General features: G+C 49.8%; 3 protein-coding genes across 4 annotated transcripts; 1 reads left to right on the top strand and 2 right to left on the bottom strand.

The window, feature by feature from the left end:
- Positions 1-7,015: 7,015 nt before the first annotated feature.
- FSCN2 (fascin actin-bundling protein 2, retinal) lies at positions 7,016-29,648 on the top strand. Its single transcript, XM_035107952.3, has 5 exons — positions 7,016-7,835; positions 23,217-23,373; positions 25,025-25,146; positions 26,695-26,862; positions 28,447-29,648. Exons 1-5 carry the CDS (start codon positions 7,016-7,018, stop codon positions 28,650-28,652), a joined length of 1,473 nt encoding a protein of 490 aa, XP_034963843.1. The 3' UTR covers positions 28,653-29,648.
- Positions 29,649-37,826: 8,178 nt separating this feature from the next.
- On the bottom strand, positions 37,827-58,224 carry FAAP100 (FA core complex associated protein 100). Of its 2 annotated transcripts, XM_035104112.3 has the most exons (9): positions 57,604-58,224; positions 54,058-54,176; positions 51,273-52,201; positions 47,662-47,815; positions 45,376-46,184; positions 43,157-43,293; positions 40,910-41,026; positions 39,939-40,025; positions 37,827-38,883 (listed from the first exon to the last, which is right to left on the bottom strand). In XM_035104112.3, exons 1-9 carry the CDS (start codon positions 57,766-57,768, stop codon positions 38,758-38,760), a joined length of 2,643 nt encoding a protein of 880 aa, XP_034960003.2. In that variant the 5' UTR covers positions 57,769-58,224; the 3' UTR covers positions 37,827-38,757. The 2 variants fall into 2 exon arrangements, 1 of the variants encoding a protein (XP_034960003.2); XR_015948010.1 differs by lacking the exon at positions 43,157-43,293.
- A 4,037-nt stretch (positions 58,225-62,261) lies between these two features.
- On the bottom strand, positions 62,262-68,893 carry LOC148686777 (uncharacterized). Its single transcript, XM_088661459.1, has 4 exons — positions 68,781-68,893; positions 66,283-66,387; positions 64,987-65,116; positions 62,262-63,761 (listed from the first exon to the last, which is right to left on the bottom strand). Exons 2-4 carry the CDS (start codon positions 66,380-66,382, stop codon positions 63,485-63,487), a joined length of 507 nt encoding a protein of 168 aa, XP_088517585.1. The 5' UTR covers positions 66,383-66,387; positions 68,781-68,893; the 3' UTR covers positions 62,262-63,484.
- Positions 68,894-70,160: the final 1,267 nt, after the last annotated feature.

The raw sequence follows: 70,160 nt of genomic DNA, 5'->3' as shown, positions 1-70,160 counted from the left end.
TATCCATTTTCGTGACTTGCAAACGCTTTAACATGCTGCTGTTTGGAGGAAGAGAGAGAGAGAGAGAGAGAGAGAGAGTCATGCCCAAGGGTAAAGCAACAGTTCAGTGGCACACAGACACAGGAGCTCAGACAGTCCCTTTATGTCCCCAGCTCTTTAATCTCCGGGACCACACGGCCGCTGCAAAATGGGGATTCAAAAGTGACACCAAACCCAGTCCTTCCTTTCTGCGTCCCTGGAAAAACAATCCTCCAGCTGTGTATCTGTTACAGTGCTCACTTAGCTGCATTAAGTGTTACAAGAGGCTGTTACACAAAACCATCGCTGTGGTGCCCAGGTAACCTACACCTGCCTAGAGGGAGGAGATCAGCCAGTCTCAGGCGACTGTAAGTGGAGCCTGTGGAGAAAGAGAACGCTCTCAAGCATGAAAAAATTATTAGGCAACCAATCCTCTGGCCCTATTTTCAGCAACAATGCCTGCCACTTGGTGCCAATGAAACCTGAGCCACCCCATCAGGGAGAAATCAGAGCCTCGGCTTCGCTGAATGCCCACCTCAGGAAACAGGCCTCCACAGGAAACAGCGGGCCGTAAGCCCCACCATGTTATCGTTTATTAGAGTCTGGGGAGTGAAAGGCTTCGCGTTCAGGGTCTGCTCTTCGGGTTTTTTTTGGCACCGTCAAAATTGGCTCAGAAATTGTTGCAAAACCAAAAGTATGCACAAGCTACATGACCAGGAGCAGCCTCAATGTCTTGGCTGCGTTTTCCACAGGACACAAACAAACAGAACACATTTTGCTAGTTTAGCATGTTGTAGGGGGGACATCGCATGGCTTTTATTTGAAAACCTCCAATAGAAATAGAACTGCAGAAAATCAAAACACACCACACTGGATTGTCCCACTTTCTCTCATAGGAAGCTGCTTTGTACCAGATCAGACCATTTGTCTATTTAGGACAATATTGTCGACACTGACCAGCAACAGCTATCTAGGGTTTTAGACAGGAGTTTTCTCCAGCCCTGCCTGGAGATGCTGAAGTATGAATCTGAGAACTTTTGGGTTTTTTGTTTTTCTTTTTAATCATTACAGTCATACCTCGGGTTAAGTACGCTTCAGTTTGAGTACTTTCAGTTTAAGTACTCCGTGGACCCGGAAGTGTTTACTTCCAGGTTCCGCCCCATGCGCATGCACAGAAGCGATCTGCGTGCTTCGCGCATGCGCAGAAGCGCTGTATTGGCGCTTCACGCATGCGCGCTATCGCCGCTCGGATTAAGTACTTTTCAGGATGTGAATGGCACCCCGGAACCAATTAAGTACTTAACCTGAGGTACCACTGTAAATCTTAATTTTTTCATCTAAAATACTGTCTTATTTATTTTATAGTACAGTACATTGATTATTAGGAACGCGGGTGGCGCTGTGGGTTAAACCACAGAGCCTAGGGCTTGCCAATCAGACGGTCGGCAGTTCAAATCCCCGTGTAGGGGTGCGCTCCCGTTGCTTGGTCCCAGTTCCTGCCCACCTAGCAGTTCGAAACCACGTCAAAGTGGGAAGGTAAACGGCGTTTCCGTGCGCTGCTCTGGTTCACCAAAAGCAGCTTAGTCATAGTCCACATGACCTGGAAGCTGTATGCTGGCTCCCTCGGCCAATAGAGCGAGATGAGAACTGCAACCCCAGAGTTGGTCACAACTGGACCTAATGATCAGGGGTCCCTTTACCTTTACCTTTACATTGATTATTGCCTTCATTTTAGGGATCAATGGTCTCATTAGACAGTAAAATACGTGTTAAATTGCTCTTTTAGGGGGTGTTTGTCATCGTTTGGAACAGATTAATCCACTTTCCATTACTTTCAATGGGAAAGTTCGCTTCAGGTTAAGTACGCTTCAGGTTAAGTACGGACTTCCGGAACCAATTAAGTACTTAACCCAAGGTACCACTGTAGAAGGGTCGGGGATTCACATGGAGAGAATTTTTGTGTTTGTGGGAGGAAGTTTATTGGCTTGTTTCTGCTGTGCATTTTGTGTTCTAATTTTGTATTTTTTATGTTGCAAACTGCCCTTCAATCTTCAGATGCAGGGCAGTGCACAAATTTAATAAATAATAATAATAAAGAGAGGCAGTTGTCAATCTGGACTGAAGCAGAGGGAGGTTCTGAGGCTCAGAGTACCTTACTAAGTATGAAACAACATAAATACAACAGTTCAGATGAGGAAAGATGCTCTTTCTTGAATCAAAGGCTGTTCAGATTCCCTTAACCTTGCACTCATTAGCTTAAAGGAAAGGGCTGTTAGCACATAGGCTTGTGGGGGGGGGTTGAAATCCTTCTCATTTTTCATTGTTTTTTTAAAAACAAAACAAAACAGAGAGACATAACAGAACATGTGGCAGCTTTTTTACATATTTTGACTTTGCTGGAGGGGAGAGAAAGATATCCTATTAAGAGACGGAAACAGGCTGTGCTAGCGGAAATATCTGTGGTTTCCTTCAAGCAGAAGTGAAGGAACTCTCTACTCATCGAAAACAAAGGGCTTCCCAGCTACAGCTGGGAGGTTGAGCCTGTGGACACCAGGTTCACACGTGCAGGGCAAGCTTCCTGTTTGTTCCAGCACAAAAGCGAGAAATCAATACCCTCACAGGCTACTGCAGACAATAACTGACTTCCTCCATCCAGCAGCCAGGAGGTGGACTGGAGACTCGGATTTTAAGATACTTCAAAGCTAGGATGGGTAGAGAGGAATTAAGACAAACTTGATGGAGATGAGCAAATTAACTGAAAGGCATTGGGTCTTATAGGAATGAAGGAGGTCTCTCCATCTCTAGCATTGATGTATCAGGTAGGGTTGGGCCAAAATTGGGAGTCCCCTTTTAACAAATGTTTGACCAGTTTCCCATTCTGGTGAATTTTTGGGGACAATTGACCAATGGCAAAAATGTTTATCACACGAGCTGCATTATATCTGCAGTCCCCAATAGTATGGTGAGTGCAGTCTGTTCTCCTAGGTTTCATGTGGGCAGGGCCGTCTTACCCATAGGCGCTAGGGATGCGGGGCACCCGGGCGCCGGGTTCTCAGGGGCGCCAGGCTGAGAGGCTGGGGCCCGAGAGTTGAGTCCGGGGAAGAGCCCGCCCATTGGTTAGAGTGCCACAGCAGGCAGCTCTGCGCCGCGAGTTCGGGGGAGACCGAGCCAGCGAGATGCTGAGGCGGTTGGCTGGCTCCGCCCTCCTGTGTGCCTGGGACTGGGCAACTGGGGGTTTGCCGGGCACATCTTTGCACCCCGGCGCCGCATATGCTTAAGACAGCCTTGCATGTGGGTGTTTTTTTTCTGACCTGGGGGAAGCTCTGTTTCTTCCCACCTTCACAAAGCCTCTGTAGCAAATTTCCCCCTTTCACCTTCTCTCTTCCCCATAGCTAAGGAAAGCTGTCTTGGGCCTTACCCTACATCACATGTGTACCTGATCAAACATTTCTTCAGCACATAATTTTTAACTAGGGATAGGGAACCTGTATTGGACCTTAACTACTGACTATGCTGGCTGGTGCTGATGGCAGCTGGAGTAACAACAACTCATCTCCACTGAATTCTGCCCTATAGAAAAGGTTTTCTATATCTGAACAAAATGCTGTCAATGTGCAGACTTCCAAAGCAGGCTGACAACTAAAAATATGTAACTTGTGGCTGCCATTTGAACAGTGACAACACCATCCCAGTGATATTGGCTGTATGATCCACCCCACTGTTTTCCATGCATCGCTGCTGATTTCCCTTCTTAAGGTTCCTGTGGCAGCTTCTTTCAGAGGCAAACCACAGTGCTGTGAAGAGGCTGGCAGGATCCACTAAAATGTTACCTTTTGCTGTGGAAAACTAAGTCGCTGCAAATTTGACTCGGGATGAAGATATGGGAAGAAGATGGCTTTCAACCACAGTTCCAGATCCTCGTGATTAGAAAGGGAATGGTGATTATATGCAGACCATATATTGCAACTTTGTAGGGCGACTGGATGCAATGAATGAAAAGGTTCGTATTGCTTTAATACTTGCATCAGGCATGTTTCCTGAGAGATGGTGTATCATAGAACATCGTCAAAAGCTTTCCATTAATTATAGGTGAAACTCGGAAAATTAGAATATCATCAAAAAGTGCATTTATTTCAGTAATGCAACTTATTATTTTTTTGTTTTTCTTTTAATTTTTACAAGTGCTTTCTTTTGGAAATTCCGCAGTAATGAAACAAATAGTTACAATAATACAAAAATAAACATTGCTATTACATTTCATTAATTACATTCCATTTATAATTGACCCGTCCAACGACAAATAATTACAATTACAACAAATAAAGGCTTCACATATCTTGCTTTGCATGTCATGCATCTATCTCATATATTGGTTTGACGATATTCTAATTTTTCGAGTTTCACCTGTAATTTATTCCAGAAAGTTGTAGCCTGCTATTTAATAAAAAAGATTTTCAAAATGGAGTTGTTGAAGAAAGACACTCCCCCCCCTAAATACCACTCATGTTCCCCTAATCTCATTGTTTGGGAACTGAGCCTCTTATTCGTGGGTGGACAAGAGACATATTGGGCAGGATATATTTGCAAAGCATGAGTTGTGCACTCAAATAGCTAGTGGAAGCACCCCCATGCCAGGATGCAGTTCTTAGACTTCTCATTCAAACAAGGAACCTGTTAGGCTTCCCTTGGGCAAATCTCTCTTGCCTCCATGCAGTGATGGAGATGATATCTGCAGCCTCCTTCATCTGCAATCTGCATTCTCCTGCACCATATCACACAACATTCCCAATAATGGTGGCCAAATGCAAAAGCATGCAGGACTTCTGCACCTTTAATAGCTGTGTAATGCAAGCTGCCCCCTATTCTAAAGGTAAAGGTAAAGGGACCCCTGACCATTAGGTCCAGTTTGTGACCGACTCGGGGGTTGTGGCGCTCATCTCGCTTTATTGGCCGAGGAAGCCGGCGTACAGCTTCCAGGTCATGTGGCCAGCATGACTAAGCCGCTTCTGGTGAACCAGAGCAGCGCACGGAAACGCCATTTACCTTCCTGCCGGAGCGGTACCTATTTATCTACTTGCACTTTGACGTGCTTTTGAACTGCCAGGTTGGCAGGAGCTGGGACCGAGCAACGGGAGCTCACCCTGTCACGGGGATTCGAACTGCCGACCTTCTGATCAGCAAGCCCTGGGTTTCAACCCACAGCGCCACCCACATCCCTGCCCTCTCTTCTACACCACTATTAAAGTTGCAGCCGCCCTGGCTACTCTTTTGCATCCAGCCTCAATGTCCCTTCAAGTCCCAGAGGCAGATTTTCAATGGATCTTCAAGGGAAGATGGAGTCAGGAAAGCCGTCAACAGAAGGAAAGTCAGCGGATCCAAGCAAGTTGTTTCCTTGCACAGCGTGACTCGCATCTTTAGTCCGACATATGTCCCACTGTGTTAAACGGGGCTCAGTGAACATAGGACAGCAGCCTTAGTTGGGGGACGTGCAGTGGTGCATTTTGTGGGTCAGATTTATCCCGATCATTTGGGATCTCTCTGCTGCCTGTTTCATAAGAACCACTGGGCCTTCGCCATCTGCCGGCATGTTTTCCCCAACCCTATTTTTGCTCACTGTCAACTGTGGTATTGTCAACCCAACCCTCCCATATGTTAGCATCTCTCTCTCTCTGGCTAAATGGAAGGATCTTAAAAAGTATCTGTTCTGAAGTCATGGCAGCGGCGGGTGGGGGCGGAGAGCAGAGCAGGCCTTGCTGTTGTCTACAGAGACAGCCAAGCTATTCTGGGTGGCTTTCACCTCTGTCATTCAACAACTTCTGCTTCAGCAGATTCCAACTTGCTGGGTCTAAATCCATCCCCATTCTTTCAAGTTGCATTTATCTGAGCTGAAGTACAGCCCCGGCCGGCTCCATTTCCCAGCCTGCCTTCTTCCCACCCTGGTTCGATTCTGAGCTAGGCCTCTCATCTAGGCCGCCCCATCGTCGGTTTCCTAGGGGGGCCAGGCCACTATTATCCTTTTGGCAGAGCTGTGGATTTGGGGTTACGGAACAGATGGAGGCAAAGGGGCCAAAGGAGGATGAAAGGTTTACACTAATAGAATTGCCCAGCTAATTGTTAAGGAGATTAGAGGCTGGGCCAGGCAGGCACTCTCGGCTTGGAGGTGACCTGCCGCGTGGAATCAGAGAGCCCATGGGTAACGTTAACCAAAGTGGCGCTAAGAAAAATAAATCCTCCACGAGGGAGAGGCGGCAGACCGAGTTGCCGCTCGAGCGTTTTGGCCTTAGCGGCGGGATAGAAGGGCGTTTGGGGTGGATCAAGCCCAGTTAGAAGAAGGGAGGCAACGCAAGAGACCGACAAACAAGAGACACAGATACAGTGCAGAGCCCTACAAGCGCAGGGAGCAGGCCAGAGCGGAAGAATAGATCTCATCAAAAGGCCATTGTGTAGCCTGTCAAAGCACCCCCCACCCACCCCCACTTCTTTGTGGCTTCTGTAGAAGCCCCACTATTGGTTACAGGAGGCCGGCAGCTCATTGAAATCTTTGTAATCCTAGCTGCGCTAATTAAGCAAGGCTGCGGGTGCTTAAGCATGTACATTTTTCCTGAGCATTCTCTCCTCTCCATCCCTACCCCACCCCCTCGCCACGCTGGAGAAGATGAGGAGGAGGAAGAGGTCAGTGTGAGCCACGCAGGAGGCAGTAGCGCTGCCAGCAGGGGGGACGAGGCAGCCAAACGAGATTGGCTTTACAGGCTGAAGATTAAATGTAGGAAGAGCTGATGTGCACACACAGACAGAGAGAGAGAGAGACTGGGAACTGGGGCAGGTGCACGTCACTGGGTCTTTGAGGTGTAAGGTTCATTTGCACTAATCCAGATCGCTTGGCTCGCTCGGCTGTGCCTATGTGAGCGTGCACGGTTCCATACCCCCGACGAAGGACTGGGAAGACCTTAGGCGCCCACCCCAGTCCTTGGGACTATATCTGCTGTCCGGACAGAAGATGCCAACGAATGGGATCCACCAGCTTCTGAAGATCCAGTTTGGCTTGATTAACTCTGACAACAGGTACCTGACGGCAGAGAGCTTTGGCTACAAGGTCAACGCCTCGGCGCCCAGCCTGAAAAGGAAGCAGATATGGACCCTGGAGCAGGACGGAGACAGCTCCGTGGTCTTCCTGAAGAGCCACCTAGGTAGGTACTTATCTGCCGACAAGGACGGCAAGGTCTCGTGTGAAGCCGAGAAGCCGGGAGGTGATGGGCGTTTTGTCATTGTCACCCAGTCGGACGGGCGCTGGGCGCTCCAGTCAGAACCCTACAAGCGTTTCTTTGGCGGTTCCGAAGACAGGTTGTCCTGCTTTGCCCAGACCATCACGGAAACAGAGCTCTGGGCTGTGCACTTGGCTATCCACCCCCAGGCCAACCTCTTGAGCGTGAGCAGGAGAAGGTATGCGCACCTCAGCGCTCAGGAGGATGAGATCTCCACCGACAGCAACATCCCTTGGGGTGTGGACTCGCTCATCACCCTCACCTTCCAGAACAAGAAGTACTGCCTGAGAACCTGCGACAACCGCTACCTGCGCAACGACGGCACTCTGGTCAAGGAGCCTGACCCCCGCGCGGGCTACACCTTGGAATTCAAGGCGGGCAAGCTGGCCTTCAAGGATTGCGATGGGAAATACCTGGCGCCCATGGGACCTACCGGCACTCTAAAATCTGGCAGGAGCTCCAAGCCGGGCAAAGATGAACTCTTTGATCTGGAAGAGAGCCACCCGCAAGTAGTTTTCGTGGCCTCCAATGGCAGATATGTCTCCATCCGGCAAGGTAAATCCATTACCTTTCTGCTCTGTGGGACTATGCGTAGCCAGGGAATACTCCCCTCCCCTCCCCTCCTAGCTCCATAGCCATAATATGGGTGACTTATTTGTTCGTCTGCTTTGTACAATGGTAATATGCTTGTTCTTAGCCACTGAATGCATATGAGTGTTGATGATGGTAATTGCCACCATCAGTTTCCTGATGCTCCTTTGCTTCAGGAGCTGCCATCCTAATCCTCATGCTTGGATAGGGAAGGAAAGACGTGTCTCATGGCTGTTATGGTTCCTTGTTGGTCTCCGTCAAGTCAATATCTGTTTCTAGTACAGGGCAGGTGTGTTGTGCTCATGTGCACAGATGAGGATCTAGGAAGATGTTGTGGGGAAGAGATGAGCACAGGGTCTGAAAGCCAAGGACGATGCAGTGGTGCCGGTGGAGAAGAGGAAAGTCTGTTTTGCTCTGTATGTCTTGCTACTGCTTCTATGGCAGTGTGTCAGATTGGAAGTGCTTCTAGTCCACATGATAATCAGTATGTCAGCAGGCATCCCTGCTGCTTAAGAAATGAGAACAGTTGCAGGCGCTGTCTTATATTCAAAGGATGGGGCACAGGGACAGATGCAGAACCTGTGATTTTGCTAATACTACCATGGTGGCTCCATAGATAAGCCAGTGGGGTCTGGCGGATCCTTTAGCAAGAATGACACTCATGTGAATTTATGGGCCTCTGATTCTGTGCATGCACACCAGAGAGTGGTGCACTGGCTGGGGATCTGGATGCAATCCACTGGGAAGTTTTTTTCTGCACAAGCCCTGCAGAAATGGATTGAGATTTTTACAAGCTCTCTCCAGCAACAACTATTAATCTGAGTGGCGTGTGGACAGATGATGTGCTCGTTACATTTAACTTCCTTCTACACAATTAGGCAATGGCACTGGGATTCCATTATCTACTGCCGTCCTTGGTATTAAAAAATTATAATCAATTTCATAACCATCTTCCTATCAGTCGGTGCAGCCAGCTCTCTTTCATTCTTCCTAGGTTGCTTTTAGTGTCCATCAAACATCTGCCCAGTGTCCCTGAAGGGGCTGTTCACATTCACAGCTGTAGTTGCCCATTCCTACGATTCCCATGTCCTACCCCAGCATTTCTAGGATATGCTCTTCAGTGAACCATTCTAGGCGACCTCCCCCTGCCCAGAGATCAATGGCACTCAGAAAGGCCTTGTGGGTAAAGAATGAAAGGCAACTCCAACCTTACATCTTTCCCATATGGCTCCAGACCAGAACTGGCCCTTAAACTGCTTACACAACCAGACCACATTTCAATCAGCCCCCAAACAAAAGAACAGCAGCAATCCCCAGCAAAGCTATGCCCCAAATGTCTGAAGGTGCTAAAGAGGTATGGTTTTAGATTGAGAAAATATTCCTTTCCCAAGGTTTGTGTCCTGTCCCCCCCGTCCCCCCGCCACTTTCTGAAATTCTTTCCAGAGGGAGAAGGCTATTCCCCCACAACTGCTTCTTCCCTTGCATCTAAGAGGAAACTAACTATAGCCTCCTGTTTATTTTCATTTATTTATTGCACTTATATACCACCTTGATCTTCCAAGGATCTTGAGGTGGTGTACATGGTTCTCTTCCTCTCTCATTTCATCCTCTGTGAAGTAGGTTAGGCTAAGAGATGGGCGACTGGGCCAAGGTCACCTTGTGAGCTTCATGGCTGAGTGGGGATTTGAACCCTGGTCTTCCAGGTCCTAGTCCAACACTCTAACCATTATGCCATGCTGTTTTTCTGAGCTGTAGCACCTTTGGGTGATTATAGTGGCCACGGACTATAGCTTTTAACACAGGGGGGGGGCAACCTTTCCGGGGTTGAAGGCCTTGTTCACTTGGGGCTGGAGGAGGCCTATTGCAGGTGGCAGGTGAGGCCAATGCAAAAATTGGGTGGGACAGCCCTACCCTCTCTCTCTCCTTTATTCATCCATCATCCGTTTCATTTTCTCTCTTCCCCCTCTCCACAGGTGTACACAAGCACCCACATCTATTCCCTTTATCCATCCATTATCCATCCATTCTCTTCCTTCGTTTTTCTCTCTCCCTCTTCAAGCGCCACCACAGGATTTGGAGGGCCGCATGCAAACCTTGACACTACACCTAACAATAACCAAAGAATAGCCCTCCTAACCTGTAGAATAGTGGGTAAGAAGGATGAAGACACAGCTCTCAAAACAACCAGTTCTTTATTCTAGTTCTGAGTCCAGACTGAACAGTAGCTTAGCCAACTGGCTTATACAGTGGTACCTCGGTTTATGAACACAATTGGTTCCGGAAGTCTGTTCATAAACTGAAGCATTCATAAACTGAAGCGAACTTTCCCATTGAAAGTAATGGAAAGTGAATTAATCTGTTCCAGACAGTCCACGGAGTACTTAAACTGAAGCGTTCATAAACTGAAGCGAACTTTCCCATTGAAAGTAATGGAAAGTGGACTAATCCGTTCTAGACGCATCCGCGGAGTACTCAACCTGAAGCATACTTAACCCGAAGCATGGGTGTAATTGGTTCCGGAAGTCTGTTCATAAACTGAAGCGTTCATAAACTGAAGCAAACTTTCCCTTTGAAAGTAATGGAAAGTGAATTAATCCATTCCAGACTGGTCTGCGGCGTTCGTAAACCGAAAATTCGTAACCCGAGGTGTTCATAAACCGAGGTTCCACTGTATAGTACTCAGTAACTTGCAACAGTAACAAACTTCCCCCAGCTACCCAATCCGTGAACAGCACTCTCAATCCTTCATTTGCATGTTGTGGACCTGAGTGAGAACTGCAGCCACAGTGGGCAGGGTAAGAACTGCAGCCACGGTGGCCAGAAGGAGTACTGCAGTTAACTTAATACATAACACCCATTGTGGACCTGAGTGAGAACTGCAGCCACAGTGGGCAGGGTAAGAACTGCAGCCACGGTGGCCAGAAGGAATACTGCAGTTAACTTAATACATAACACATAACCCATTTGCCTAACTGCAACACGGTCTGTCTGTTGAAAACAGAAAAGGCTGTGCCCTGTTTCTGCTATGGTTGCCGCATTTTATGCTAGCCCAACTCCTGTGCCTCGAACAGGGTTCTCACACAAACTTAAGCAAGTCAAGCTTTCCTCATCACTATCTTCACAACAGGGAAAGCTTCACTGGCTTCGTGTGCCAGGCTGTGAGCCAGTAAGAAGAGGGATAAAAAGCTGGTGAACAAATGAATCAGGTGAAGCAAATCGATCTGAAGTAATCACACGCCACTTCTGTACTCTGAAACTAGGGTTGCGTTCTTCTGAAGAAAAGCTGGCCCTGATCCTGTGCCTTTAAAGCAGCCTGGCAGGAAGAAATTAAATAGCTTAAACTTTTATGTAACATGAAGACAAACTGATGGGCAGGTCTCCATCGGCTTCATTTCTGAAGTGCCAACATCGTTTAGAATTCCCAGCCCACATGTTCATTTATTTCTATTTTTAAATTTATTTTTATTTGAAGGGTTTTAGGCTGCCTTGCAGGGCAATGTCCTCTCCAGGTGGCATGCAAATATATACCAGATAAAAAGGCAATTCCAATAAAATAATGTACGTAACACAAATTTGGACCAGCACAATAGGAAACAACTAATGTTTAGTTACTATAAATTAACTAATATTTAAAACAATACGCGGCCCAACATAGAAAGAGTTAAAACAACAATCTCTAATAACTAGCAGCCTAAAACCAACACTCTGAGAGAGCAGCTATCTTAATTAAAAGCCAATCAGAACAGATGGTTCTTCAAAGCCTTTTTCAAGATTGGTCCTCACAGTTACAAATCCCTTGGAAGACAATTCTGTAAGCCACCACTGAAAAGGCCCTGTTTCTGGTGTGCACCCGCTTATATACTATTCATTTAAAGCACCCCCTTCAAGAATCCTGGAAACTGTAGTTTGTTAAGGGTGCTGGGAATTATAGCTCAGTATAGGGTAAACTGTATTTCCCATTATTCTTTTTGTCTGTGTGCGTAAATGTATGGTGTGTACACAACCTAACTAATCTTTATTTCTTTAAAATATTTATATACTGCCTAATGGGGCCATCTCCAGGCAGTGTTGGCAGTCTGATCTTAAGGCCCAGACTGTTACATGGCCCTTCACATAACCAGGTCCTGGGCTATTTAAGACAAAGGTCGCCAACCTTTGGGGGCCCTATGGGCACATACATGTGCAAACCAGAGAAACTTGTTGTGGGCCTCACTTACACACTGCAACTAAGCACACATTGCAACCTAACCTATGGGCTACTACAAGATGTATACTGTTTCTTTCCTGTCTAATTTCAGCAGAAGGAGGGGAAACACCAGGGAAGGTGTTCGTGAGTTCCATGTTTGCTTGTGGGCACCATGTTAGTGACCTCACCTGGTTTACGGCTCTAGAACCTGAAGCTTACATTTTGAATCTGGCCTGGAAATGCTCCGGCAAGCTGGCACAGTATTGATAGATATATATAATATGGTCTAAATGTCTACCCTCAAAAGACACCCTGAATACCAGCAGAGGTTTCTGGGTTGTCTTCCAGGGCAGCACCCCATAGAACACACTGCAGTAGTCTAGTCTGGATGTAACTAGTGCATGTTTGATGGGAGGCAAGGTCTGCTTTCTCTAAATAAGAGTGCAGTAGGTAAAAAGCAACCACAGTCATTTGGGCTTCCATAGAGAAGTACCAAGCCCAAGCTGCACACTTGGTCTTTGCAGGGGACTGCAACCCCAACCCCAACCCCAACCACCCCACCCAACCCCAACCACTTGTAGCTCCATGTCAGGATCAGCTTTCCTATCTACACAACAGCTTGTCTGGATTAACTATGCATTAAAAGAGTGGGGAAACGGCACCTTTGGCCATTGTTTAATATACCCCCTTTGTCCTGTTTTACAAAAGTATGTCTGAACTGTATTAGGTGGGCAGCTAATCCACTGTATTCCTGCCCTTAGTTGCTTATCTGGCCTTCATTAATGTAATGCAGTATGGGCCTCTTTTTTCACAGTGATTAGCGTAATTATTTTCTTAGCTTCCCCACGGAGTTACCAGATGTTTGCAAGTTAATTCATTTAAATAAATGCAAATTTAAAATACACATTGCCTGGCATTGGAGTCGGTCATGACTGGACCTAATGGTCAGGGGTTCCTTTACCTTTTTAATAATAATAATAATATTATTATTAATAATAATAATAATATCCCTAACCAGGGAAAAAAAGACTGATTTAAGCATGCTCATCCACAAGCCACTCCTCTTGCCCCAGAGAAAAGTGATCAGATATGGACCCTTCTTCTTTTCAATGCTGTTTTTAAGAGTCCAAGCTCTGGGAGATGATTCTAGTCCATCACTCTTCTGATGTTCTGGCGGCTATTAAAAGCCCCAATTCAGAAGCAGGTTAAGGCTGTCAGGTTTTGAATTGGCTCCTATAGGGGCGCCTTTAACAACCGTGATTGTCAGCTGTGACAATGGAGCGCAATTTGATTTTTATATCTATATAAAGCACCTTTGCATTTTCTTCCAGTTACCTTTTTTGAATTTGGAATGCGAGTGGGAAAATGTCGATGGGATTCAGCACAATGTAAATTTATTCATATCTACTCAGAGATAGGCATTCTGTGGGTCTTACTCACATGTAAGTGCTTATGGTCCTGTAACACAGTATAACAATGGGATTTCAAATACGGACCTAAATAGGGAAAAACAAGGAATAGGGGCCTCTAGAGCAGGCATCCCCAAACTTCGGCCCTCCAGATGTTTTGGACTACAATTCCCATCTTCCCTGACCACTGGTCCTGTTAGCTAGGGATCATGGAAGTTGTAGGCCAAAACATCTGGAGGGCCGCAGTTTGGGGATGCCTGCTCTAGAGTGTCCAGATGCAAAAGAGAGCAGTGCTTCTGTACTCTTTATTAACAGCTTATGTAGTAGAAGAAGGAATTTCGCCTCATCATCCTAGGGCCATGAAACATGTGTCCTGAAATTTTTCATTTTCATTCTGCCCTGATAAGATCTCCAAAACTATGACAAATACCAGCTTCATTTTACATTTTTCTCTGTGTGGAATCATGAGGCTCATGAGGACGGGAACCTTAATTTAAAATCAAATAGAAACCTATATTCTGAAAAGGGAACTATGCTAGAAATTTAAATCTTGTATTGTGTGGTAAGACTCTAGATACCTTGTTCTGTAGCTCAAAGGTGGCTGTTTCTGGGGGGGGGGGAACACCATGTTGATCTCTCCGTCTTCTTTCTTTGGGCATTGTGGAGGCAAATATGCAGGAGGTTGCTTTGTTTCTGAGGTGAAGGAAGGGATTTGGTGTGCATTGCATGTTTTTCCTCAACTTTAAAATTCAGGTAAATACGTTTTGCCAGCAAAAAGTTTGCAATCCTGTGTGTTTCAATCCTTAATGAATTAAATGATCCGAAGAAGACACCAGCGGTCAGTGGTCATCAACTGTAGAAAAATTGCTTTATTTAAAGCTTAAGAAGGAAGATCTTCAGCTTCTACAACAGCCAACGAGCGCTTTTGAAATGAACTGTACATGTATTTACATCTTGTATGAAAATCAGATGGTGCAGTCTGATTCCCTCAAGATGACCCACTTCATTGTACAGTGGTGCCTCGCTTAACGAATGCCCTGCTTAACGAAATTTCGGCTTAATGAAAGGTTTTTTCTAGCGGAGGTTGCTTCGCTAGACGAATTCGTTTTACGAAAAATTCGTCTAGCGAATCGCTGTTTCCCATAGGAATGCATTGAAATTCAATTAATGCGTTCCTATGGGCAAAAAAAAAAATCCAAAAAAATTCAATGCATTCCTATGGGATTCGCTAGACGAATTTTTCGTTATAAGAAAAGACCCGTGGAACGAATTAACTTCGTCTAGCGAGGCACCACTGTATTCTTCCTCAGCTTGCTTAGGAGTCATGCGATGGGCAAACATAAACCCACCAGATGGGAGATGAGTGAGTAACAGGTGGCAACAGGAAATGCCGAAGGGCTTGTGTCCGTTGCTATAGCAACCTGGCCTATGCCAATTTCTGGGAGAAAGAGGAGCTACTCAGTCTCCCATGAACGAAAAGTCCGGAAGATCACTGTATAACTTGATCTTCCGGTCAAGCTTGAAAGGCTGTTCCATCCTTAACCCAACGAAAGAAGGGGGAAATCCAAGTCCTGTGAGGGAAGGGAACTTTTTTTACTTTGTGGCCCAAAGTGTCACATACCATACTGCAAAAATAGGGCTTATCCCTCCACAGAAATTAATAAGGTTCTTTCCCACCTGTTATTTTGAGGCAGGGGGAAATGTCACTGTAAGCTGTTAGACAGGAAGTTGTCGTTTCCAACCTCTCCTCAGCCACGAATTTACCACTAGGCTCTATGTTCTTAGGCAAGCCGCTCTTTCTAAGCCTCATTTACTCATCTGCCTAGATGGACATAACACCCCTGCGGACATGGCTTAGCTTTGAAGGGTGGTTGCGAAGTATTGAGAAGGATCTGAGATAACGTGTATGGAGAAGCCGAAACAAGTTAATGCCCCAAATCAATCAATCAATCAATACCTTCGTGATCATCAAAAGAAACTTTCTTATGATTTCCCCTCCTCTCTAGGTCATTTAACAGTACAGTATAGCCATGCTTTCTTGAACCAATCGTCCTTTCCACTTTAGCCTAAAAATATCTTCTATTTCATGGGCGTGTGTGAACACAGATGTAGCTGAGCCTACGTAGAAGCTGCTGTGGTGTGTATTCCTCTTAAAACTGAACGTGCGCACATTTGTATACTTCTAAAGCAGTGGGCCTCACCAGACAATCTGCTTGGGACCCAGGTGGCTTTTGCATTTCTTCAGCACCTAAAATGCAGCCTTTTGTCTCTGGGAAAGCAGCGTGGCCACATATAACCTGGCCTGTGTTCCCTGCAGTGTGTCCTAGGCCAGATTCGCTGCCACAAGATGTGTCAACGAGCCCTAGTTTAGGCAGCTTTACAAAGAGGATTAGGCAAATGCATGGAAGGCAGTTCTAAAAATAGAGAGTTTTGTGGCACCTAAAAAAAACCAAGCGCATTTACTGTGGCATCAGCTTTCAGGAGCCACAGACCATTTCATCAGGTGCATGAAATATCACCCTGCATTGGTAAACACGGTGGGGGTGATGGGGTATGTAGAGTTGTGAAGTCAGAGGGAGATGAGAGGCAAAAGGAACAGAAAGCAAGCTGAAAGCAATATTGATATAGTGACCGGTTGGCAAGGCAGCATAAGCTGCAGCAGTGTCTGTGTCGGAAGGGCGGTTCTGCCCCACCAAAGTGGCTGCCACTGATACTAGTTGGTGTGGACAGTTTGGGGAGTGAGAAGCAAGTGGCAGAGGTCGTTTTCTTCATAGTCTGCTTGCGGACTTCCTAGAAGCATCTGACTGGCCACTGTGGGCAACGAAAGGTCAGACCAGGTAGTTTCTTGCATTGGTCAAGCAGGTATCCCCTTGCAGATACCTACTGGATAGGGACCGTGACGTTGCTGGTGATGAGTGAGGCCAATTATTCTCTGCCGTTTTGAGATTTTTAAAATTCATTGGCAACTCCCCTAAGTAGGCTGCTGCAGCATTCAACTCTTCTTCAGCATATTGGTGTTTTGTTTTTAATCCATTGTCACTGCCAGTGACCTCTTATTTCAGGAACCCTTACTCTAATATGTTTAATTAAAAACAAAACAAAACTCCTATACTTGCAAAACCAACACACAGGTCCTTGTCGTAGTGGCTAACTTCCATAGATTATATGGAGGGGGTTGGGTTTTCCATACTGTTGTGTTGTGTCCCCATTTCAGAAGCTTTGCTGCTCATATGAGTAGGCCAATTACAAGAGCAGCTACTTACGGGGATTAATCAACTGCGCTTTGGTCTGCGCTGGCTCTTAAACTTGAATGATTTGAAGCTACCCAAAGGATGTGCTTGCGAATTCCTAAATGGTTCCCTCTATATCTCCTTAATCCCAGCCTCCGATCCCCTTTGCCCCAGTCTTCCCCCGCCAGCTGTTCCAACCAGCTACTTCATCTCTTTGAATAGGATTATCCCACATTTAAGTTCAGTCATAACCTGTCTTATGCTGATGAAACCCAGCAATGTTTATCACTGCCCTGCGGAGGGAAGAGCTTGGACGTGGCTGACAGGCCCGGAAGCTAGTCTCTTCTGCTAGGGTTAATATTATATTGTCAAAACTATTGCAATCTCATCCTGCTTGGCCCTATAGATAGTAATACTAGCCACAGCCTTCCCTCTGCGTTTTTGCCAGGTCTGGCCATACCCATTGGGATGGTGGGATGCCAGAGATATCAGGATGTTGGCAAGAGACTTGCTTTGTTGGCAATGAGCAACAGCCAACACAGAGGCTCACAGACCTCCTTTGCCTGTTCCAAGCCACTTAGGAGCTGGTGACATTGGCTGGCAAGTTATTAATAGGGGGCTTGTGTGTCAGCCAGATGGAAACAACAGCAATCAGATTAATGAGGATAATTAAAGTGATTGTTTGAGGATTTGCTAGCAACGCAGGAGTGTGAGAAGGGGGTGCCCATGGCTCAGTGAGGTGGGCATAATTTTAGCAGGGATCGTTAATGCCCCTTCAGCTTGGAGGGTTAGCCAACTTCCTTGTCAATTCTAACCTGTTTAACAAGAGTTTGTGTGGAGATTCTGATGAACACCTTCCCTCCAGGTATACGGTTCCTTGCACTGAGGAATCTAATCAAAAGTAGTTTGCCTGGAGGGGTTCACCACACCAGCCTCCCCCAATCCGGAACCCTCCCAGATGTTGTTGGACTACAACTCCCCTCATCCCTGACCATTGGCCGCGCTGGCTGGTGATTATGGAAGATGTAATCCCAAACATTTGGAGAACATCAGGATGGAGAAGGCTATATACAGTGGACTCGACCATGGCTGGTGCTTATCGGATACATCAAGAAAACGTACTTTAGCTTGCCCACTAAGGTTGGCTGCGGAGTCTGTTGGGAAATGAAATCCTGCAGACAAAGGCAGCAACAACATGAAGCAGCAAAACTGACTCACGCAAGGAAGATGATATGACCAGCCCAATATGTTTTTCTGCCTGTGGTGAAGGATGAGACAGCGCCACCCACTTCTGTGTACGAAAGCTGATTGTGTGTAAAAGCTGAATAGATGGGCATTGGAATCCTGCTTCAACTCTGGGGCAGAGGCCTCCACTGCATCTGAAAGCAGCAAGCCAGGTTAGGGGACACTCACTGGGTATGCCACATGGCACACAGTTTTGCTCCCTCCGCATTTGATGTCTGAGGCGGCCACCTCAGAGTGCCTTATGGTGAGGCTGGCCCTGGGAAGTCCCATCTTCCTGTCTCTGTGTGAGTGAGTGACCTTCGTTTTAAAAAGTGTTAAGATTGTGGATCCCACATTCGTACGAGTTACCTTTGACTCTCTGTGTGTCGTATCGGTAGACACACACACACACATTGAGTAATCATGGCTTTTCCCTTCCCCAAGGCAACACTCCCAAGGCAATCGGGAGAAAGTATAATTGTCAAACTGGGAGGTTTTCAAACTGTGATCCATGGACCACTGGTGGTCTGCAAGCTCCATTTAGGTGGTCGACAGAAAAGGGTTTACAGACTCTCCAAGTGTCCCTATTTTCCAAGGACATCCCCGATTTAGAGAAGCCGTCCCAGTTTCTGACTTGATCCCAGAATGTCCAACTTTTCCTTAGGATGTCCCGATTTTCATTGGAGAAATGTTGGAGGGTATGGAGTTATCCGACCCGACCCCCCAAGCCGTCTGAAGGCAATCCTTGTATATGGAAATTTTAAAAGCTTTTATTATGTTTTTATATATGTTGAAAGCTGCCCAGAGTGGCTGGGGTGGGGTAAGGTAAAGGTAAAGGGACCCCTGACCATTAGGTCCAGTTGTGACCGACTCTGGGGTTGCGCGCTCATCTCGCATTATTGGCCGAGGGAGCCGGCATATAGCTTCCAGGTCATGTGGCCAGCATGAACAAAGCCGCTTCTGGCAAACCAGAGCAGCACATGGAAACGCTGTTTACCTTCCCGCTGTAGCGGTTCCTATTTATCTACTTGCATTTTGACGTGCTTTCGAACTGCTAGGTTGGCAGGAGCTGGGACCGAGGAACGGGAGCTCACCCCGTCGCAGGGATTCGAACCGCCGACCTTCTGATCAGCAAGCCCTAGGCTCAGTGGTTTAACCACAGCGCCACCTGGGTCCCTGGGGCGGGGTAAAAATAGTAAAATTATCATTATGGAATGAGACACCCTTATTTTCATCAGAGAAATGTTGGAGGGTATGGGTTTATGCATGATCCAGCACCTGATTTGGTTTTTTTTGTTTTTTTTTTACTAATGACAGTTTTTTCACCAGGGTCAGATTGTCAAGCAGGTGAACAAGGTTTTTGCTGAGGGCCCATGATTTTCCTAATAGGGACAAGCACAGTCTATTCCGCCCCCTCTAAAAATGAACAAATTAAAAGAGTTCTTAGCGAATCACACAATCCACTTGAAAAAAGCTGTGTTGCAGAGGTAAGGGTTGATTAAATGCCACGCAAGAGTAAAGACTTATGTGGCTTCTCATTTAAACCAGGTTGGCCTTACCTGTATTGTATACCTTTACCATGCCAGGGGGATCCCTAACCCTGGTGAGTGCTGAGCTGCCATGCTAACATTGCAAGTGTGGTGGCTGAAGGGGCTGGTGGAAAGAAAACGAGGGTTGGATAAACCCTTAGGTTCATAACACTTTTGGCCCTCTTTTTTTTTTAAGGCTGTCATTTCCCCAGCTCTGCATGGAACTTACTGGGTGACCTTGGGCCACTATCTGTATCTTAGAGGTTTAGTGTCTGGTGGGGTGAAGCCACAACAATAACTAGCCAGCTGAAGCATCAGCTCTGCATACTGGGAAGGTGAGGTTAGGAACCAGGCAAGGCTTGGACTGTGTGATTGCATCGGCAGACCCAATCCGGCACTGTTGCTATAGCCCTGGCCTTAGTTCTCTTGTTGTTAACATTATGTTCCTTACAGTGTCATTGTTGTGAGAAAATCCATGTACAGTGGTGCCTCGCAAGGCGAATTTAATTCGTTCCGCGAAAAATTCGTCTTGCGAATCGCGGTTTCCCATAGGAATGCATTGAAATTTCTTTTTTTGCCCATAGGAGCGCATTAATTAAATTTCAATGCATTTCTATGGAGAATCGCAATTCGCAAGACAAATTTTTCGCAAAACGAATTCGTCTTGCGAGTCACCGTCAGATCGCAAGACGTATTCGTCTTGTGAAAAATTCGTCTTGCAGGGCATTCGTCTTGCGAGGTACCACTGTATGTATGCCATCTTTGGGGGAATGACTTCATCTATCCCTTTTGCTACAGATAAAGCCAGGGTGTGTGGAAATGTTTGATTTTATTGTTGAAGATGCCCCCACCCCTTTGATTTGAATAAATTTGTTAATATTAGCTGATTGGTTTGTCAGCTTTATGGCAATTTATTTACTTCGGAGATTGTGGTACGTGCTACTTAGGTCTTTCCCTTTGATTTCCTTAAGCTCCTCATACATTTACTAAAACAATAGGCACATGGGATGCTAATGAGATAAGTTCCTCTAACTTGCCTCTTGTTGGAATCATAAATTATGTCACAAATCTGGTAGGAGGACAAAACCAGTCCTGGGTGAACCAGCTGACAGCAAAGCATAGCAGTCACATTAGGCCATTTATTTTTTTGACAAAGATCACAGATCTGCAAAATCTCTGGTCCCAGGCTGAAATTGCCTCCTGGGAATAATCAGGGCAGGTTGAGGAATGGCATAACATTCCAGCCAGCCTTACTGTGGTGCTATAGCCAGATGAACAAGGACTTAAGAAAGAAAGAAAGAACAGGTCAAGAATGGGCTTGCAAAGTAAGTGAATGTACATTGCATGCACAGGAAAGCTGAAACCAATACGGGAGATGAAGTCTCTTGATGTTTCTGCTTTTACTTTGAAGCAGCTATGGAAGTTATGGTTTTGATCAGAGCTTTGGGGAATTTTCCCACTACTGCTATTCTGGAAAAATAATAATAATTGGAGCTTCCCAACTGGAGCTTTAAAACAATTGCAGATCACAATTAGTTTCAGAGAGGGGGAGGGGGAAGAGTAATCCATAATGAGGTGGGGGCAGGGAGGGTGGTTGCAAGAGAGAGATTGAGAGATCTTAATCAACAGCCTGCAGTCACCCTTTGGTGATCTGACAGCCAGCAGTGAGCTTCATAATGTTCAACTGGGGAATTGACTAAGCAGGTTCTGTGAATCACAAACCTATGGCTGAGGTCTAAATAAATATATATATTAGGCAGTTCGTAGGGAGGCTATATTTGAGCTGGTGTAGACAGGGCTCAGGCCCGAGCTAGCTAGAGCTGACCAGAGAACAGGGGGGTGTTTTCTTGGGCGGTTTCCTTCCCATGAATGCCAACAGAATGTGGCATATCCAATTGGTTTCTAGTCAATCAGGAGACAAATCCAAGGGCCAACTATGACAATCAAATCAGTGAGAGGCACTTGAAAAGTACGCACCTATCTTTTATTTGGCGTTGTCCAGTAGACACACACACCTGCAACAAAGTACTGCAGCGTGGAGTGCTCCTGTTCAGTGTTCCAGCCAGCCATACCCTTTCCCAGGATACTCTGCCCCATCCTCTCCCAGTTTCTAGTTTCCCCACCCCTAAACAAACACTCAGCATTCTATGGCAACTGAGCATGCTCAGCCTTGATTAGATTGTTTGAGGTTGTTTCCCTCTCCCTCCTTAATTTGTATTTCTGCAAACTCCGGCATTCCTCAAGCCTATTACTGTACTGATTCCTTCCTCTTATGAATTTTGGCTGCATAAGCACCGTCACTTGGAGAATGAATTTGCTATTAGCATATAGGATGTTGGACCTGGATTAAAGTTTAGCTTCTGTCGTGGACTTAACTGGGTGGCTTAGAGAAAATGATTATATCACTACTCCAGATCCCCATCACAATGGAATGAAAGTGAGTCACACACATCTCAGGGCTTTTTGTGAGGGTGAATGAGATAAAGCCCTGCTATCTGTGTAGTGCCCTAACCCTTATGGAATGCTAGCAAGGATGTGATGACCAACAGCAGCCCTCCAAGGCAGCAAAGATGGAGAGGCAGAGGCAAGTTAGTGGGGCCCCCAAACATGACACCATTCAAGCAGCAATTGTGTGAACGTCCCCCCCCCCCCGCCAAGTAAGTAGTAGGTATAGAGGCAGGGATGACAACTTGAATAAAATATTGGGGGGTGGGCACAGGTAAGTCCTGCCCTGCATAATCAATTACATGATGTGGTGCACACACACCATTTGAATGGCAATGCCCATCAACTTGGCGGGGGGGGGGGGGGCTGGCCTCCTCAAATATTTTATTGGGGGGCAAAGCCTCCTCGGCCCCTAGGAGACAGCTCCTATGTATAATTCCCTCAATCTTAAATGTGACTCTAGTGGGAGGGATAGGTCTTGATTTTGCCCATTGCTGTGGTCTTGATCTGAACCACCCACCCACACCTACTGTATTTATTTGGGTTTTTGTTTTTGAATCATCTAATTGCTATTTTTGTGAACAGTCACATTTAGTGTGACCCTTAAGGCGAAAATATAGGAAGAGTGTTGTTTTTCCCCCTGTTGTTCATATTCTCAGAATTTACTGTTGGTTGTTATTTACATTTTATGGGGCTGTCCGTAATTAATGATCCATATATTTACTTTTTATTCCCCCCCCCAATAATTAGGTACACCTTCTCCATCTCTCTTTTGTGTGTGTGAAGGAACACCTTCAACTAGATAGTTCAGTTTGGTTAGAGCATGGTGTTGATAACACCAAGATTGCAGGTTCGATCCCCGTATGGGACAGCTGCATATTCCTGCTTTGCAGGGGGTTGGACTAGATGATCCTCAGGGTCCCTTCCAACTCTAGAATTCTATGATTCTAAGATGGACCTCATCTTGAACCCTTCTCACAGGTTTTAGTATCTGGTCTCATGCCTGACAGTGGAGCACGATGAATCTAAACCAGGGGTCAGCAACCTTTTTCAGCTGTGGGCCGGTCCACCGTCCCTCAGACCATGTGGTGGGCCAGACTATATTTTTGGGGGGGGAAAAATGAATGAATTCCTATGCCCCACAAATAACCCAGAGATGCATTTTAAATAAAAGCACACATTCTACTCATGTAGAAACACACTGATTCCCGGACCATCTGCGGGCTGGATTTAGAAGGCGATTGGGCCACATCCGGCCCACGGGCCTTAGGTTGCCTACCCCGATCTAAACAATATGAAGAGATGTCCTTTCTTCCTACTAGGTGTCAACGTCTCGGCCAATCAGGATGAAGAGACACACCACGAAACCTTCCAGATACAGATTGATAAAGAAACCAAGAAGTGCATCTTCCATTCCAACACGGGCAACTACTGGACCTTGGTGTCGCATGGGGGAATTCAGGCCATGGCCACGGAAGTGTGAGTTGGGCTGTGTCCTCATGTTGCTAATGGGTCCTTAGAGCATTCAGGGCCTCCGAAGTCTGACGGCAGTTTTGGCTAGACATAGCGGAAGGAGAGCCAGGGCATGGAGAGAAAAGGTGCAAGACTTAGAACAGGGCTTCTAGGAAGGAGTGATGGGTGCATAAGCACATACAGGACTTCTACCGGGTCAGATCAGTGCATAGCTGTCAACTTTTGGATTTGAAAATAAGGGATCAGCAGCAGCCTCACCTGTCCCAGGGACAGTCTACGGTATATCTAACAATCCAGGATAGCAGCGGGAAACGGCGCTGGAATAAGGGAATTTCCAGCAAAAAAAGGGAGCTTTGACAGCTATGGGTCAGTGGGCTATCTGTTCCTGTGGCCTATTCCTCACAGCAGCAAGCCAGTGACTCTGGTTTGCCCCCAAGCAGGACGTGAGGGATACAGCTGCCTAAACTGATGTCCGTCCATCAATGCTTCCTTTTGTGTGTCTGGAAAGGAAAAGCATCGTTTGGGCACAGCATTACAGACCTACAAGAATTTGCACATATGTTTGAGAATCAGGGACCTGGAAGTGAACAGCATAGCCATTCAGAGAAGGCAGGATAATTCAGGATAATGTTCAGTACGGCACCAACATTGATACCAACTGGGAAGGCAGTAGAGCAGCATCTCCCAAGGATAGCTAGCAAGTCTCAGGCAAAAGTGTGCATATAAAACTGGGCTAAATTAGGATGTTTGCAAGCTTTTTCCAGACCTGGGACCCACTGTCAGCTCGAACACACAGTTTGGGACTCGCTGCTGAATTTTTTGAAACACACTTATAAGAAACAAATAATACTACAAAATAGGACATATAGCTCACTACTGAATTTTTGATAGATGGTTGTGACCCATCTTAGGTTGGCTGCGCAAGCCACTAGTCAGTGGGACCCAACTCACCTGTTGAAGAACAAGGTGCTAGTTGGTCACAGACAAGGCAGGTGTCCTCAGCCCTGGTGCACTTGCCTCCAGCCCAGGGTAATTTGTTGTGTGTCCTCTATTCCTATAGCAGCACCTTTAGCAACAGAAGTGGAATGTAAGAGAGAGAGGGAGAAAGGACTGCCATTGCCAGTAACTTCCAGCAATTAGGGGAACCTAGGAAGTTGCTTTGCACTGAGCCAGACTATTGGTCCATCTAGCTCAGAATTATCTGCAGATTCTAAACTTGGGGTGGACAGACTTGTGGGATCTATTTTGGTCTTTCTTAAACCCCTGAGATTCACCAATCGGAGCCAGGCAGTCACACACTGCGAATGATGGAGCAGGGTGCCGCTCAACATATTCTTAGCTTAGGAATTAGGGTCATTATCAGAACCAGGCTTACAAGTTCTTCCAGTCCCCAGGATCCACACCCCATTTCCCCCCAGGTATTCCTCCCCGCCCCCGCCAGCAACCTAATGGGGGAGGGTGGTAATTTGTTGCACCTGCTACCACAATGTGGTATCCTGTGCACACAACCCTGTTGATTTCAGCAAGACCTACGCCCATGCAAGTGTGTGTAGGGCTGCACTCTCTGCATGTTAAATACACAATAGGGAAGAAAGAGCAAAATGATCATTCATGATCTGACCAGCGCTTTCCCCCCCTCTTTGCTTTGTTCCCCCAGATCTGCTAGCACCATGTTTGATATGGAGTGGCGTGGGCGCCGGGTAGCCCTCAAAGCTCACAATGGCAAATATATCTGCACCAAGAAGAATGGACAACTGGCAGCTGTCAGTGATGCAGTGGGTGAGTCTTACAATGGGATGTTGGGGGTGGGCTTTGCCATTGCCTCAGTTACAGGGGCCTAAACCTGATAAAGGGATGCGGGTGGCGCTGTGGTGTAAACCACTGAGCCTTGGGCTTGCCAATTGGAAGGTCGGTGGTTCGAATCACCGCGACGGGGTGAGCTCTTGTTGTTCGGTCCCAGCTCCTGTCAACCTAGCAGTTCGAAAGCACATCAAAGTGCAAGTAGATAAATAGATAAATAGGTACCGCTCTGGTGGGAAGGTAAACGGCATTTCCGTGCGCTGCTCTGGTTTCGCCAGAAGCGGCTTAGTCATGCTGGCCACATGACCCGGAAAAACTGTCTGTGGACAAACGTCAGCTCCCTCGGCCAGTAAAGCGAGATGAGCGCCGCAGCCCCAGAGTCGTTCGCAACTGGACTTAACCGTCAGAGGTCCTTTACCTTTGCCTTTAAACCTGATAAACCAAGGACCACAGTCTGTGTGTTGTCAATAAAGCTGCTTGTCTTCCGCTATTTGCTGCAGCTTCCTTATTGAGAATGGTGGCTGGAAGAGGTAGGCGAGCCAAAACCATGCTCGAAGGACAGCAGGAGAGTAGTTAAATCAGCATTATATGGGAACTGAAACATTGTGGGGCAAGATCACAATGAATGAGCCAACGGAATATATTACAAGTATAGCTGGGGCTTCGTGGCTGGGACAGTCAGAAACTGAGAGCAGAGAAAAGGCTGCGTAGATATTGAGCAGTTCCAGAAGAGCCATTTAGCGGAGGAGAGGCTATATTGAGAACAAATGAAACGAAGAGTTTGCAGGGCAGTTGGGAGGAAGTCACTTTTGCTAGAGCACAGGCCAACCAAGATTGAAACTGGAAGTTACTTGACTGGAAGTGGGGAGAGAGCAGCAGTAGGCCAACAAAGATGGTCCTATCCTAAGCAGTTGTAAGGTCCTCGGGCACACCTTGCAAGTCAGGTGGCTATAGCCAGGTGTCAGAAAAGACCACCAAAGTCCTACTGAAAGTGACACATCTGTTCAGTGCAGCCTAAAGCTGGATGGCTTCCAGGTGCACCTGAGATGAGCCCAATAGCAGGAAGGCCACTCCGGTCGGACTCTGATTTTAGCTGCAGATGCCAATTCAGTATGCCAAAGCAGGAGGAGAGCACTATGGTGATGCCAGAGCAGATTCAAAATAACGAATAATCAATGACATAGTTCGTCTAGGATTCTTCCGCATTTGCAACTCTTAGGATCAATAATGGCAAGGAGCTCGCAGAAGTAGAATGAGGCCCAGTTGTAATCTCAGAGACTTATCTGGAAGGGGGAATTGAAAGCGGACTGATCCTGCTTACAGAACTCCTACTGAAAAGCAAAAATGTTAGCTGGAGATCTGCACATTCAGGCTACTGAAAGCGCATATGTGGCTGGGAGAGCAATCCTGGGCTCACTTGGGCTGAAGTCTGATGCAAATGTATTCACAAATGCACGTTTTGGATCCCTAGCTCATCACAGTCACATTAGCTTCCGAACTCACTGACCTACAGTTATCTGACTACAGGGGAGGATGAGGAATTCGTTCTCAAGCTGATCAACCGGCCCATCCTGGTCCTTCGCGGGGCTCATGGCTTCGTGTGCTACCACCGCAACTCCAACTTGCTAGACGCCAACCGTTCCGTCTATGATGTCTTCCAGATCATCTTCAACGACGGCGCTTACCAGATCAAAGGTAACTAACTAACTGGCTGCAAACGGGGAGCTGGGGAGGGAGCTCATCACATAGTGAAATAATTTTGGACCATATGTCGGAGGGATGCTACGAGAACATTTGTTTCCCAGCTGTGAACGCAGCCCCTCCAATTTCCACCTAAAATCCCGGAGAGCCTCTGCCAGCCAGACAATAATGAGGTAGGTAGACGGTAGACCCAATGGTCTATCTCTGTATATGGCAGGTTCCTATGTTCCAACCCACTACAAAGTCAAATCCCCCCATGCGCTACCACAGTAAGCTGTTTGTGCAAAGCAGTTCCCTACAATTTGGAGAATTTTAACCTCATCTATCGCCATCCTGTAACAAACTCTGGGTGTGAGGCCAAAGTGGCACCAGCTATACATGAGAGAAAAGTATCATCAGGCATGGGGGGGGGGGAACCCAAGGTTTGCAGGAGTACCCAAATAAATATATATATATTTATGCAGGTGCAGGGGGTAAAAAACAGCTCAATGAGGATTGGGCAGTGGCACTGTTAAGCAATAGACTGCTAGGCAAAAGTCTGGGGATTTTGCAGCCCTCTCTCATCCACTCATCCCTCAATGGTAGTACCTGAAGCTACAGCTGCCGTGTTTCCTTAACAGTAAAATCCCCCCGAGTGCAAGAAGAGTGGCAGCAAGCCCAGACACTCAGATGCCATCTCTGGGGAGGGCACCAGAACAGCAAAGGGGTGGGCCCTCGGTATTTACTTTTTTCCTAAAGTGCCTAGAATCGTCTCAAAATCAATTAAAGCGCTTACGACCTTTTATCGTGCTGTGATTTGGGATTGTAGACACATGGGGAGCCTCACAAGTAGTCGGCAATGTGGGACTGCCTCCCATAGCTGCCAAGTCCCGGTTAAAAAAATACGGGATCAGCAGCGCCGGCACCGGAAGTCGCTTCTACGCATGTCCAGACATGCGTAGAAGCGACTTCCGGTGCCGGCGCTGCCCGATTTCCGGTGCCCAGACACGGGAAGAGCGGCACCGGAAGAAATCCGGGGGGATTACGGGATATTTCGCCATTCGGGATGACAGCGGGAAACGGCTTTAAAAACGGGGGTTTCCCGGGGAAAATGGGAGACTTGGCAGCTATGCTGCCTCCACGTGGACCTGGGGAGTGGCCACATTTGCATCTGGAAGAGCCCCACTGTCACAAACCCAAGTGCCAATGACCCTGCTTTTTCACTGTTTTTGCTTGGACTTCCCCTGTAGCCCAGCTTGGCTTGCTTTGTTCTGCATTATATGGTTCCCCCAGTTCTTTGCTGTGGTCTCAGTCCTGTGTGTGTGGATGACTGGACCAGTTATGACTCAGCAGCTCTTTTAAGGAACCAAAGGGATGATGGGCACTGGGAGCCCAGGTCCATCAGCAAGGCCACATGTTCCCCATCCCTCTTCTATCCTTCCTTTCCTAGAACTTCAGATTTGTCCCCCAAATAGATTGCTACCTGGCACAAACCTCAATCCCATGCACCTTTAAGAGAGGGAGGGAGCTGGTAGTGCCTCTACTGCTCTCGATTACATGCATCTCCCACTGACACCTGCTCTTCTTCGGTGCTCCTAGGCCTCGGTGGCAAGTTCTGGTATGTGGCCACCAACGGCACCGTCTGCAGCGATGGCGAGATGTCGGAGGATTTCTACTTCGAGTTCCGCGAGTGCAGCCGGGTGGCCATCAAAGGGAAGAACGGCAAATACCTCCGCGGCGACCAAGCCGGGACCCTGCGCGCTGATGCCGACACCCTGCACCGGGCCACCCTCTGGGAGTACTGACGCCGGGCCACCTGCCGCGTAGCACCGTAGATGCTCTAGCTTCCGCCACGGTAGCCAAGCCAGCTCAGAGCGGACACAGAGGTGGGGTATTTGGCGGGGAGGGGGAAGTTGAGTGTTCCCACCTGGACTCCAGAGGCACGGTAATATACCCACATCTTCCTCCGTGGAAAAGGACCTTGCTGGGACGGAGGGGTGGGGACCTCTCACCCTATTCCCCATAGTCTTATCTGTCTAACCTTAGAAGCAGCACCCTAATGCACAGCTCCCGGGAGGGTACGACACTGATGTACCCAGGTCAGGATTAAAGCGATAGAGGCTCCGTTTCAGAGCCAGCACAATATTGCCTGTGGCTGTCTTCCCTTTCCCCCTCAGACGTGTTGCAAGGCCTTCTGTTTCTTCCTTGCTATTGCCCAGCCTCCAGCCCGGCTTGCCGTGCCATAGTACCGGAATTCAGCTGCTCTGCACCTGAAACAGAAGACGACAAGTTGCAGGGGGCCTTGTGAAACAGGGGAAGCTCCAACTTTGCTTGCTCTGCTCACCGTAGCTTAGCGTGAAAGATTCACAGCAAAGGGGGCAAACGGAAAGGGTTCGTTGGAGATGCTCACCGGGCACAATCCCCACCTTTGCTGAAGTAATGGAAGTTGGAAGTCCTTTTTTCTCCCTCTCTCCCTGTAAATTAGGAGAGCAGTAGAGAGCGGCCTTCGTACTGAGCCAGAATCATTGGTACATCTAGTTCAATATTGTCCACGTTGACTGGTAGAATGCTGTAGGGTTTCAGGCAGTGGAAATTCCCATGCAGATGCTGAGGATTGAACCTGGGGCCCTTCTGCATACCAAGCAGGTGTTCTCCCACTGAGTCCTTCAAGAAGGAGGAAACCCTTTCTCTGCTCCGTCCAATGGATGACCTACAGCTCCTTAGATCCCCCTCTAGCCAATTTTCTCTTCCCTTTTTAGCAAGAGCTCTAGTTGTAATACTCTCTTCACCTACAACTCTGGAACAAAAACAGTATCCTGAGGTTTTTTGGGGGGGCGGGGGAGCAGTGGCTGTGGGCCCCAGCCAGGGCCGTCTTAACGTGGTGCGAAGATCCCTCTGGCGCCCCCCCCGCCGCTGTGTTTCCCAGCGCGGGCGCAGTGCGGCTTCCGCAGGCTCAGCAGTGCGGTGCCCCCCTGGCGGCCCTGCGCCACCCAGCCTTGCCGTAGGCCCCAGCAGCTGCATGTGCGGAGATGGACGCTGAGTGCCGTTTAGAAGTCAAGGCAGTCAGGAGGGACTTGGCAGGGGGGAACATCTTCCATAGGGTGGTCTAAAAACAGACAATGGGCCGTTTTGGGTAACATTCCAAGAGCAGGGGAAGACAGAGCTGGTCTCCAAAGGATGCAAAGATCTGGAGGAAGAGGAACCGTAGTTAGACTAGCAGAGGTCTTCATATGACAGCTGAGAATCCCAGGCCCGGGAACACGAGACCCTTAATCACAGGGTCGTGGGTTCGAACCCCATGTCGGGCAAAAGATTCCCGAATTGCATTGTGTTGGACTAGATGACAATTGTGGTCCCTTCCAACTCTACAATTCTGTGATATGGTAGAGTCAGGCACCCCCAAACTGCGGCCCTCCAGATGTTTTGGCCTACAACTCCCATGATCCCTAGCTAACAGGACCAGTAGTCAGGGGTGATGGGAAATGTAGTCCAAAACATCTGGAGGGCCGAAGTTTGGGGATGCCTGGTCTAGGGTATGACCATCCCTCTAAGTCCTAAGCTATGCGTGGCCTCCAAAAACGCCTCTATTGTTCTGCTGCTCTGTTTAAGAGCCTCCCCCTCTTGCACATGCTGCACCCCTTCCACAAATAACCTAAAGAGGAAGGAAGCTGCCTCTATATAGAGCTTCCTGTTCCGACCGCTGCATATGGCGGCTGGCTAGGAGCTCCTTTCCATAGACGCAACTTCCCTCTTTACCACCTGATGCACGGCGCAATGCCAGGAAAGGAGGCCCTGCTTGAGGAGGACAATGGGGTCGAACAAGTAAAAGGCCTCTGAAAATCTTGCTTCAAAGGGTTTTATTAAAAAGTTTCACTCAACCCTCCACTTCGGCCCGTTTTCAAAATCTATATCCCTTGTGGATTCCACTCCCCCCCCCTTAGTATTAAGATGGTGCTAGCCCTGACCTGGGCGTGGCCAGGATTTATTTTAGGAGGGGCAGGCTTTATGGGGGGGGAGGACCAAGTTATGTGTGACACAATTGGTCAGTTCATTTTATTTATTTACTTGATTTGGGGGGCAGCTGACCCGCCCCCGGCTACACCCATGAGCCCCCATCTAGTTCCAATGGGAGGCAGGAAGTTTTCTTAGGAAGGATGGCATCCCCACCATATAATATATTTTTTAAAAAATTAGAGCAGATATATTGACGTTTCCATGCTGGAGGAAGAGTAGAAGTCATAGCTTCCCAAGCCACAGGTGATTTACCAGGGGTGCCAACTTAAAAATAAATATCGTGGGGTAAGCCCAGGTAAGCCCCGCCCCACATAATCGATCACATGAGGCAGTGCGCACACACTATTTGAATGGGAATGCCTATGAATGAAGGGGGCTGGGCTTTGTATGTGCCAGCAGTAGCAGTGCTTGAGCGGCCGCCATTTAAAACAGCCCCTCTCTGGCGCCCTTTCATGCACCGCTCATCGTCCCGCAGCCACCGGGGCTCGTGGTGCTCTTGCATCGCCCCCCCAAATAATATAGTCTAGCCCCCCACAAAGTCTAGCTGAGGGACAGTGAACCGGACCCCTGCTGAAAAAGTTTGCTGACCTCTGAACTAAATGATGGGGCCTGTCACTCCATAGCCATTCCATGCAAATCCCACTGCCGCCCCTTCTCTCCCAGGTGCCCCCCCCCAGTGGCGGAGCTTCATGCTCCGGCACTGGGGGGGGCAGAGAGCAGGCGGGGGCGGGGCTGGCGTGCATCCTGGGGGCGTGACATGCTGCCTGGGGGGGGCGGGGGCAGCCGCGATGGAACCCCACCACGATTGCCCTGCCAGGGGCAGTGCACTCTCCCTGCACTCCTCTTCTTCCGCCAGTGCCCCCTGCCCACATTTGCAGGCCTTGCGGGGTGGGGAAAGGGGCATGCTCAGAACCTGATAAGCTACCTGAGGTGTGCATCAACATTACGGAGTAATATGACTGGGCAGTCAGAATAAAATGCAGATTAACCTGTGCCTCACTAAATGCACTGTTTTCACGCACTTGGGGGAGCAGGACTCTGCTACTGCTCTTCCCTGTTGTGTATTAGTGAACCTCCCTGGGAGGTGGTTTCATCTAAACAGGGAAAGGGGCATTCTGTGGCCCTCCAGATGTGGCTACTGGCTAGGGCAGGCACCCCCAAACTCAGCCCTCCAGCTGTTTTTTGGGATTACAACTCCCATCATCCCTAGCTAACAAGAGCAGTGGTCAGGGATGATGGGAATTGTAGTCCCAAAACAGCTGGAGGGCCAAGTTTGGGGATGCCTGGGCTAGGGTATGGGCATAGCCAGGATTTATGTTGGGGGGGGGGGCAGGACACCTCCCCTGTCATCATCTTCTGTCTGGCTCTGCCTATCGCTCAGTTGGGTTGCCAGTTGGGTTGCTAAATGCACCACACAGCAGCCTCAAAGTGACCTCAGAGAGCATTTCCATTTCAAATATTCTGATTATTTCTACTTTTAGTTAAGTAAAGGTAAAGGGACCCCTGACCATTAGGTCCAGCCGTGACCGACTCTGGGGTTGCGCGCTCATCTCGCATTATTGGCCGACGGAGCCGGCGTATAGCTTCCAGGTCATGTGGCCAGCATGACAAAGCCGCTTCTGGCAAACCAGAGCAGCACATGGAAACGCCGTTTACCTTCCCGCTGTAGCGGTTCCTATTTATCTACTTGCATTTTGACGTGCTTTCGAACTGCTAGGTTGGCAGTTTAGTTAAGTATTTTTATTTATTTACTTGATTGGGAGGGGCAGCTGCCCCCCTGGCTATGACCATGGGCTAGGACTCCAACTCTTTTCAATCAGACAGTATGATAAATGGTTAGGGACAAGGAGAGTTGCAATATCTGGAGCCCCGCGGCCCCCCCCCGCCTCCCTCCCTCCCGATTTCCAGGATCCTATACACAGTACTCAGAAGGGGAAATCCTTGCACAGCAGACAGAAGGGCTGGCTGGGCTCTCCTCATTGGCCCAGCTGGCCACAGCCCATATAAAGGCAACTCCAGGGCGATCTCTGTAGGAAAGGGAAATGGAACCAGCTCGGACAGCGCCATATAAGGAGAAAATAGTGACAATACCAACGAGGGCGTTTAGTCACCGTGAGCGGCGAATCAAACCACCCCTTGCGCTTCCTGTTCAGAAAAATCATAGCATGTGCAAATCTGAAACAGACCCGGCGAAGCCTGACGAGGCACACAAGGCCTGTACTTATATGGAAGTGAATCCCCGTTGCACGCAGCGGCAATTACTGCCGACGCATTGGTAGGATCGGGCTGCACGCTTTAAAAAACGATAATAATAATAATTAATAATAATAATTGCATTTTATTAAGCGCACTTGCAGGGGCTGCTACTGCTGGATTTCGTGGCGGTATGAAACCAGTCATCTGCAGCAAAACGGGGCGCAGCTGGTGCAACGTGTGGGGGGGGGCGCAGGGTGGAGGATCGCGGGCAAACCTGCAGCTGCGTCCCCTGCCGGCTTCGGGTCTCTTTTTAGCACTGCCTGGGTGCGCGGCGCGTGGAAGGAGGAGCGACTTAACTCCTGGTCCGTGGAGAGAGGATCGCCTGCAAATGTACCCCACTCCCCGCGTCTGCTAAAATATTGAATGTGGATCCCGAAAGCAAACTGGAGTTACAGCAATTGCCTCTTAACTGGTTCGGCTTCAGCGGAGCTGCAAACGAAGCGGCGGCTCCCCCTAGGGGCAGCAGGTGCGCGTTGCAGGCCACTCGGAAAAGCCTGTCGCTCAGCCAGAGGTGTCAAAGAGCAGCCCCACCCCCCAGCCAGCAATGGCCTTTATCCACAATGGCAGTTTCCACCGTGGCTGCTGCATCTCCAGTAATCCGGAGAGGGTCTCCGTGCCCTTTTCTCTTGATGGCATTTCCATGAGTTGAAAGATGAATTTTGCTCCTTGGTCTCCTACTGGGCGAGAGATACCGAGGGGGCGGGGTCTAACATAAGTACTGCAGTACGTACTCCGATTTTTAAATTTTGTTGCTAGGGAGAATCAGATCCGGCTCCTAGACGTCCTAAAGAATATATATAATTTTGACAGGAAAAAATAGGCACCCGGGACACATTGCAGGTTTTACAACCACAGTCATGTTAAGGCTCGCATGGAGCTAAGCTGGACCATGGCTCGCTTATTGTTAAGCACCCCGTCCCCCCTTTCACATGTTTTGAAAACCCCAACATACAATTTAAAGCGGTGGTTGCGTGGACACCTTACGCTTAGAAGCGGGTGACTTCCTCCATAAGAATCATGGGAACTGTAGTTTGTCCAGGGTGCTGGGAATCGCAGCTCTGTTTGGGGGGAACTATAGTTCCCAGGACCTTGTATATAAAAGTATGTTGGGATAGCTCAGTCGGTAGAGCATGAGACTCTTAAATCTCATGGTCGTGGGTTCGAGCCCCACGTCGGGCAAAAAAACCGGTTCCTGCACTGAAGAGGGTTGGACTAGATTGGGGTCTACAATTCTGCAATTCTATGCCTACAACCCTTTCTGAAAGCACTCCAACTACGAGCATTATCCCATTCAGTAGTGAAACCAAAACGGATACGCAGAGGTAGCCGCTTGCTTCGGTTCACCTAAGGGACAATAGGAAGAGCTATAAAGACAAGTGAGCGAGAGACCCAAAGCCTGACGCAGGATTGTGACAGCTCTCTGCATGGCTGCCATCCTAAGCACTAAAACTCACATAAGTGAGAGCAAACGCGGTTAGCATTGTGCTGCGAAGACTGGGAGAAGGAAGTTGTGTGCAGATAATAGCGCCCCCGCTGCCCAAATGCAGTATGATAAAGCCATCCTTGCTCACTGTGGCCTTTGCCCATACGTATTTTTTTCCCCTCGAAGTGCCACAGCAATAAATAACCCCAGCTTGTTAGAGACCATGGCAGGCCAGGGATGTCAAGAGGAGCGTTTGCACTGTGGGTAGCAACAGCTCTGCCATGCCACAGGTTCCCCATAGCTGTCCTGCGCTGGGACTTGGAAGGGAGGACCGTTAAAAATAGCTGCAGAAACTGTGTGGGGGGGGGAGGATCAATTCAACTTCTGACGCTCAACAGGTTCCTTCCAGCATTTTTTTTTTTTTTTTGCTGCTTGCTTTCGTGGTGCTGATGCGAGCGGAGCGCCTCTCCCGATACGGTAGCAAGGAAGAGATAGCCGTGCGCAATGAACGTGCTGCCACCTGCAGCATGAGGCGGAGCACTGGAGCCGGGGACGGCTTTGCGGGAAACTCCCTTATTCCAAGCCACAGCTGTCAGCCTTCCCTTGTTTTGCTGGAAATTCCCTTATTCCAGCGCCGTTTCCCGCTGCTATCCTGGGTTGTTAGATATACCGTAGAGAGTGACTGTCCCCGGGACAGGTGAGGCTGCTGCTGATCCCTTATTTTCAGATCCGAAAGTGGACAGCTATGGCTCGGCGCGGTGGCTTCAGCTGGAAACCCCAACGATCACCTTCCAGGTTATCAGATCCAGGGACGGCGAACATGAGACGTGTGGCATGTACGCTAGAATATATGATGGGGTGTGTTGCGGCTTTCCGTGCTCAGCTAAGCAGCCGAGAGCCTCCCTCCCGGTTCCAAGTAGGTTCTTTATTTTGCAGGCTCAGCACTGGCGCTGCCTGCAGGGAAACCGCTCCGCCTGCGGGAGAAGAAGGGCAGCATCGCGGTGGCATAACTACCCCTGCAGTGCAGCCACCCAAACCGGCTGCACCCAGTGCCTCTGTTGGCGCACAATTCCCAGCGCAGCGCTTTGATTCAAAGAGTTGGAAGGGTCCCCGAGGATCACCTAGTCCTAGCACAACCCCCAGCAATGCAGGGATATGCAGCCGTCCCTTACAGGGATAGATCGAACCTGCAACCTCGGCGTTATTAGCGCCGCACTCTAAGCAAAGGAGCTCTCCAGCCGAATGAGGGCCGCCTCTTGGGGAAATCCGAGCGAGAGGGAGGCAAGGCAGAGGCGCACGCGCTCCCGGAAGCCCCTCGGCTGTGTTTTGCGACGGGGCGGTGAAGCAGCAGCCGGGCAGGAATCGGTGGGGCAGCAGCAGAGCTGCAAGCAGATGAAAGCTTCCAAGTCAATTAGTTTACAGTCAGCTTAGGGAGAAGTGCTATGGAAGCAGAGACCCAGGCATTTTCTCTGGGATACTGGGGAACCTCTTCACAGAGCAGGGGCCGGTGGGAGGTTTGGGTACACAGAAGAGCAGGTTCTTCTGGGCCCCGGGTTCCCTGGTTCTTTTGCTAGCATCAACCCAACTAGCTGAACGCCCCAGTTAGCAACTCTCTCCAGTTTGGACACAGGCTGGCAGCGACCAGGACTCACAGGCTTATGGCCGCTTGCTTCATTAAAGCTCCTGCTCTGCTTGTCGCCTTTGCGATTGGAGTGCGGGGAGACAGGACTTCTCCGCAGGACCACAGCCATAGCCCACCCCCTCCTGCTTCCCCAAGCTGCGAGCACCTCTACAAAAGGGCTCCTTGGCTCCGAGCCGGGCTCCCTCCTCCAATCGCAGGAGCAAGTGACGCTGGGCGGCTTTGGCTGCAATCCAATTAGGTTAGCCCTGCAGGGCGACGGAGGAGACCCAAAGACCCAGATCTGTCAGTTCCTCCCTTCAAGACTCGCTGAGCAGGAGCGGGAGGCAGGCGGCAGGCGCGCTCGAGTGCGTAATCGCAACCGACACAGGCACCAGCCGCCGCCTGAGACTTAACCTTTCCAAAGGCGCGCAGGAGGAGGGATGCCGCGCGGCCCCCTCCCCACACCCCCAAAGCGTGGGGCACGCAGCGGCCCCTCCCCACTTGACCCAGGCAGCCGCACTGCAAACCCCTGGCCTGCCTGCATTGGTTCCCAAAAGGAAGGGATGGCTCTGTGTGAACCCATCAACAGGGACCCTTGACCCCCTGCCCTCCCTATTAATTGTGGAAAGGGGGCTGCAGAGGCAGAAGCTCGGCTCAGCTCTCACAAGCAGGGAATAGCACACAGAGAGGCTGGCTTTCCAAGGCCAGGTTTCCCCCTGTGAGCCAGCAGCATGGTGTAGTGGTTAGAGTGCCGGAGGAGCACTTGGGAGACCAGGGTTCAAATCCTCCACCCAAGTTGCCTTGGGGCTGTCAGCTGCTTGGCAGGATTATTGCGAGGACAAAATGGGGAGAGGAGAACCATGCACTCCACCCTTGAGGTCCATGGAGGAAAGGTTGGATTATTATTATTAATAATAATACTGTAATAATAATAGCAGTATAATAGGAGAGGGAGATGTAGTGGGGCTCTGCAAAAAGAAAACAGCTTGTGCCATCTCTGGGGTTCAAAATGCAGGCCCAGGCAAGGAAAAAGAAAACCCAGTGATCTTTTATTTTTGTGACAACAGTCCCCGTCCCCCCCCCTGTTTTCAGGCTGACCCAGTAGCTTCAGTGGAGGGTGGGGGTGGGGGGAGAGGAAGCAGCCCCATCTGCCTGAAGTGAAGCTCTCAGAGGCTGAAGGTGAAGAGACTCTTACTGGGAGGTCAGAGGGGAGACATGACATCAATTATTCCCGATCAGGCAATGGGAGAGTGCTCGCATCTTTCACCCCCAAGTGTTGGAGCATTTCCTAATGGCCTTTAGTGCCGGCCAGCGAGCGCGCCGAATGGCTTCTCAATTATTCATCGGGAGAAGAGGCAGCTTTTAAAGCGGAAGCTGCATTAGCTCCACGGGGGTGGGGCGAGGGGGGTGGGGGGCCCCAAGCTGCCAGCAGAGCGGGAGAAAGGAAAAGGGACGCAGACAGGCTGCAGAGCGAAGGGAGGCTGTTGTGCAGCTTTATGAAAACGGGGTGTGTTTTTTTTCTCTTGGACATGTGGCTTTTTGCAAAGGAAGGCTTAAACACACACATGCACAACCCCCTCCCCCACAAAAGACCACCCCACAGACCCCCAGAAAACCCTCCACGCACCCCACATACCCCACAAACAACCCTGCACGAGTCTCCGCCATGGAAATAAGACAAGCAAGTTGTTTATATAGAAAGGACAAATACTGGAAAAAGGAGCAAAACGCTCCATTAGAAAAAGGGGCACCATCCGAACAGCACCCCTGAGTTACTTATGCATGTGGCATCCTGTTTTTTGAGTCTTGTTTTTCCACAGTGTTTCCGAAATACACAACACAGCTAGAGGCATAGCCCTTTTTTCCACTGCCAGCTTGTTCGTTTTGCTCGGAAGGGAACAAAAACTCGGTTAAAATCTGCCCCCTTCCCCTCCCCCCACAACTCAACAGGCCTCCCCCTCCCCCTCCACCCCCAAAACCCGCCTCCCTCCCTCCCCTCCCCCCCAGGCCTGGCACAGCAAAGCCACTTGTCACCAAAAGCGAAAGAAGCTAAACTAGCAACGGTCCAGTGTGATTCCACAACACGGCACCCACACCCACCAACGGCACCTTGTCGGCCATCCAAGTTACACACACACACACACACGTACACACACGCGTGACACACACACCACAGACACGCATCCACAGAGGCCGTCTGCTTGGACGGCTCTGCCTGCGTGCGAGGCTGCCAAGACAAACCGATCAGATCTGCCAGGAATGGGCAGGGATTCAGAACCTGGGGGTGGTGGTGGTGGTGGTGGGAAAAAACACATTGAAATGGGGCAGGGGAAAGGGAGAGGGGAAAAGGAGAATAAATTAAAAAGGGGCCGGGTCTCCATAGAGCAGACCCAGCCAGACACCCCCTCTCCCCAGGGCATGCCCAGCTGGAATCCCCTTCCTCATCCTCCTCCCTGCCATGCCTCTGCTCCAGCCCTCGGTCCGCCTGCAAGGTGTACAGCCAGCTGCTCCCTTCATTCCACCGGCACAGGGCAAAGGTAGTATGCGCAGCCGTCCATGGCGCACTAAAGACGGAGAGCCACGGCACGCGCCCCGCTCACAGGACCACCAGGCTGGGGTTGCGCAGCTGCTGGTAGACGTGCAAGAGCTTCTCCACCGTCGCCTCCGGATCGTTCCCCAGGCACAAGCGGTCGCGCAGGGACTGTGCCTCTTTTAGCAGCACCTTCCGAAAGAAAGAAAGAGGCGAGGAGCGCAGTTGGTGCAAAGGAGTAACAGAATCATAGAGTTGGAAGGATCATCAGCACAGGAAATTGCAGTTGTCCCATATGGGGCTCAAACCTGCAACCTCCAACCTTGGCATTATTACCCTAAACAACTGAGCTGGAAGGCTGGCTTAAACAAGGGGGCAGGCTGATGTCCAACCGGTCTACCACATCCTGTGGCAAGCTCCCTCATTCCTCCCCTAGAGCTAACAGTCCTCTTCTTCCCACGACTCCCCGTTCAGCCCACTATGAACCAGATGTCTATCCCCCCCCCCCGGGGCCTTCGGTTATCCCCTTTCTTGCCACTACCCCAAATTACGCAAGCACGGAAGTATTTGCATGAAATTCATTCGGATCGTAGAATCTAATTTGCTTTGCTGCTGAATTTGGGTATGTGTGTGAGAGAGAAGAGAGGAGAGAAGCCCTGAGTGAAAACCTTAGTGCCGAGGATGTTTAACATTTTCAGTTCCTGAAATCATATGGAATGTATTATAAATGTCTGCCTGAAGCCCTGGGCTGAGGGGAGGGTTGAGGGACAGGGAGGGAGGGAGGGAGGAAGAGAGACAGAGAGGAAGAAAGAGGGGGGGGTGCTAATCAAGTCAGGGAAAGCGTAAATAGAACGGAACGCAGCCACTGCCAGATTGGGTCAGCCCAACTGCCTGTCTCAGCCCAGCAATTACAGAACAAGCCATAAATCCATTCGCTGTCATTTAGTCTGTCAACCCGGATTCCACCGTTTGGGTGTCTCTGTGTGGCCTGATGCGGGCGAGAGTCTAAAGAGAAGCCCTGGTTAACTGGTCTGGGCAGAGGCAATTCCAGAGCTCAACGCAAGCAGCTCTGGGGTTGCATGTGATTTGTCTCACCCACCCACCTCCCATGCTGCTGCCGCCGCCACCACTCCACTCTCCAGCCTTCCTGCAACAATCCAGGCACAAGATCTGCTTCTGTGGACCCTGGAACCTAAGGATATCTGGGAGGGGGCTGGTGGTGGTTCAGGGACAGAAATGCCTCTTACCTCGTGGTTGGCTTGGATCTGGTGGAGGTACTGCACACGGACATCTGGGGGAGAAGAGTCCTCGGCTGCTTGCTCCAGAATCAGTGTCTGCATTAAAAAGGGGGGGGGGGCGGACTCATTAAAGCAAGATTAACCAATGCAGAAATCCAGGCTCCTTGCCTTCGAATAAGAGAATCAGAGGACCCACACTTTTCAAAGATGACTGGAATGAGGCAGAACAGGGTTCCTGTTTCTCAAACCCTTTAGAGTGGGGAATAACAATAACAATATTATTATTTATATGCTACCCATCTGACAGCGTTGCCCCATCCACTCTGGGCGGCTCCCAACCAGAATATTAAAAACACAGTCAAACATCAAACAAAAAAAAAACTTCAGACGTTTTCTAAAAGTCAGATAGTTCTTCATTTCTTTGACATCTGATGGGAGGGCGTTCCACAGGGTGGGCGCCACCACCGAGAAGGCCCTCTGCCTGGTTCCCTGTAACCTCATTTCTCGCAGTGAGAGAACCGCCAGAAAACTCTTGGAGGTGGACCTCAGTGTCTGGGCTGAACAAGGGGGATGGAGTCGCTCCTTTGGGTATACTGGGCCAAGGCCATTAAGGGCTTTCAAGGTCAGCAACAACACTTTGAATTGTGCTCGGAAATGTACTAGGAGCCAATGAAGATCCGGTGTTATATGGTCCCAGCAGCCACTCCCGGTCACCAGTTTAGCTGCTGCGTTTTGGATTAGTTGTACAGTAGTTTCTGAGTCACTTTCAAAGGCAGCCCCACGTAGAGTGCCTTGCAGTAGTCCAAGCGGGAGATAACCAGAGCATGTTATCAAGATGTTATTAAAAACATCAAACATTAATAGTAAGCATGTAATCTGTGGCCCGCCATCCCTGACCATGCTGGCCGAAGCTGATGGATGCCAGAACCCCAAAACAGCATCTTCCTCCCTCCCTCCCACTCATCTGAAATCTCAGGTACCTGAATGCGCCTGACTACAGCATGGTGCAGCTGGGACATGTTTTCCATTGGTGAGCTCTGGATTATGATTTCCACCGCTTGGATGGGGCCTGCTGGGTTCAGGTCACTGACAGCCACCTGGAGGATAACGAGGACACACCATTGCCGCAAATTCATCCAAACAGTGCAAATTAAAAAGCCCAGCGACAACACGCCTCAATGGTCTGTTTTCAAAAGAAGCCCACCATCCATTTCCATTTTACAGGGGATGTAAGCAGGTGGCTTGGCACAGCTTGGTGGCGAAGATGCCGTTTTGTCCCCTTGGGTCTAATATTTTGATGCACGCTTCTGCAGATTCTGGGGGGAAATAATCATTTCCCGCCCTACCCTGTTCCACTATTATCTCTCCTCCAACCGTGGCAAGACAGTGCCCAGTAACTTCCCAGAGGGGAGTAGCTTTAACTAACAAGATCCACAGATCGCCCACTTCTCCCCTCTCCTGAATTTACTGAGATGATGCTGAGACCCACCAAACATGGCCATGAATTGGCACCCTGGCCAGCTGAAACGCTGGGACAGAAGCCCCTGCGCCCTGCCAAAACGAGAGGGCTTGTTGTCCGTGCCCCATTGAAATGCACCCTGATGAGCTTAATCCGCAAGGGCCAGCCGGAGCAGAATTAGCACGGCCACTAATCACTGCCGGCGTTATTAACGCTCCCTTGCACAAAGCCAGAGGGGCCGGGTGGTTGCCAGCGCTCCGCCGCTCCTCTCGGGGGGTTTACCGGCCACGGTGGCAGAGCCAGCTAGCAATTAACAGCGGCTATGTGCCGCTGCAAGAGGATTAAAAGGTGGTGGGAGAGGGGGGCAGCCAAAGCTCCTTTCTGATCACCCTCCCCCTTGAAATGCGGCAAAGCTGATGAGCAAGAGAAACCTGTTTATTTAGTGCCCTGGACCAGGCTCCTGCAGTCAAGTGGTAGCAATGTTCATATCTCAGTAACCGAGGGCAAAAAATGGGACCAAACGCTGCTGAGCACTTGGGTTGGGGAAAACTCGGGCCTTTTCCATCTGGCCCCCGGGGGGACTCTGTCCAAACCGGCCCACCCCTTTTCAGACTACCCCTCCCTGGCCCAATGCAGCCTACTCTGCAAAGGTGGGACTCACATTTTCTGCCCTGTCCAGGTTTGCCTCTAGCTGCCCCTGGCATGCAGGCCCTGGAAGTTCTGCCCAAAAGGGCTGCAAAAGGTACCCCTGGACTAGATAGAAGGCTGTTGCACACAGCATGACTTGGTAGAATTTGCCTTTGGGTAAACTAGAGGAGAGGTGGGCAGTCTGTGGCCTTCCAAGTGGTGTTGAGCTGCAACTCCTATCATCCCTGACTGTTGGATAGGGTGGCTGTCACTGGTGGGACTTGGGACTTCAGCAACAATTGGGGAGCCACCGATTCTCATATGCCAGAAACCCATTCAACTTTCCAAGGTTAAACTTGCAAGAGACTTTACTTTGTGAGTGAAGCAACCGAGGAAAAAATGACAGGGGTCAGAAACCAGGGCATTTGCCCCAGCAGTTTCCACTGCTCTTGTTTAACAGGTTGCCTGCCTGCCTGCCTGCCTGCCTGCCTGCCTGCCTGCCTGCCTGCCTCTCTCTCATACACACACACAACTTGCTATAGGGAATTCTCCCTTACCCCTAGTGCTATAGTACTCAGGAAAGGATGCTTTAAGCCCAAACTAGCCACTGTGATTCAGCTACTGCAGTGAGCATGCAGAAATTCCAGCCATGTGCCGGGTTGCTCCATTTCTCTTCTGCACAGACAGCAGCAATTTCCCAACTTGGGAGACGAGAGAAACAGGGTGGGTGGGCAGGACATGCAGAGGTCTACAGGTGTACCAAGGCCTGTGCAGAGCTATGGGTCTCCTCACCCCACACATCATGCAAGGCGTGCAGAAAAGCCTGGCAAAAAGCTGTCATTCACTTGCTTCAAGCTTCCTATCCAGGTACTGTATTCCCAATATTTCTTCTCCCTCTCCCATATCCAGGCTTCTTATAATCTAAGGTCAGGCTCAGGGGTCTTATGAGGCAAGGAGAGACACTACTCCAGGTACCTGAAAGGGGGAATGAAAGACGAGAGCCTAGACCCAAGGGCAGAGGCTGCTGTGCGGAACTTTTCAACATTCTAACCAAAACCCACGCCAGGCTTGGCCAAGGTGCCCACCGGAGGATAACCCTACGCCCGTCTCCCTTAGGCCCAGCCCACGACTCATGCCTTGCCTCTCGGATGTTCAACTGCACTTCGCCTCCATCTGGGGCCAGCCCCCGCACGGCTGCTGCGTCCTGGCTCCGCAGGGCATCCGCCTCGGCGTTATCTGCCAGCAGCCATCGTAGCACGGCGCAGCAGAGCGAGACATCTGAGCAGTGACAGCAGAGAAGAAGAGCAGACACTACCATGAAGCGCGTGTGAATTGTGGGCGGCTCGCGGGTGCAGCCGGCTGCCCCCCCTCCCCAATTTCCACCCTGCGCCAACCACCTGAAGCGCCTGGGAAGCTGCTGGCCGGGATTATTCGCCGCGGCAGCACAAACTAACAAATTAGCAAATTAACAGGGAGCGTGAAAGACCTCATAGCCCCGCCGGTTCTTCTGGTTGTCCCACAGCGCAATATGGCGGCGGCGGGGGGGGGGCAGAATATTTGCAAGCCAAGCAAAGGGGTGATTTGATACTGGCTGCCAACTTGGTGGGGTGCAAGGAGCGGCCAGTTGCGGCAGATGATCCGAGGCTAGGGCACACACCTGGTTTGTAGACAAAGGACCCAATCCCAAATTTAATGCTTCACAAAAGCACATGTGCCTGCCCCAGGCTGCTCCCCCGGCTGCAGGTGCAGTAGCTCAAAAGGCTGGCGGGAGCTGGATCCACAGTTCCAGCAGATGGATCAAGGGACCCCCCAGATCCTAATCTCACCACCACGGCCATCCTTCTTGGCAAAGGCATTCGAATCTTACTACTACAACAACCCAACCCAATGAGGACAATTATGCAAATTTTTACCCAGCATAATTAACTGTAAATACAGGATTTGATGCTCCTTGGGGAAAATATTTTTGCTTGTTTTGGCAAACCTTGCACGCCAGCCTTGGCTGGAAGTAGGATCTGCAGACTGGGAACTACAGATGAGGAGGGCCATCCTGGTTTTTTTTTGCTAGCGTGTGCCAATGGCGTTATCATTTCTTTACTTCAAAGCCCCCCTTTCTTTCAAATGGGGAGCTGGGTCCAGGTGCAATTCCTCGCCTGGCAGCAGAGTTTTCCTCACCCTGCCCAAGAATTTGGGAATCATTTTCAAGCTTTAGGGTGCTGGTATGCAGCTTTAAATCAGGGAAGAGAGGAAGACCCAAGTTTGCCTCTCTGGTTCGATGTAACTATGGTTCCAGAAAGGATTCTGCAAGGATCGCCTGCCAACAATTTAAAATTTTCACCGCACAGTTGCCTGGCCCTGAAATTAGCCGCCTTCATACTTAGGCGGGGAAAGGTGCTTAGAAAAGTTGTTTGGGGTCCTGCAAGGCCAACAGCTCACAAGCAGAATAATCATCCTCTCCCAGTATCATTCCTAGGCTTGAGCACAGAATACTCAACCTAGGAAAGTTTTTTCTCTCTCAAGGGACACATGCCCCCGGGGATACCATTGCAAGAACATCATTGCTGTGCCACTGATTTCTCTGGAATTCAAAGTAAAGAAAAACATCCAAACTAAGGAATAAACATGGGCACATGCTACTCATTAACAGCCAGAGGACGGGTGTTTTCTGATGTTGTTTTTTTTTAACTAGCCAGGGTCAAGGGGGCTCCTGCAGCAACATCCTTGGGAACGAAAGGATGAGCACAAACATAGCATTTTCCCTACAAGGTTTAGTTGGGGGTAGACAGCCACTGTGAGTTTAAGTCAAACTGTTTCTACATGGTTTGCATTTGGCCTGGAGACAGAGCCGGAGCAAAAGCCCAAGTCGGGCAGCTTGCATTATTCTCATCTGCGCCAGGAGGGGTGAGTTGGCAAACGGAACAGCCCCCAAAGGCAGATATGAATGCTGCTTCCAAAACTGAGGCTAAAGCAGGGGCTGGCCAAGTAAGCTGCCAGGTCTGGGTGAGGACACCCCGAGGAAGCATATGGGAGTTGCTCTGAACTCTTTTCGGAGCACGAGCGGGGTTCTAAACGGGATGCGGTGAAATAAAACGCCAGCTGGCCGGCCGCGGCTTGGATTCAAGCTGCCCAAGGACGGGACAAAAGCAGCCAAATGACAAGGAAGCTCCCCATCTTGAAAACAGCCTCCTCTGCACACAAAACAAGCCACCTCTTTCAGTATGTGTGTGTTTGGGGGTGGGTGGGTGGAGCAAGCATTTAAGAACCGCCAATGCAGGTGGGCTCAGCAGGCACTAAAAACCCTCACCAGGGAGAGGCAGAGAGAAAGGAAGGAGGTCACCTGTGCCCCCAAGCATCACACACCTGCACAGAAGTCCTTCAGGGTGGTTCTCAGCAGCTCAGAGGACACCTTGATCGAGGCCACAGAGGGAGCCAAGTACGCCTCTCCCAGAGGGCCGAGAGCTCTTGGGAGCAGCTCGCCGCCGCCTTCGACGCTCTCGAGGTCAGACTGCATCTGGGACAGCTTCAGGAAGGTGTCGAGCGGGTCCGCAGGGAGGGGGAGGGCAGCTGGAGGAGGGGAGGCTTCAGAGATGCTGCCGTTGGGGCCGCCCAAGCGGAGGCACTGCAAGAGGTCAATGGTGACTTCCTTGAGGGGCAGGCAGATGCCCTCTCTATCCGGGGAGAGGCCCGTGGAGTCGTCGGAGAGCAGGTCATCCAGCAGGTCGGTGGACTCCGAGACCGTGCCCAGGATCTCCCGCAGGCTGTAGTAGAGGGAGCAGGAGACCATGAAGGGCAGCTCCAGCTTGGAGCCCTCGGCAGGGCCCAGCGGGAGGGTCACCTCTGTCTTGTTCCCGGGGAGGAGCTGGTCTATGGGGAAGGTGTAAGTGGTGGCGGAATCGGACGAGTCCTCTTCAAAGTCGCAAGAGCTGGCGAAGAGCTGGACGCAGAAGGTCCAGCCGCGCTCCAGGGTGCACTCGCTGGCGTTCTCCAAAACGCAGGAGACCGCCAAGCTGTCCTGGACCAGGATGTGGCTCCAGTGGGTGGTGATGGTGCAAGAGATGGGCTTCTGGCTGCTCTGGCCGGACAGCAAAGCAGCGCTCACATTCATCACCTGGTTGAGGCACATCAGAGCGCGGTTCTTCTGGTCCACGACCTTCTTCAGCGACGACACTCTGCAGAGACCGGGGGGGGGGGGGAGAGGACACACAGTCATGCCGCTGCTGCTAGTGGAGTCTGCACATCCTAATGGATTACAGGGAAGGCCAAGAGCTGGCGTGGATACACAGACAAAAGAGGAATTAACAGGGGGCAAAGGCACTCGCCTGCCAAAAATAAACATGCACAGGAAATCCTGTGCAAGAACACTGGAGAAGACAGGAACCGCCACTCTCCCTTTGCCCAACCCTGCTGCCTTCCATGCCTTTTCTTCGGGGAAATGGGTGAGGTCCGAAAAAGGCTACCTGCTGTACAAGCTGACCCAGGATTCAAAATCATGCAGGGAGCCTGCAAACTCTCTGCTTTAGTCCCCAACTGCGGACAAAGGTGGAGCCCAGCCAACAGAATTAAATGATGGGCCGCATGCCCAAACAGGGCTATAATTGACAGCCTGTGGGCAAGGTACCTGCGGCCAGCTTTTGATCCTCAGATGTTGCCATGAGACTGCCAAAGCTGACCTCCCCATACCAGTTGCTGAGGAAGGAGAATCCCGTTGGCATTGCAAGATATTCATATGAAAACACCCGGTGTGTTGCGGCTGCAAGACTTTTATATGCGCAAAGATGGAAGGACTCATTATTACCAACGATGGAAGAATGGCTGCTAAAACTAACGGACTTAGCTGAGATGGCAAAATCGACATGGTTGATCAGGAAAAAAAAAGTCATTGTTAACATTTGATAGAGGTTGGAATCCTCTCACAAACTTTTTGCGTGATAAAGAAAATGAAATAACGGCGTTAGGATTTGAGGGTTGAAGATAATGTTTGTTTGTAGAAAATGGCTTCGTTGGGTGTTATATTGGGGTGGATGAAGTGAATATTGTTTATATATAGTGGACAGGCAAAGAATTGGAAGTCCCTTACCTTCTGATCTCTCTCTCTCTCTCTCTCTCTCTCTCTCTCTCTCTCTCTCTCTCTCTCTTTTCTAGTTCTTTTTCTTTATTTCTCGGCCTCTTTCTTTATTCCTTTGTCTCCCCCCCCCAACACCGCCTCTTTTTACATTTTTATTGTATTTAGAGTCTTATTGTATTCAAAGTCTTAGCTTGGACCCCCCCCCAAAAAAAAAGAGGAAAAAAGATATTTGATGCTAAGTTTTGCATTTTTCTCTATACAGTGGTACCTCGGTTTACAAACACAATTGGTTCCGGAAGTCTGTACTTAACCTGAAGCGTACTTGACCTGAAGCGAACTTTCCCATCGAAAGTAATGGAAAGTGGATTAATCCGTTCCAGACGGGTCCGCGAAGTACATAAACTGAAAATACTCAAACCGAGGCGTACTTAAACCGAGGTATGACTGTATGCTTTAAGTCAAAGGAAAGGGGAAAAACACACACACAAAGCACCTGGTGTGTGCAATATGTTGTGTGCATGAGGGACAGAGAAGAGGGGGGGGGGGAGGCAGAGAGATGCAAAATACCAGACAGCTCCTACCTTTCAGAGACATGGCCTATCCCAGACAGCAGCTCCTTGATCCTCTGCCCAGCTTTGTCAGGGTTCATTTTGAAAGGCTGCGTATCATCCGGGCTGCACAAGCCACAGGTCATGAGGCGGCCTTTAGCAGATAACGCCAGAAGCTCGGACTCACCTGAGGAAAGAAACGCACACAAGAGATGGAGATTGGGGCGGTGGGTGGGGTGCTAGAAGACGGCTTCAGGAGGATGTTGGCCTCACCTCAACCACTCTTTTAAGGTTTTCAGCAGAACCTTGAGATTGACCAATCAGAGAGCCAGATGCAGAGGTCATACACTCCGGATCAAAGCAGGGATGTTGTCGGACTCCCAGCTCCCATCAGCCCCAGCCAGAATGGCCACTGGCAAGGGATTATGGGAGCTGCAGTGCAAGGGCAACACCCACACAGAGGCGGAGCTAGCGGCTCAGGTACCCGGAGGCGGGGCCATGGGGTGGGGTGAGCGTCCCAGGGGATGGGGTGAGCTGCCCATGGGGGATGGAGCAAATAGCCCATGGCGGGCTGCTTCCTGGGTGGGGTGGGGGAGCCATGTCGCTTTTCCAGCAGCCTTCCTCCCTTCCCTTTGACAGCTTGGGGGAGGCTCCCCCCCAAGTAGGGGGCAATGGCACACCGCCCACCTGTGACTCCCAAGCCTCCCCCAAGCTGTCAAAATGAAGGGGGAAGGGGGGGGAATGCCGCTGACAAAGCAGCGCAGCTCCGCCCCTTCCCCCAACGGCTCGGGGTAGGCTTGGGAGTCACAGGCGGGCGGCGGGCCGAATGCCACCCCCCTCAGTGATGACACCCAAGGCAAACCGCCCCCATCACCCCCCCTTCCTCCACCCCTGCACCTACAAGCTCTCCCCCTCTGCAGTGAGGAATCCTGAGCCCACCATTTTGTTTTGAGCATCAGAACTAAACTGAGATCACAATTCTTCCATACAATAAGCCACTCCCAGCTCTGCCTACTGCTTTCTTTATTTCAGCAGTATATTTCTGGGGTGTGTGTTGAATCCTTGCCATCCTGAGATGCAGCAATAATCCCCCACCTACTTTCTTGCCCGTGCTTGGTCTAGAATTCCAGTACTGGGGCTTCAGGGGAAGGAAGGCAAGTCAGACAAGAATCCTTTCTGAAGCCATATATTTTTTAAAAAGGTGTGTGTGTGTGTGTGTGGAGAGGTCTGAGAAACACTGGAGTGCTAATTATGAGGCTGCAGTTTCCTATCTGCACGCAGGAGCAGCTGCAAGGTGTGGTGGGCAGACCATGAACCTTATAAGCCTGTGCTGAAGGTTCGGGAGCCGCCATGGCTGCATCGGTGGGAACAAAGCAACTTTGGAAGCTGCCACGCCCCTCACTGGGAAACCGATCGCACCGGGGGTGTGTGTGTGTGGAAAGCGATGGCACCTGGAAACAGCACTCCTAGGGGGAGTGAGAAAGATGCAGAGCTGCCCTGGGGACCGCGCAAAGGAAAGGGAGCCAGAGGAAGGGGAAAAGGATCCTTGCTGCCAGCCAAACTGCGCTCGCTTATCCAGGGGCACAGGCAGGCCCAAGCGGCTTCCCGCTGCTCCGTCCCCGCAGAGGATTGCTGTCAGGAGTGGTGCTGAAGCGAAGTGACAGGCAGCCGAAGGGGGGTGGGCTGTGAGGGGACGGAGAACCCGCTTCCGAGAAGAGTTCGGCAGCACTCGGGAGAAGACGCGCAAACTCACACATACATGCTCCCTGCAGAATCCTGTCTCGGCTGAGCACAGGGGCCAGCTGGCCTCTTTTCACTTGGTTCCGTCTGGCCGTGTTGTTCCTCAGTTTTGTTCCCTCTCCTGATTTGCAAGCTCTTGAGATGAGAGAGCTAGCTGAAGAACTGGCCTGCGGGCAGGGTGGTGTGTGGACAGGACATGGGACAAGGCTATGGGCAAAATCTGCCTCCCTGAGATCTTCAGGATTCAGTTAATAAACCAACAAACCCAAGGTCCTAGTTCTCATGAGCCCACGTGCCTTGTGTCAATGCTATTTTGTCTACCCTCTCAGCCAACGCCATCTTCCTTTCCTGCGCAGTTCAACAGCCAGCACACAAAAGACATTTCCAGCGTTGTAGAAACCCAAATATTCACAATGCTGTAATTCTGAGTCTGGGCAACGTCCCTGATGCTGCCCTGATGGGAAGAGTGGGTGCAAAGAGCCCCACGCTTCTTAATCCCATCCTGGCAAGCTAAGCGGCCCCACTCCTGATCTGCTCTGAAGGCAGGAGACAAATGGCAGCTGCTGAGCCTTTATTGATCCTTTTCGAGAGCGAGACGAAGGCTGCTTCCTGCACACAGGATATTAATGCCTCTTGCATGGTGAGCAAGCACAATGCAGCTGTTCCACACAAGGAGGGGGGAAAAACCAAGACTCTGAATGGCTACGCGTTACAGAGCCATTTTGCCAGAGGAGGCAGAGCTCCTGAACTGCCATTCAATTCCGTCGGCTTCTCTTAGCGCCTGGGGTTGCTCTGCGCTGGCCCTAAGCTCCCCTCTGTGCAGGATGCTGAAGAGAGAGAGAGAGAATCGTGGCACCCTGCAGCCAGCACAGGATGGGCACAGCTTCTGCCAGAGGCCTTCATCTCTCTCTCTCAAGAAGAAAGCAGGGCTTGGGATGAGGCTGGAGACATGCAGGCAGGCAAGCTGGCAGGCGGGGGCTCTGCTTCCTTTCCTCCTCTCAGAACAAGAGAGCTCCCCACTCCTTGACTGGCTAGGCTCAACTTGGCGGGCTTGGCATGAATGGCTCACAGGGAAATGGGGGCCTTGAGGAGGGATGATAGCAAAGGAGAACTTTGGGGCAGACCCTGAAGATACGGCCCCACACTCGCTCTCAGCAAAGGCCCCACCTTTGGCCAAAGCCTGCTAAGGCTCAGAGTGTGGTGGGGGCTGAAGGAGCTTGCTGACAGGAACTGTGGGTGGGGGCAAGAGTCTCCAGAGCCCTGACCAACAGCTAACGTTGTTAGGGAGAGGGGTGGGGAGCACTTGGGAAAAGGAACAGGAAGGTTGGCACAGCAAGGCCCCAAGCTTCCCCCTAGAGCCGCAAGACTGTCTTCCTTTCCTATTTGTGTATTGGCAACTGAAAGGGCTGTGAATGGTACCTCTCTCAGGGCCACATCTGGCCCAGGAGGCTTGTCTGCCAGCGTAAGGACAGATTTAAAATAATCTGGCCTGTTTTTGGAACCAAATCCCATCCCCATTGGTTCTCTGGCCTGTTTGCGGAACCAAACCCCATCCCCATTGGTTCTCTGGCCTGTTTGTGGAACCAAACCCCATCCCCATTGGTTCTCTGGCCTGTTTGTGGAACCAAACCCCATCCCCATTGGTTCTCTGGCCTGTTTGTGGAACCAAATCCTGCCCACATGACAGAGAGCCAATAGTGCAGGCCTGATGTAAGGAGTGGGAGGGACTAGAGCCAGGCCCCAGCTAAGGTGCACCCTGGCCACAACGTCCTCCCAACCCGTCCGCCTTCCTCTCGCCATTTACAAGCAGCCATTTTGAAGGCTGCATGTGTGCAACGGCCCCGTGCCCAAGTCACCCCCGACCCTTCCGGCCCACAGAGTAATTCCTTGACCCGTTGCAGTACCTTCCGACTCCCGGGAAGACAAGGAGAGCGCCACCACACTGCAGATGCTCAAGCTGGCGGGAGACAGAGCGGACGGGAGGGTCCCTGCCGCGTCCTCCACCTTCTCGGCCTCCGGGAGGTTGCTGTCCAAGTCGACGGCATAGATGTCGGAATGGGTGCTGTAGTACATGCGGCTTCCCCCGCTACACGCCGCGCACAGGACAGGGCCCTGCAGGCAATACTCGCGTAGCTCTGGGACCTTGACCTCCTCTCCCTGAGCTGCCTTGATGGCCACCATTTTGCCATAGTGACCCAGAGCCACGACACAGTCGCAGCCCAAGTCTCCGTAGGCGGGCAGCTCCTCTGCCTCCGGGGACCTCCGCTCTGTCCTCAGGGCCCCGACGAAGACAACCGGCTCCTCCAAGTGGTGGAGGATCTTGACGGGCGAATCTTCGCAGCTGCGGTTGTCAGGAGAGCTCAGGGCCTTCAAGGGCACAGAGCAGAGCTGCCCGTCTGGGAAGCCGCAGAGGATCATGGGAGAATCCAGCATGGCCGCGTCAATGCCAAAGAGGAGGCTGAAGAGAGGCTCTTCCAGCACGAAGCCCCCCGAGTGGCGCAGGCCTTCCTTGTGGTCGGTGGTGCTGGGGGACGAGGCACAACACAGGACGGGGAGGAAGTGCGCCAGAGACAGGTCCCCGTCGTTGTTTGTGCTGGTGGTGATATCCACATGGCTTATTGGTTGGCGTGGCAAGTTCCCCCGGTCCTCAGGGCCCGGGAGGTTGTGTAGATTCATGCACCACCTCCCCTGGACTTGCGAGAGGGTGACCAGGACGTCGTTGAGCAGCGTGAAGGTGCAAAGCGTGGCGTCGGGGAAGGTGCAGGTGTCGGAGCCCATGGGGAGGACGCTGGAGAAGCAGTCGTTTTCCTCGCCATCTGCCCGCTTCGCTAACCTTCAAAGCAAACAAGGGGAAGCTCTCAGCGGAGCCAAAGGGTATAGCTCAGAAACGGAGGTGGAGGTGGCGGTGATTCACAGAGCTGAATTCGGGAGCAGCCAGCTGGATAAAGGAGGGGGAAGCTACTGCTCTGGAGGGAGAGCCCCCCCCCAGCCACTTAACCCTTTTGCTGCCCCCTGAAGACTCACAAAGCAGCTTGGGAAGATGGGGATCTGTGGCAGAGAGGCACAAGGCGGCACCTCAGACGCAAAGCAGGAGAACCACAAATAAGACAAAAGAGAGTGTTGCACCCAACTGAATCACTGCATGCGAGGAACAACTTCTGCAAGTGGAACAAGACTCCCTCTTCCTCTCCTTGCCGCTGCCCAAATCGGCTCCGGAGGCTTGGAGGAACCCCCAGAGTCCGACTGGGGAGGGGCCTGGAGGGGAGATGCAAAGAGGGGAAATTCTGCTCAGGAAAGGTTGTCCTGCACATGCAATGGTTTCGTTGGCTACAACTCAAAAGAGATTCAGACTGGGGCTGCAGCACTGGGGAGGGAGAGGTTTAATATACACCCCCCTCGCTCTTTTCCCATTTAGAAATCACACATCATGAAACTGTACTATATGGCAAAAGGGACGGGTGGCGATTTTAACTAGGCGAAAAGGTACAGAGGGAGTGGAGAATGCTAAAGACTGGCTTCCCCAGTGCTGCAAACAGACACAAACATGATCACCCCTTTCTCTGACTGCTATTACCATTTTTAAAAATAATAATACTGACTGAGGTTGCTGCTGTGTGGGCAGTTCTCCAGGTACAGAAAACTCCAGGTACAGAGTGAGATCCATTGGTCCATCTAGCTCAGTAATAAGAATTATTCTGATTACTTTTATTGCCAAGCTATGCTTCTTCCTTATTATAGAATCATAGAGTTGGAAGGGACCCTGAGGATCATCTAGTCCAACCCCCCCTGCAATGCAGGAATATGCAGCAGCCCCATACGGGGATTGAACCTGCAACCGCGGCATTACCAGCACTACTCTCAAACCAACTGAGCTATTCTATTATTATGCTTTATGTTATGTTGTTATTATTATGCTCCGTAAAATGTGTTCTTAACGTTGTACAGCGCCCTGAGATCTTTTGATAAAGGGTTGAATAATAATAAGAATGTTGCGAAAGCGGCAAACCCAGAAGTGTTTCGCCATGCGCGCATGCGCAGAAGCGCTCTACCGTGCCGCGCACATGCTCAGAAGTGGTCTGCCGCTGCATGTGCATGCGCACAAGTGGTCCCTCCAGTTGTGGAAACCTCAGGATCCGACCAGAGCTCCAGAACGGATCCTGTCTGCAACCAGATGTACCACTGTAATAATAATAATAATAATAATAATAATAATAATAATAATAATTCCTACACTGGCTGGCAGCGGCTTTCCCGTCAGATAGGACGCTTCTCCCAGCCCTACCTGAACCTTCTGCATGCAAATCAGATGCTCTACCGCTTTATCTTAAAAAGCAGAACGAAGAAACTATAAAAAAGGACAGTTGGCGACAGAGAGAAGTATAAAAACACAATTCTGTACGTGACTACTCAGAACTAAGCCCAACTGAGCCCACTGGGGCTTACCCACAGGTAAAAGGGTACAGGACTGCAATATCAACATGACAAACGAGGGGGTCTGTTTGGATCACGTCAGGGAGGGCACACCGAGATACTGGAGCCATCACTGAAAAAGTTCTAAGCCTGGTAAGGAAGAAGATAGTCTGGTCGCCAACACGGGTGGCAACTTGATAATTAATTCCTAAGAAATCTGGCGCCCCCAGAAACAGGTATGAAACACCTGCCTGATAATGCCCTCTCCTTGTCTCTCACCTGCTTTGGTAGTCCAAGGAAACACAGTAGATACCAACTCCAGCGCACAGGATATAGAGCTGCTGGTGGAGAGGCAGGAGCTCCACGTGCCAAACTTGATCGGGAAACCTGTAGACAGCCTAGGAAGGAAAAAGGCCAAGGAAAGGGAAAGGAGAAGGACTTAGATGGTCTTCAGTAATCCTACAAGGGAAGGAGGGCTATGGGAGCCATCTCCACAACCCCATCCCCTGGTTGAGCCACATTTTGAGCCCGCAGGAAGGCCAGGTCTTTGAATACACACCTGGAACAGGCTGTTGATCATCTAAAGCAGTGTTTCCCAAACTTGGGTCTCCAGCTGTTTTTGAACTACAATTCCCATCATCCCTAACCACTGGTCCTGCTGGCTAGGGATGATCCATGGAGACCCAGGTTTGGGTCTAAAGTGACCAGAACAGCATCTTCCCCTAATAGAAACCTTCTTCACTCCAAAGAAGCCAAAATGGCAGAACATCAGTCTTGCTTCTTTATGAGTGCTAAAGCCTAACACCTAAGAACGGCCACTAAGAGAAAAATAAAAGATTGGCAATCTCTTACGTTATTAGCAGCAGCCTGGCATGGTGAAAATTAGGAAGTGGGGCTTTTCCCGTCGTGAAGACACAACGGAAGAAGCTTCACCTTAATTCATTCATTCTGCGGCCAAAGATGTGGGTGCAAAGCCAGTACCAAGTCAGCACCTGTCTGCTTTCAAAGATGCCATGCAGTTCATTTTGAAAATAATCAACAGAGTCACAGAATTGTAAGGGGCCATCTAGTCCAACCCCCTTGCAATGCAGGAATCTTTTGCCCAACGTGGGACTTGAACCCACAACCCTGAGGTTAAGAGTCTCATGCTCTCTACTGACTGAGCTATCCCAGGGCTTCCCCATTGTAATAACACAAGGGGTGGGGTTCACCTAACACACCTCATCAGTTGAAGCCTTGTGCAAGAGGCCACCCCCCCCCCACTGCTCCCACATGCCCCAAAATTGGAGGAGCCCCAGATCAGGGTGCGGGGGGTGGGTGGTGGTGTCGTCTTTCCATCTGGCAATTCTTGAGCAGACAGAATGTTTGTAAGAGTGCAACGTTGGGTTCCACCCCAAGGGTACCGTGGGAATTTCTCTCCAAAATGCTGTAGCCACATGAAAAATAAGCAGGTTTCCCAAGAGCATCTATTACCTCCTGTATCCTATCCTGAGTCTGGCCAGACACAACATCCTCTGGGTACCATTCCGCATACCCAGTGGCGTGTCATCCGAAGCCGTTATGTCTGCACACACTTTGATTTAACGAAGGCTTCCCTCACATAAATCAGCAGGATCTTATTTTCCCCCTCTGTGCCGAGGATGTACACCTCCTGCCATCTTCTCCGAGGAGCATCCATTGCAATAAGCGGAGTTTATATTATCTAGCAGTCTATATGTAATTCCTCACTTTAAGCTGCTAGCAGTTGCCATTGCTGCTGCGCTCTGCTGATGAACAAGTGACATATTTCATGCAAGATGGGCCTCCATTTCAGGAGCGAAGGAACAGGCAGTAAGTAGCCCCGCGTGTCTGTCTGCAGTAAAAGCTGCAACAGCAACTCGGAGGATTGCGAAGTGAGCCCCTTCTTAAGGATGAGAAATCAGGCAAACGCTAGATGTTCTAGCATCACATGTGATCTGGGGAATCGGCAGCATTAAAAAGAAGAAGTGTTAACCCGTTTGTGACCTACTTCTCTGTGCAAGAGAATGGTGTGGGAGGCTGAGCCAGATATTACCATAATCATGGGTTCCTTAGAAACAATCAAGGGAATAAATTAAAGGGATACATTTAGCACAGTGCTAAGGCTTGTCATGGGCCCAACAGGCAGGAACAGGGGGAAGTGATAGAATCCCTACGAAAAAGACTTCAGTTGCTCATCGACAGGAACGATAGACAGTGCAAATGAACAGAACAAAGAACACCCCATATTTTACAGTTCTAAACTTTGGTTAAACAGAACTACCCCCAGAGGGTAGAAGCAGATTTCTATCTGACAGATGACACACACAAAAACAAGCCCAGACCACCACAGGCAGATGTCAAAAATTGGATGCCATATGTAAGTCAGTTATGTAGCACAGACAACCAACCTGCTGCAAGGGAAAAAAAGGCTGCTAAGAGTGAGAGAGTGAATTGGAAAGTCGGCAGAAGACCTAATTGAGGATTTAGATGCTTAAGCTCAGGTTGGCACATCGGGGAGCCTTGCCTGTCAATTGCACATGAGACAAACATCCAAAAGCCACAGGTGGTTATGCTGAGATGAGGCGTCCAACAGGTAATAGACAAGATCCTCTGCAGAACCAATCCCCAAATCATTATGTAATCTTATCGCAGAAATAAAGGGAGGGGGAGGGGAGGAACTAGGCTGCTCTGTCTCATGCTACAGTTGCCGAGGGAAGCAGGTGACAAGGCACACCAAATCTGGATGTGTAACTACAGAATCCATTTCACTCTGCTTCTTGCTCTAAATGCCTATGCACATCTTGATGCAAGTACTGCTTGGAAGCTTGCAAAGCAAACCCAGATTTGGTCCCAGAAAAGGTACTGGCTACAATTCAGCAGCTGAATAGATGTACAGAGCCTGGCACTCACAGAAGAAGCCCTGTTTTCTTCCATGAGCACATGAATACATATGTGTAAACTCTGTTTACACCAGGCATGGTGAGCATTGTAACCCTTGAGAGGTTGTTGGGACTCTCAGTTCCCATCAGCGCCAACCAGGACAGCTAATAGGAATGATGCGAGCTGTAGTCTGTAGTCCCTGGTTCACACAGCAAAGTTCGTGCAAGTCCAGGGCTCTCAACCGTCTCTCAACCAGATCTCCTAAAGAAATGCCAATTGCTCTGTCACAATACAGCCATAGTCTTCTTCCTCTGAGCACAATGGGGGCAAGCGGGGAGGAGGGAATATAAATGTTCTATTAAAACATAACCGTGCATACAGCGATTACCTTCCCCACCCTCTGGGTTATGTGCTTAAAATGCAATACTTGGGTTTGCTGTTAAGTCACAAAAGGGTGGATCGGTGCAGACACACAAAACACACGCTACATCTTCTGCCCATGCATAGAAGCAGCCAGTAGCTTGTTGTCACCTTCTAAGGGGCGATGAACAAAAAAACCGGATCACACAGAAACTGAACTACCAAGGTTTTACTTTGCTGGTGAATTGCCCTCTCACATTCCCAAAACGTTACGTGGCACTCACAATCTGGGTGCCTAAAAAGGTGGGGTGGTGGTGGTGGTGGTGGGGGTTCTGCATGCCGATGGGGCAATTTTAGACGAGGTTAGCAATTAGAAGCAAGGCGAGGATTAGGAAGCAATTCCAGATAAATTCGTGCAGCCTGCAGGTGTGTGGCATCCTGTGAAAGTGCCATTAGCGTTTCCAAGAGTTTGCATCAAGCCAAGGGGGGGGGGGTGTCCCTGCCTGCCTCACAGCATCTGACCCAGTTTCTCCGCCCGTGCCCCCACTCTCTGTAGCGAAAGGGACCAATCTGGCCGCCGCTTACCTTCATCAACCTCCCCTCTTGGTCGTAAACGTAGACGAACTCGGTGCCGTTGGAGAGGTAAATCTGGTTCTCATGGCACAGCACGCGGGGCTTGCCAGCCGCCAGACCCCCCACCGGGCAACAGAAGCCCGCCAGGTAATCCACCCGGTGCCCCACCTGTGCCATGATGGTGCCAGCCTGGAAAAGGGACTCGGAGGAGGACACGCATGCAGCAGGGTCGGGCGAGGAGGCGAGTCTCTTGCCTGGGGCGGCCCCTTCTCTCCTTAAAGCACGTGGGGGGAGGAAGAGGAGGAGGAGGAGGAGAACCAACGATGGAGGCGCCCTCCCCAGCCACACAAAGGGACCAGCCTACCTGGGCGATGCGAGCCCACCCCGACGTGAGCACCCTCCCCTCTTTCTTTCTTTCAAGGGAGGGGGGGAGATAAAGGGGGATGAATTAGAAACCCACACGGGGGAGGGAGAGAGGGGAGGGGGCAAACCCCACCAGCACCCCTCCCACGGAGACAACAAAAGCCACTCCCAATACGGTAAAAGGGAGAAGGGGGGATCTAAGCAACCAGTTCCCACGCAGGCGAGCGATTCAGCCCGCTTTCCCTTTCCTCCCCCCCATCCCGAGCAAAAGGGGCGGGGCTGTTACTGTGGCCCCGCCTCCGCAGCCCACCCCCCACCCCCCGGGGCGCCGCCGCTGCTCTAATGCCCCCAGCAGCTCGCGGACGCGGGCGGCGCCTCCCCTTCCAGGCTCTCCCCGTCTCTCGTCTCCTCGCCCTGCGACTGCCTATAGCAGGCAGGGACGGTTTACGACATGCCGCAAAAAACATATTAAAAAGGGCGGAGTGGGGGGGAGAGTGGAGAGTAGGCTCTGCGTTGCTAAGGGGGGAGGGCGAAGCTGCGTGCACGGGCAGGTGGGGCTTCTAGAGAACCGTCGGGTTGTGGAAAGGGCACCCCGGGGGTCATCTAGCCCAACCCGCTGCAATGAAGGGGGGTTTCAACTGATCCCCGTGTAATGCAGTGCAATGCAATGCGTTTCAACTGAAGGGCCTGGATCGCTCTCCAGGGGGAGGACGTAGAGCTGGCCCCGCCGCAAAAGAAGCTGACAGCTGCACTTCTCGTCTTGTTTTAGGACGGCTTCACGGGAGAGGGATGGAGCGCCCATGTGCAGAGGCAGTCTACCTCTGAATACCAGGCCTGCATGCAGGACTAGACTGCATGCAGGGAAACAGCGGGGCGAGGCAGGGGGTAGTGGACGAGAGGTTGGTTCAGATGCCCTGCTCAAACTGCATTTGAGTTATAAATGCAAACGTGGCGGGGAGGGAAATCTGCTTGAAGAAAACTGCCAAGCACGGGAGAGGGATGGAGCACCCATGTGTAGCAGCAGTCTACCTCTGAATACCAGGCCTGCATGCAGGACCAGACTACCCCTTGTTCTGGCCCGGCAGATCCCTCTTCTTTGTTCTCTTATAAGCTGCTTAGTTCATTTTCCGATCCCCAGCTTTTAGGGCTACAGAAAATAGGTGGGTTCTAAGAGCTGGTGGTACAGGCGGGTGCTTGGCGTAAAAAGCAAAAAGGGAGTTTATAGCACTGTGGAACCAGCAGAGAGCATCACTGTCCGCAGTGGGACAGAGCTATCCTTGGGGAAATAAACCAGGATAAAGCGGGAGACTGAGCCATGGGGAGCAGGGAGAAATGTGGAACTAAGGAATCAGGTGCGTTTGGGCCTAATCCAGAGGCTGGCTTCTCCCTTCAGCACAGAATCCAGTCATTAAAATCCTTCTTACTTCTGACCATTATGCCTTCCGTATGCCTTAATAAACTTGTTCATCTCACCACTGTAGCTGCTGCACTTAAAAACCAAAAATAACCATTCAATGCTCTTGCATCAGTCACAAAAATCGCACAGCCAAAATAAAAAAGTGCAGATTATTATTACTATTATTTGAAGTATTGTTCTTAAAAACAAAAAGACAGGTCTCCCAGAATGGCTTGCGAAACAACAGTAAGATTGCCAGCCTGAGGGCAGGGACTATTAAAAGGTTAAAGGTAAAGGGACTCCTGACCATTAAGTCCAGTCGCGGACGACTCTGGGGTTGCGGCGCTCATCTCGCATTATTGGCCAAGGGAGCCGGCATACAGCTTCCGGGTCATGTGGCCAGCATGACAAAGCCACTTCTGGAGAACCAGAGCAGCGCACGGAAACACCGTTTACCTTCCTGCCAGAGTGGTACCTATTTATCTACCTGCACTTGATGTGCTTTTGAACTGCTAGGTTGTCAGTAGCTGGGACCGAGCAACAGAAGTCTCACCCCGTCGCGGGGATTCGAACTGCCAACCTTCTGATCGGCAAGCCCTAGGCTCTGTGGTTTAACCCACAGCCCCACTCGGGTCCCTATTAAAAGGTTAGATGTACACAAGTGTGGAAGTTTTGTAGCTTTGGGGATTTTTCATGTAGAACTGTTACAGAGAGAGGGAGAGGGAGGGAGCCTGGTATTATAAAAGTTATCAGAGCTAAAGGCAGTAATCTGATTTTTTAAAGCCCTATTTAAAACATGTATGCATTTAGAGTAAAAGTACACCATATGAAAAGCTACAGAATGATTCATTCATTCCCAGATTTGGCATTCCACTTCCGACAGGCCATGAGCTGCATCTGTGCAAGTAAAGGACTTCAACACTGTGACATAGTGACTATGATGGATGGCTCCTTGGTGCTCCTGTACGGCCTTAGATTTGTCCATTAGGTCAGGAACAAAGTGGCTTGGGAAGTGTTATATTGAAATAAGGGCAACATTTAAGGAAGCTTCCAATGAAAGCTTTGATAAATGTTCTTAGACGTGATCCATTTGGCAACGAGCAAAGCTTAGACCGATTCTTCATCTTGCTACAAAACACGGGTTGTACTTTGGCTTCTAGCTTAAGATCATAAGCAAAGCAACTGTTATTGGGACAGTGTGTTGCCTCGTTTTGTCTTTATTTAAGGTTACAGTTTAAAAGAGAGTGGGGAAAGCATATAAAAATAAAAGACGGATACAGGGATTTCAGTGCCAAATGCCTCAGCTGAACTGGAATAGTTGGGAGAGCTTTCCAAATGTTTCATGTTGGTGACACACTGTTTTTAGACATGCATCATTTTGTGGCACGGTAATTCAGTTTTGCTAGCCAGCTGGAGGCTAAATTAGCCCCTTCTCAGAGTGTGGGGAAGCGTTTGCACGACACACCTATAGCTACGGTACACACTGCAGCCGACACACGGTTTGGAAAGCTCTGTGTTAACAGCTTGCATCAGGGAAAATGCTGCACTTTCCACTTTGGCCACAGGGCGCCATTTATCGATACCTTGCTGAAAATTCACTCACTTGTACAACTGGAAGAAAATCGCCTGCTCTGCAATGTGGTTGAAAGTTTGGCAACAACAACAGAAAAGCGAGTAGAGACCTTTGTAGACATAGTGCAATATAAAGTGAGACTAAATGTAGCAAAGCTTGGAGGACACCCTTTTCCCCATTTCCATATGGAAACCCTTCCACCATGGAGGCTATCGAGCTGAATCTCTTGCACTTTTATCCCGTATGATTTTTGACCTCTTTTAAGAGTTTACCTGGAGGTGCTGCTTTTGGAGGCCTTAACATGCACGGACCAATGTCTGGCATGAATTGCATAGCTGACATGCTCCAAGCAAACTTTTACCCAAATCTCCAGTGGCGTGCGGTGACATTTTTCATAAGGGAACATCAAACATCTCAGGCCTATTTAATTGCTCATCTTCTAACATTGTGTATGCCATCAAATGCCAGCAGTGCCCTTCAGCTCTCTATATTGGACACACACTGGCTGATACCACTACAGTGGAACCTCCGTTTACGAACACCTCGGTTTACAAATTTTCGGTTTACGAACGCCACGGACCCATCTGGAACGGATTAATTCACTTTCCATTACTTTCAATGGGAAATTTCGCTTCAGTTTATGAACGCTTCAGTTTATGAACAGACTTCCGGAACCAATTACACCCATGCTTCGGGTTAAGTACGCTTCAGGTTGAGTACTCCACGGACCCGTCTGGAACAGAGTAATCCACTTTCCATTACTTTCAGTGGGAAAGTTCACTTCAGTTTATGAACGCTTCAGTTTATGAACAGACTTCCGGAACCAATTGTGTTCATAAACCGAGGTATCACTGTACCACTTTTTTTTGGTATGGAGGTGTGGTCAGGTATGCTGAATCCCAGGCTTTGACACTTGAAATCCCCTGTGCCTCTCAGCAATTTAAACCTGGTGGGGGTGGGAATGTCAATGATTCTCCACTGCCTTACCTTCCCATCATCCAAATACTAACATGTTGGCCCTGAGAAGGAGGCTGGGGGGGGGGTTAAGATGCAGGGAAATGAAGGCCAAGTGCCCATCAGCCATACCGAATGTCGAGAGGGAGGAGTGTCTCTTAGCTCCCCAGGGGAATGGGGAGTATTATATAAAACTCTGTTACTCATAACCTGGCTCCAGCGAATCTGTGATGTTTGGCTATCTGGCATTTTGGCACGACATTTCCCATTTCCGAGAAGGGGCCTCGGCTTGTAGAGCCAAGTTGGGGGTGGGCGGCAAGGGAAGACCGATCCTGTTTACAATTCACTCTGCTGGTTTTCTCGTGACACTGGGTGGGAGGTGGATCGTTTATATTTTTTTAATTTAAGGGAAAAGCAACATTCCAGGCTAAGAAGCAAATGGCAGTCAGGGGAGCCGACTACCTAATTCAAATGGCATGACTTCGCTTTCCAAGCATGACTAGGTTTCCATCCAAGGTGCCATTTGGGCATAACGTGGCTGAGATTTTCAGTGCGCTATCACCAAGTATGGCATGTGCACACACGCCTTCGCATAACCTGCATAGGGTCCGCATGTGCATTTATGGCGCCTGCCACTTTTAATAAACCTACATCTATGAAAAGCAAAGCTGCTCCTGGTTGAACACTCTTTCCGGTATGCGAGAAGAGATTGAGTTTGCACTTAAAAATGGACACACAGGGGAGAAAAAAACTTAATTTGGAGTCTGAATTCAGAGTTATCTGCTTGCTTCTGCAATATGTGCAAGTACAGTTCCGTTGCTATTTATCATCTGCCTTCATTTGCTCCCACTAGCAAGAGGGGGGGGGAACAGATGTGATTATTCCTCAGTTGCGTTCAGTTGAGGCTGTACATGTTAATGCTTAGGTGAAACTCTAGACCACAACATCTGGAAGGCAAGAGCCTATGCACTGGCATCCTCTGTAAGATTCTGCACCCTGAAAGTCTAGGCATTACTACTTCCTACGACGAAATGTACGGCGTCGGCTGCAGCTGTCAGAAATGGACAGATTCCTACGCAACTGCCAGACACTTCCTTTGACTGTGCTCAACTACAACGATTACCTGTGACACCGGTGCTGTGGCCACTGCAATATTTCTTCTCAAGGTTCTACGACACTGGAAATGTGCAAAGTGGCAGGACATCACCTTTTCTGAGATTTTCTGTACAATTCTGATAATGCTGAGAAGTGGACTGTGTGCCTCGCTCTTTGGCAGTTCAGGACATGTTCTCAACTTACCGATTGGGTCAAGCTGTGTGAGAGGATTTTAAGGAACAAGCCCCCTTGAGAATCAAACAGAATCCATCCTCCCTATACCTTTTGCAATGCAAGCACAGAGTGAAATTGTTGCTGCAGACCCACTAGCCAAGGAAAGGCTTCTATCTAGGCCTCTCTCTCTCTCTCTCTCTCTCTCTCTCTCACTGAATCCAGTCTTTCAGAGGGGAAAAAAAAACAAGGATAGACAAGACAGATACATTCAACCTCTAAAGCAATCGGTAAGATCCAGAACTCTCCAGAACAGAGGAGAGGACACCTCAGCAAAGTTTCTACTGTTTTCCACCTGTCAGTGACTCTGTGGGCTTTCTCCCATTCCGGATCAGGACTCTCCGGCGCTTGGCTGGCAAAGGGGCACTTGCTTTCGCCACCTCTGGTTGGGTGACCCCAATGGAACTCTTAGCAGCAGGCTGACTCTGGCCTTTTTTGTTCATCTCATCCACAAAAGACTCCACTCCCTCAAAGCGCGTGGTCAGTTCTCCGAGCCGTTCCTTGAGGGCGTTGAATTCTAGGTATAGGTCATTGAGGGCGTCGGAAAGTGGCTTGATCCTCGAAAGGAAAGAAGCAAGGAAAGGTGTAAAACAGGCATCCCCAAACTTCGGCCCTCCAGATGTTTTGGACTACAATTCCCATCTTCCCCGGCCACTGGTCCTGTTAGCTAGGGATCATGGGAGTTGTAGGCCAAAACATCTGGAGGGCCGCAGTTTGGGGATGCCTGGTGTAAAACAAACAAGAGAAATTCCTCTATAGTGGGCTACATGGAGACAGTTCTGCCCAAAGCAAGGAGCACTTCCACAGCAACCAATAACATACCCTGCAACATTTCTCCAACGAAAACAGGGATGTCCTATTCCATCTTCATTATCTGTGCTATTTTTCTAGAAAAAGAGGTGCTGCAACTCACCACGAATGCCTCCCATGTTCTCTTATAATGATAATGGTGGCCACCTGAGCAGTGGCGGAGGAAGCGCGACCCGCCCATAGGGAGGGATGGGACGGGGAGCGCAGCGCCCATAGGGAGGGATGGGACGGGGCACGTGGCACCCATTCCCGCCCCCTCCATTTTTGCTTGCCTGCCTGCTTCCCGTCCTCTTCCCTGCCTGTCTGCCTCCTCCAGCCAGGAGCACGGGGAAATGGTACGCCAACCCCCACGACTCCCCGGCCAGGCGTGCTCCAGCATGGTGGCCAGGTCGGGGTGTGTGTGCACGCTCCACTGTGGCTGCGATTGGGCCCGGCTGGGATTTTGTCACCCCACCCCCACCCCCAGGATGACACCCAGGGCGGACCGCACCCATCTTGCTCCACCTCTGATGGACTTCCAACTCCCATGAGCCTTAGCCAACATGGCCAACGCTCAGGGGTGATGGGAGTTGTAGTCCTACAACACCTGGAGGGTAACAGGTGCAACCTCCAAACTTAAGACTGAGCCTTCACAACAGTGTTCCCCCCGCCCCACCAAACTTGGGTCTCCAGCTGTTTTTGGACTACAACTCCCATCACTGGTTCTGCTAGTGAGGGATGATGGGATTTGTAGTCCAAAAATAGTTGCAGACCCAAGTTTGGAAGACGCTGCTTTTACAACTTGTGGCCCACAAAACTGAAAACAGCCCCTTGGCCCTGCACTTCCAAGATTGCTGCCAAATAGGCTGCTTTATTGAGTCCCAAGTAGGCGGATGTACATGACTGGCTGAACCCAAGATGGCGACTCTACAGCAGGTATGCACAGATCACAGCAGAAGTCCATTTTGTTGCCACCTTTACTACCCTGGCTCACCTTCCATAGTCAGGCAACACAGACTGGTGATCAAAGAGGAGAAGATTCTTCATTTGAGACACAATAGCAAACTTCCAGTTGTCCAGAACCACAGTGAGATTGGCACATCCCCTCATGTTAACTTTTTCAGCTGGAAGAGAGAACTGGGAGTATGAGAGAATATCATAGCAGTAATCCAGTCGTACCTTGGAAGTCAAACAGAATCCGTTCCAGAAATCCGTTCGACTTCCAAATCATTTGGCAACCAAGACACTGCTTCTGATTGGCTGCAGGAAAGCGTTCACAAGAACGTTTGCAAACCGGAACACTCATTCTGGGTTTGCGGCGTTCAGGAGCCAAAACGTCCCAGTACCAAGGAGTTCAGGATCCACGGTATGGCTGTAATAATATAGAAGAACATACACCTTTCTCTGAACTATAGCACTTCTGCAGTTCCATTTCCTGGCTCGGAAAGGGAGGGCTCCCCTGCCATTTACATCAGACCAGAATTTGAATCATTTGTCAGACTAAATAATTGCAAACAAAAAGCACACATATGAAATCCATCCTAAGACAGATGGAATTAGAATAAACTTGGGTTTATCAGCTGCATTTTTAAACTATGTAGCCCACCTTGTTCACATCTGTTGATGGATTAAGAAGTTTATATAAAGACCAAAAATACATTCTAATACAAAACATACACAACCGAGAACATGTAAGCCACTTTAGAAACGGAGGTGTTATTATATTCGATGTCGAGACTGCATATGCCAAGGGAGGGAGGGGAATATACAGAACTGCCATTCTTTAAACATTTAATTTTAGGGAACTTGTTTCCCTAGTATATCCCTGGAAGTATATCCTCAAGTATATCGTGGTGACAAGATATAGAGAGTGGGAATGGATTTATGGGTAAATCAAAAAATGGTCAAACAGGATTAAAGCTCTACAGGATAGGGGGGAGGGGAGGTTTAATCTTCTGTCCACGGTTTCAAAAGCATTGCGGATGTATGCAGGGGAGATTTGGGTCTTGTGTTCAAAACCTTCACAGAAGTGGGTTTTTATGCCAACAGTGCAGAAACCAAGCTTACTTTCTCACCTGTCCACTGCGCATTGGCTGGCTAGAGCCCATGTATCCTATCAGTTTTGTGTTAGCCTTGCAAAACCAAGAAGGCAGGACCTGGGCAAGGATAGTAAAACCGGGATATTTGCAGCCCCTAATGCACATTTGCAAATGCAAATGAAACAAAAGACAAAACAAGCTTTGCTTGACATCAGCCCACTCTTTGGCACCCAGCAAATTTGGAACCTTACCTTCAGATCTGTAGTCCCATTCTGACGTTGCCTGCTGCCTCTTTGGTTTGGCGGCGCAACAGATTGCCACCAAAAGCAGTAGGGAGAAGATCTGTCTCATGGTGCCTTTGCAGAGGGACAGGAGAAGGGAAAAAAATGCATCAGGGAAGCCTCCCTTCCCCAAGTACTAGTTCCGCAACATAAGTCCCCTTTCCCCACCCCGATCGCTTTGACAGCTCCCATATGGACATTTCCCAGCCGGGATGGTCACAAGCTGTTCATACCAAATGGAAAAGGGGGGAAAAGGGCCTCTCTGGCTCTACAGCCATAGCAACGTCACATTCGCATGTGTCCACTTATAGGTCAGATCCTGGCAAGTCTGTGTGCATCAGGCACAAAGGGAATGTGGCCCGGTGGTTTGAACCGGTGATGCAAGAATCTGGACCCAGGGTTTTCCTGAGTTGCTTCCATGCCCCCTTGGACAAAACATGCCAATGCTGTGTACCCACAAATATGGCATTAAACCTTCGAGGAGAGAGAAAGGCATGCCCTCCAACATTTCTCCAATGAAAATAGGGATGGCTTACCTATTCCATAATAATTTTATTATTTATACCCTGCCCACCTGACTGGGTTGCCCCAGCCACTCTGGGCGGTTTCTACCATATATATATAATAATTCTGTGTCCAGGGCAGCTGTCTATCAGCTACATCTGGTACGCAGGCCAGAGTGGTGCATGCTCTAGTTATCTCCTGCCTGGACTACTGCAATGCGCTCTACGTGGGGCTACCTTTGAAGGTGACCCGGAAACTACAACTAATTCAGCATGTGGCAGCTAGACTGGTGATTGGGAGCGGCCGGCGAGACCACATAACACCGCTCTTGAAAGATCTCCATTGCCTCCCAGTACGAAAGTGTTGGTGCTGACCTTTAAAGCCCTAAACGGCCTCGGTCCACTATACCTGAAGGAGCGTCTCCACCCCCATCGTTCTGCTCGGACACTGAGGAGGTCCAGTGCCGAGGGCCTTCTGGCGGTTCCCTCGCTGTGAGAAGCCAAGTTGCAGGGAACCAGGCAGAGGGCCTTCTCGGTAGTGGCGCCCGCCCTGTGGAACGCCCTCCCACCAGATGTCAGAGAAAAACAGCTACCAGATTTTTAGAAGACATCTGAAGGCAGCCCTGTTTAGATAGGCTTTTAATCTTTAATCGATTATTTTATTCTTCTGATGGAAGCCGCCCAGAGTGGCTGGGGAAACCCAGCCAGGTGTGCAGGGTATAAATAATAATAATAATAATAATAATAATAATAATAATAATAATAACAACAACAACTACTACTACTACTACTACTACAGAACATTTAAAAACACTTTTAAAACTTCCCTATCCAGGGCTGCCTTCAGATGTCTTCTGAAAGTTGTATGGGGTGGCTTCTGTAAATCTGGGGCTGTCCCTGGAAAATAGGGACACTTGGAGGGTCTGGAGCAGCCAGAAAAGCATTTGCTACATCCTTGTAGTGGAGAAAGAGCTGAGAAGGGCTGGCAGCATTGGACAGGAGACATAGCAAACCAGCATCTACAGTAGCGACTGCAGACAAGGAGCAAGGCAGAATTTCTAATCTGTAGCCTTGGGACCAGAAACAGAAGGCTCTCTTCATTTTGACGGGCCCAACAATAATTCTCTGCGTAGTCAGGCTGTTTATCTGGGTTGCTTTACATGATTTTGCTTGGTTGCTGGAAAATGTTGGCTTATCTTTCCCTTGCATCTGCTTCCTACCCGTGATCTCAAGGGTGACCCCACCATTTTAATCCAAAACATGAAGAAATAGCAGATACTTCGCAGGACTGGGCACACTAGAATCTTCTTGGATTTTAACTCAATTCTTTCCTGTTATTTTTGTGCTGACAAGCTGCTTGGATGAAAGGCGAAGAACAGCCGGTACGACAGCTCAGAACGTTTGCATGCTGTCTTCATCCTCAGACCCTTGCTTGCCTCCTCTATTAATTCTCTTCCAAGATATCAGAGCCACTGCAATGGGCCCCAAGAGCATACAGGAGACACTGCTGGGAACTGTGTCCGAATAGGAGGCAGCGATTTGGCACTAGCAAAGGGTACCCCAAGGGACACAGGTGGTGCTGTGGTCTAAACCACTGAGCCTAGGGCTTGCCGATCAGAAGGTCAGTGGTTTGAATCCCCGTGAGGAGGTAAACTCCTGTTGTTCGGGCCCAGCTCCTGCCCACCTAGCAGTTCGAAAGCATGTCAAGTAAATAAATATGTACCGCTCTGGTGGGAAGGTAAACGGTGTTCCACATGACCCAGAAGCTGTACGCCGGCTCCCTTGGCCAGTAAAGCGAGATAAGTGCTGCAACCCCAGAGTCATCCGTGACTGGACTTAATGGTCAGGGGTCCCTTTACCATTTAAAGGGCACCCCACAAACACGGCAACCCCTTTAGAGAACGTTCTCCCCAAATAGCTTGAGAGCCAACAAGGCTCACTGCAAGAAAAGGAGATACTCCTTACCTGTTGAACAGAGAATCAGAGATGGTAAATTGTGGCAGTTGCTCTTTCAAGACCAAGGGTTTTCTTCTCTCTCTCTCTGGCCAAGGTCTGCCTCTCTTCGCCTTATAGCGAAAGCTGCTCTGGAATTCTGCCAAGCCACACAGCAGTCTTCTAATTGCAAACAGATCCTTTGGGCCTATTGAGAGGCCCCCAGGCCATGGCTTGTTTCCTTCAAAAGGGCGGGGGGGAGAGGAAGGAGGAAGCCTACAGGACAGTGGAACAACTCCCAGAAATTGCAAAAGTACAAGTCAGGACACAGACACGTGGAGAAAGAGGGTAAGAGAGGTCTCTCCTTCCCAACTGAACTGCCTTTGGTTTGTTACGGAGCTTCAGTGAGTTTGCAATCCAATCCCACTGCACACGTAGGATTTGGGAGCCCAAGGTCACTGTTGATGCGAAGGCAGAGGCAGGAACCCCTCCCAGAACTTGCTTTCTTTTGGATGGAGTGAAATATTACTTGGAAGAGGCTCTGACCTCTCTTTTAAACTTCATCTCTTTCACTCAGGGTATGGTGGGTCTTCATAGGAGCTGTGAAGTGCCAATATGTGGGTTTTCTACCTGCCTCAAGTTCTCTCCAGCTCCAAGAATTGATTTAGTCAATGCTTTGGTGGATATCCCAGAATTCAGCTGTCATCTTGAATGCTGGCCTTCCTTTATGGAACAGAAATGGTCAGCTCATTTCCATGTCATTTCCTTTTCTGCCAAGTGAGAGTCTTTGAGGGCGGCAACATCATTTATTGCTAGGGCTCTGTCAGCATTAAGACCCTTTCCCATCTAAGAACCTAAAATTTGGACAGGGCCAGGTCACAATTTTCCTAGGAAGCTGGCACTGCAAACTGGCTAGGGCAAAAGCAGGAATCCAGTATCTTGCTGGAGGGGGATTTAGTGCATGTATGGAAACAGGGGAGTTTTCTTCAAAGCCAGTTGACATGTGTACAAGGAAGGCAACTTTCAAAAGCTAATGGGCTTCGGGTGAAGGGATAAAGTGTTGGGACACTTCATAGAAATCCAGAAAACCCATGGCTGCCTATAGAATTCTCTTTCAGCTTCATATTGAGCAGCTTCCAAGTCCATATCATCTTCAAAAGGATTTCACAAGCTGGACCTAACCTTACACCCCATTGCTAGTACAATTTTTCAGAATTATGGCAAGTTGCCACTTTGCAATTTGCGAACAAACTTGATGTGCAATTGTCCATGCTGGAGGCTGCAAGGGATCCCTACCAGTCGGTGTGTGTATTGGGCACTCTTATTTCCATTGTGTATGCTTTGAATAGCCAGAAATCTGGCTCTTTAGAAGGCACACTCTGAAAAATAAGCATTAAAGCTGCTCACAGTCCC

Source organism: Zootoca vivipara, chromosome 2 (assembly GCF_965207765.1).
Source record: "Zootoca vivipara chromosome 2, rZooViv2.hap1.1, whole genome shotgun sequence".
NCBI lineage: Eukaryota > Metazoa > Chordata > Lepidosauria > Squamata > Lacertidae > Zootoca > Zootoca vivipara.
This window is presented reverse-complemented; position numbering and strand designations above follow the sequence as displayed.

Coding starts and splice junctions, on each gene's coding strand:
- LOC148686777 (XM_088661459.1), bottom strand. CDS start 66,382: ATGAGACAGATCTTCTCCCTACTGCTTTTGGTGGCAATCTGTTGCGCC. Junction 65,117..66,282: donor ATGGGACTACAGATCTGAAG/GTAAGGTTCCAA, acceptor TCTCTCTTCCAG/CTGAAAAAGTTAACATGAGG. Junction 63,762..64,986: donor GTGTTGCCTGACTATGGAAG/GTGAGCCAGGGT, acceptor TTTCCTTTCGAG/GATCAAGCCACTTTCCGACG.
- FSCN2 (XM_035107952.3), top strand. CDS start 7,016: ATGCCAACGAATGGGATCCACCAGCTTCTGAAGATCCAGTTTGGCTTG. Junction 7,836..23,216: donor ATATGTCTCCATCCGGCAAG/GTAAATCCATTA, acceptor TCTTCCTACTAG/GTGTCAACGTCTCGGCCAAT. Junction 25,147..26,694: donor AGCTGTCAGTGATGCAGTGG/GTGAGTCTTACA, acceptor ATCTGACTACAG/GGGAGGATGAGGAATTCGTT.
- FAAP100 (XM_035104112.3), bottom strand. CDS start 57,768: ATGGCACAGGTGGGGCACCGGGTGGATTACCTGGCGGGCTTCTGTTGC. Junction 52,202..54,057: donor TCCTTGGACTACCAAAGCAG/GTGAGAGACAAG, acceptor TTTGCTTTGAAG/GTTAGCGAAGCGGGCAGATG. Junction 41,027..43,156: donor TGCAGTTGAACATCCGAGAG/GCAAGGCATGAG, acceptor GTTATCCTCCAG/GTGGCTGTCAGTGACCTGAA.